At 43.5% G+C, this 71,333-nt stretch overlaps 5 protein-coding genes across 6 annotated transcripts in view; 3 read left to right on the top strand and 2 right to left on the bottom strand.

Moving 5' to 3' along the window:
* Positions 1-15,562: 15,562 nt before the first annotated feature.
* Positions 15,563-32,043, top strand: ndrg1a (N-myc downstream regulated 1a). Its single transcript, XM_080004693.1, has 16 exons — positions 15,563-15,682; positions 20,851-20,925; positions 21,674-21,709; positions 25,055-25,160; positions 25,958-26,078; positions 26,500-26,562; positions 26,646-26,706; positions 27,130-27,216; positions 27,380-27,436; positions 27,636-27,739; positions 27,925-27,987; positions 28,097-28,148; positions 28,774-28,821; positions 29,334-29,369; positions 29,739-29,790; positions 30,248-32,043. The coding sequence occupies exons 2-16, from the start codon at positions 20,869-20,871 to the stop codon at positions 30,505-30,507; spliced, it is 1,203 nt and encodes a 400-aa protein (XP_079860819.1). The 5' UTR covers positions 15,563-15,682; positions 20,851-20,868; the 3' UTR covers positions 30,508-32,043.
* Positions 31,630-38,652, bottom strand: ccn4a (cellular communication network factor 4a). The gene is made up of 5 exons (XM_080004704.1): positions 38,514-38,652; positions 35,223-35,517; positions 34,654-34,908; positions 33,065-33,258; positions 31,630-32,871 (listed from the first exon to the last, which is right to left on the bottom strand). Exons 1-5 carry the CDS (start codon positions 38,559-38,561, stop codon positions 32,572-32,574), a joined length of 1,092 nt encoding a protein of 363 aa, XP_079860830.1. The 5' UTR covers positions 38,562-38,652; the 3' UTR covers positions 31,630-32,571.
* A 16,103-nt stretch (positions 38,653-54,755) lies between these two features.
* Positions 54,756-57,739, top strand: sla1a (Src like adaptor 1a). Of its 2 annotated transcripts, none has more exons than XM_080008414.1 (7): positions 54,756-55,011; positions 55,556-55,655; positions 55,800-55,886; positions 56,011-56,114; positions 56,379-56,510; positions 56,981-57,044; positions 57,143-57,739. In XM_080008414.1, the coding sequence occupies exons 1-7, from the start codon at positions 54,945-54,947 to the stop codon at positions 57,348-57,350; spliced, it is 762 nt and encodes a 253-aa protein (XP_079864540.1). In that variant the 5' UTR covers positions 54,756-54,944; the 3' UTR covers positions 57,351-57,739. The 2 variants fall into 2 exon arrangements, with proteins under 2 accessions (XP_079864540.1, XP_079864539.1); XM_080008413.1 differs by having other exon boundaries at positions 56,915-57,044.
* A 9,523-nt stretch (positions 57,740-67,262) lies between these two features.
* Positions 67,263-69,224, top strand: abitram (actin binding transcription modulator). The gene is made up of 6 exons (XM_080013415.1): positions 67,263-67,386; positions 67,568-67,619; positions 67,743-67,872; positions 68,396-68,472; positions 68,594-68,663; positions 68,824-69,224. The coding sequence occupies exons 1-6, from the start codon at positions 67,305-67,307 to the stop codon at positions 68,959-68,961; spliced, it is 549 nt and encodes a 182-aa protein (XP_079869541.1). The 5' UTR covers positions 67,263-67,304; the 3' UTR covers positions 68,962-69,224.
* A 63-nt stretch (positions 69,225-69,287) lies between these two features.
* Positions 69,288-71,333, bottom strand: part of ctnnal1 (catenin (cadherin-associated protein), alpha-like 1) — a 66,016-nt gene continuing 63,970 nt past the window's right edge. The window contains exon 19 of the mRNA XM_080008874.1: positions 69,288-71,195. Within this exon, the coding sequence (XP_079865000.1) occupies positions 71,028-71,195 (168 nt within the window). The 3' untranslated portion in view covers positions 69,288-71,027. The remainder of the gene's footprint in view (positions 71,196-71,333) is intronic.

Genomic DNA, 71,333 nt, shown 5'->3' with positions numbered 1-71,333 from the left:
TCATTTTCACCAATGATGGCTGGTTATCATAGTGATTGTAACAAAGAATGCTCCGGATCATCCCGCTTGCATAGCTGCTCAGCTGAGTCGGGTAGTGGATATTTAGAGGCAATATTTCTGTTGATGTGTAGTAGAATGACTCATTATCAAGGCCTAATTAAAGCAATTAACCAATGAATGTTACAAAGCATTAAAAGACAAAATCTTTTATTGCTGTGTTTGCCTTTGAACTGAACAAAACCTTTAAATTTACTTGGCAAATAATGCTGGAGGAAAATCTTTGGGTGGCAACTATTTCAGGGTCCAAGAGCACTTCATTCATGGATTGATGAAAAGTAAAAAAAAAACAAAAAAAAAAACCTTTAGCTTAAGGAGGCAGTAGTTCTGTAAGGGTGACACTGCCTCTTAGCAGCGCTCATCAATACATTAATGTAATGCATTCCTCCCAGTGGCCTTTTGCTCTTAAATGGGGCTCTGTATGGAAGTTGACTGCAGCCATTGACTGTTTCAACTTCACTCTATAAAATGAAAGGAAGATTCCACACATTTACTGGCGTGAGTAAATGACGATCGCACGGTGACTACATTTTTCATGAAACTGAAAGTTGTTAAACTCACTTGTTTACTTATTGTAGCAGAGTAAATGCTAATGCACGTCTATGGGACAGGGGATTAGTCATGCAAATTGCACATTACATTCCCCATTAACACCTTTCCATTTCACCATTTCAGCCTGTTGTTTAATGAAAAGCTTCTCTTTTTGTTTGGTGTTCCAAAAGAGGGATCCTGTTATCCTCACAATACCCGCTTCCCTTTGATTAGATGACGTAAAACGCTGAAATAACTGCAAGTCCCTGCTGATTTTCATTTTTATTAGAAAAAATAAAACTGCACATGGGCCAGCATTGTTATTTACAAGTGAAAATTTTGAACATCTAAAACAAATATGGGTAACGGGTAGTTTAAATAACTGTTCAGACGAGCGGTGAAATACGGTGCCATGCTGGGTCCGGGTTTGGTCGACGGACAGAGATCCGGACCCACACGGATCCTCTTGAAGGGTCTGACATCCAGACCTTGAAGTCCACGGTCCACATTGTCCCATGTTTTGTAGACCGGACACCTTTCCCCTGAACCTTGGAGATCATGGTGAGTCTCCACGGACCGGGAGTCCCAGCTGTAAAATCTCTTCTTCCCAGCTGTAGCTCCCACCACCTCCGAGGGAGGCCGGGGCGTGGGGCTCAGGCCGGACGGACTGTCCCTCTTCAGCAGAGACTCGATGGAGAAGGAACTGCTGAACTTGCCTTTATGTCTGGTAGCGGCAGTGTCCTCGCAGGCTGTGGTTGCAGGGGAGCGGGAGGCGGTGAAGGACCCAGAGGATCCCACCGTGGCCCCTGTTGGTCTCGCTCTTTCAGTCAACTCTGGGAACTGGTCCAGGATGTCTTTGAAGTGGCGACGCACCATCTTCGCTGTGATTTGACTGTGGTCAAATTTCCAGAAGTTGATCTTACAGTTTGTTATTTCTGGATAGAGCGGAATCTGGAAAACAAAAATCCAAAAGACAAAACTGTTAAGCCAGGGTCAAGGACACTGAGGTTTCCACTGGTTAAATAAAGGTTAAAAGGGATTCTTTGGAATTTTAAGGGAAAAAGACATAGCCACATAGACGTAACACCATGATCTACACACAACTAGTGCAATTTATGGCTTTGGTATGACCAAGATCCACAATTAAAACGATTGAGGATTATTAAATATTTTTTGATAATTATAAAAAACAATGCTTGCCAATAATGGATGAATTGAGAAACCTAATAACATTATGATGGTTGATAATAGTCATGACAATATTTTGAAAGTATTGAAATCTGAAATCTACGCCCTTGGTCAGGGTTCATAATATGTAATTATCTTCCTTTCATTACAACAAGATGCCTTCTAAAATCTATGAAATTGTATTTCTGTATGTTACCTTTAAAAAGCAAGTGCTGGTTGACAGACAGACCCTGATGTTGTTCTCAAACACCTTCCTGTCTTCTGTGAACTGTCCTAGCTTCTCCATCAGCTGCAAAGCCAAAAGGAAGAGGTGAATATTAAGTTATTTTGAAAGAAAAACCAAACATCACAAGCCACCAACCCTATTAGCCCCTTATTACCTGGGAGAAGGTGAGCATCTTCCCTGGAGAGTGCTGGAGGATACAGGCGATCATGGCCAGGTAGGTCCTGCACTTCCTGAAGACCAGACGCTGGGCGGCCATGGGGCTGAAGGGAGTCCGGTCCTGCATCTCGTAGCAACACAGGCAGACTGGAGGCCTCGATCTCCGGATGGTGAAGCTACTTCTCCCCGAGGACGCCTGGATATAAAGTCCAGTCGGAACAATGGGACGGTGAAAAGGCGAAGGGGTGGGCATTCCAGGCTGAGGAGCTTCTTTTCATGTATAAAGAGGCGTTAATAACCGGGTGCAACCAAAGGGATTGTTCTGTCATGAAGTCTTCATGTAAATCTGTCCCTTTTCTTGTTGTTGAGTTTAACGTATTATACACATATTGAAATACTTTCAGAATATTTCATGCCTTTTCATTATTCGCTTGCTTTTGAATCCTTATATTCAAGAGCAAATGTCTATTTTAGTCACAACGTTGCAATTAAATATTAAGAGCTAGGATAGCAAATTGATTATACAGTATTTTGGTGTTGGTTAATTCTATGTAGGTTTCATTATATGTGGTGTTGTCCTAATCATACAATCAGAGATGAACCAGGCACTTCACCGCAAAGATAGCTATTACTCAAAAATGACTGAATAAACAAATAAATGTATAAACGTTTGAATCAACCAAAATGAACTGCAAATATTTTAGCTTGATTCAAGTCCTTATAGTCCCTTCCCTTATATTTGGTCTTAATAAAAAAAATAAATTAAGGGGGTTGAGTGGGTGGCGTGGAAGGTGCTCTTTAAAAAGTGTGCTTTGTTCATTCTGAAGCATCTCACCCAGACAATTCTAGGCCTAAAATGTGGATTTTCTTTGGTTTAGAAAATAAAGATATGATTTTTGCTATAAGAAAATTGGTATTTCCTTTGGGTGCCAGGCTAACTTGACCATGACATTCGCTTTAGTTTAGATTATGGACAGGGTCTGACATCACAAGAAATTAATTTCCAAAATATTGTTTAATGATTTGATTTAAGAATGTTGTTTCATTTTACTATATACAAATACACCCCCACGCCACTCCAATAGCATTAGAAGCCACTGTAGATGTGATCAGAACCATTTTGTTTGATTTATTATGTCCCCAGTCCCTGTTTGTGTGTGTGTGTGTGTGTGTGTGTGTGTGTGTGTGTATATATACATTTATACTGTATACTGAATACTCTTATTCCGTTGAAATATCTTATGTGCATCAACAACAATATTAACCAGTCACACCTTACAGAATCACAGTACTGATCAGAAAAATATGAAAAATATCAATGGAATCTTTAAAATTATTCCTATAATTCTTATAACAGACTTCCCCAGTTCAGTGTCAAGTACATTAAAGAACCAACTTATCCAGTGATATGGTGTCACAAGCTTTTAAGTCAATTAAAGTGAAATATGTTAAAGTTTGTCAGATTATTGTATATATATATATGCATATATATTTTATATAATCATCTGAGGATACGCCTCTCACATCATTTCAGTGGTGTGACTTTGCCAAACACTAACATATATATCAATAAAAGACACAAGGCCATAATGTCCAACCGACCGCATTTAAATTGCAATAGGAGGCCTCCATCAAACTGTTGAAATGCAGATGCTTTGCTCAAATTCCAACACTTTTCACCTCATCTGTGACTGTGAGAAAAAAACTACTGATGGTTGACTGGAACACTAGACTATGGGGATGTGGAATGCTTGGAATTTAAACCGAAGTTAGGGCCACAATGGAGCAAAATAAGTTGAATTCATTAAAAGTGTTAACGCCCTGTAGGGTATTTCTCCGAACGCATTGAAGTGTCTTAACGGACGCGTTTTCCAGTTTACTGATTGAATTTGGTTTTTTTTCCAGGGAGAAAATGTTATCAACCCCATTGATCTTTAGGGATACACTTATACACACTAATCCACTTTAGCAGGGGTATGCAGGTCAAGCATAGTTAAATATGCAGAGCTCTGACCATCAAAGAACAGCATTCAGCAGCTGAAGCTTTAACACACCAGATTTAGTCAAACGGGCGTGTGTGATATAACTAGACATACATGGAACATATCAAGCTCACACGTAACCCCTATTCATTTTCAGGATTTTGAGCCAGAATGTTCATCCACCGTGGATCCACAGGTCCCACCCATCACATGGAGCTCCACCTCAAAACCAGACACACCTGAGTCTTGTTAACAGTGCTGTGAAGCTGCCTTGCTCCACCTCCACCCCCCCCTCCCCCAAAAAAAAATCTCTCTGCTGAGTCAGCTAGAACAGCCTCAAGGTGAGAGATTGTTTAAAACTTGAATTCACGTTAGATTTAACTGGTTTGGTTCCAACTGGCTGTCACTGTGTGATCTGATCCCTTTGCCGCTGTTTGGTCTTTCTGAATTTCCCCTGACAGATATGACCATAACACATCCCTCAGGTTTTAGAACGTGGCAAATCGACTCAGACCAGTGAGAATAGCAATTTGTTTTTTAACGGCAGTACTCCCACATTTTGTATATTTAAACAAAAATGTGCAAAAGTAAACTATATGTTCAGAATATGCTTTGCAGTCATTGAACATATTGAATATCATTTCTTTTATATATATATATATATTTTCTCTCTATATAAAGGTGGTTAATATAGGCTAAAAATAGGAATCCATGTCAGGTAAGTGAGGAGAGATGAGTTTGACTTAGTTCAATTGGTTCCTTGTTAATTATTATTATTTTTTAAGTAGACCGCCCATGCACATTAATGTTAGTAAATAACATGTTCTAGTCCAGTCTTTCTCAAATGGGGGTACTTTGGGGTACTGCGAGGGGTACTCCCCAAAATTAAAAAGGTTTTAAAAAAAAGTTGGTTTAATATAATGTTGGGGGAAAAAAAACACCACACACAACGCACATGCAGTACATGATTTATGTTAATTGTCCCTTTTCCCTCCTAATAGTTCAAGATTCAAGATTTTTTATTTGTCACATACATAGACATACTTTCATACATATATGCAGTGAAATGTAATGCAACGCACCCGGTGATAGCACACAATATGTAAATAAAATACAATAAAAATAAAATGAAATAAAATGGAATAGATAGAGGGAATATGCCTATGTATATACAGACATGTGCAATTAAAGTGGCATGTGAATGTGGATAGAGTGAGGTAGTGTTTGGGATAGTGATAATAGTGACGGGGATACTCGGTGGGGGGAAAAAAAAAAGATCTTAGAGGGGCCACACTTCTAAAAGTGTGAAACACTGGTCTAGTTCACCAAAATGTGGAGAAAACCCCCCTTTTTATTTCTTAAACCAGGTAGTATGATGTGTAAATGACCTGTTTTGGGGGGGGCGGGGGTGTGGCCCACGGTCCGCCGCCCTGACCCATCAGCCGCACCTCGGCAACCGTGGCTCGCCCGCTTCGTGAAAGGCTCCCCGTGTTCCCCATTAACCCGCAATGCATTCTCGATGTCCCGGGCAGGGTTTGTGTCCCGAGCCCTGACGCGACCAGCGGGTTTTTCCACACGATGCAGGGCCGCACTCCCCTCAGCCCCGTGGGCGCTCCGCGGCCGGTGTCCCGGAGGTGCAGCCGGACCTACCTGGCCACGATCGCAGGTGTCCTCCAGCACTGCCCAGACAAGATGCTCACCTTCACTGAGGTTATTATTATTATTATTATTATTATTATTATTATTGTTATTATTATCAGTAACTTTTTTCAACGTTTCTTGCAGTTGATGGACAAATTGGAAGCCTTTGTGACCGGAGACAGAAAGGCTTTCGTGAACAACATCAGAGTGTGTTTGTCGACCAGCAAATGCTTTGTGAAGGTGAATATAAATAAAACATTCGATTTTGCATGTATTATGGGTGGATGCCTTTTTTTGTTGTAATTTTCTTTTATATTTTATTACAAATATTAAATGTAAAATATATGTAAAATCAAATCACACGACACAACGTCTTCTAATCAACCAATCAGAAGGCAGAAATAAACGCTTAACTAATGAGGATAAACAAACTTTATGGTTTCCAAAACTGAAGCCTTGAACCTTACAGTTGAGCGATATGTCGAAATATCGATGTGATAAGACAAAACATTCGTCTCGGATTTTGATTATTCCCATATTTTATTACAATATTTGTTTACAATACAAAAACAACGTGATAAAATAGTAAATGTCGCTCATGAGAGTACTAACCATGGACAATTACATTTAATTTTTTTTCTCCATCTTAGGTTCCAATTAATCCAGAAACGCCAAACTGCAAGATCAACTACTGGAAACTTGACCACAGTCAAATAACAGCCAAGATGGTGCGTCGTCACTTCAAGGGGGTCGTGGACCAGTTTCCGGAGCTGGCCGCCAAACTGAGACCAACAGAAGACCCAGCGGGGTCCTTCACAGCCTCCCGCTCCCCGGCACCCACAGCCTGCAAGGCCGGCGCCGCTACCGGCGGCTCCTTCTCCATGGAGTCTCTGCTGAAGAGGGACAGCCCCCGCGGCCTCAATCTGTCGGCGAGTAGAGTGAAGCAGCAGGCCTGGCCAACGGGTGCTTCAAACAGGTGGCTCAACTGGGGCGCCGTGTCCGTGGAGACCCACTTCAGAAGGTCTGACGGGAGGCACCTCGAAAGCACGTGGTCCGGCAGAGACTGTGGACTGGGCGGCAGGCCCTTCGGGAAGATGTGTCGCACCGAGACCCCCTTCCCAATCCCACTGAGACCCAGCATGGCTCTGTATTTCCCGAGTCCCCAGAGAGGTTACCTCCTGAATGACACTGTGTTTACCTTTGTTCAAGACGCGCACCATTTCCGACTATGAAACTGTGCTTGTGGGGTTTTATGTGTATTGCACTCTGTATCTTTTATTTTTTTGGGATGATTTTAAATGGTGGGGGGGGGGGGGGGGGGGATATGGAAGGACACCAACTGAGCCCACAAACTGTCATGAGTCTTTTATATTCTACTTCTACTGTTTTATTATTCTAGTTTGAACAATAATCTCAAATAAATGTTCATTTTCCAACAAAAGCCTCAAAAATGCAAATGTTACAAAATACACGAGGTGAAAATAACTTGAATGTTAACCAGGCATTATTGAGCTACATATATAAAACTGCTTAATTTAACCTGATTCGTTTTTTTTAAGTCATTGACTATCAACTTCCTACCACAAGGGGGACGCAAGTATCAAGCATTGTATCACAGTGGGACTGTTCACTTTGAATGCCATTTTTGTAAATAACCCAAATGCGCATGTGATATTGGCATTTTTTTTGAATGTATTGTAGAATTGTACCCAAAAAAATCAGTCTAGAAAGCTTGTCCCATTAGTAAGTTGATTCCTGATTAATAAACTTGACGGAAACATTAGTGATGATGGCGTCCCTGTCTGTGCATTTTGCTTTGTCCAAGTTGTGCTTTGAACTTCAAACCTTGATCTCTTGTGCTCGGTCTATTTGGGTGGTGTTGTAGCTCCGGGTTGACTGACCACTCTGGTGGTGAGATTATGGTGGACAAACACATCGCTGAAATCTGTTTGCCCTTTCTATGTGCAGTGTGTGCAAGCCACACAGTTTCAACATTGGCTTTCTGACCCACCGTGCACACGTCAGAAAACCCGCTTCTAACCTATGTTTGGTTTACATTGAAGATAATGCAATGCACTGCGTTTCAATCTAACTGCCTCAACTCCAATTACAACAGTTCTATTTGCGCAAAACATCTGGAGTACAAAGGCAGCAGGCTGGATTTTTAGGTAGATGTATGCAAAATATTATGTACTTGATACCAATTTACATGTGAACTTGGTCTCAAAATATGGCTGAAAACAGCTGACCTAAGACATTAATAACTTCAGGCAAATATTTCGACACACTTCCGTTTCTCAGTTCTGTAACGTAACTGCTTTTTGGCAGTTGTACTATATTTTAATTTATAAGTACACATGGCTGGTAGTGATAAAATGAAATCACATCCTTAAAAACAACAAAAAAAAATCCTTAATACGACCAGTCTGTGAAGAGTTTGAGTACACAAACGTGCCAGCTTGATAGCCATCGCGCATAAAGACAGCATCTGTACTGGTAGTCACTCAGCAAAGGTGTTGGACACGACGGGGAAAGTAAAGAAATGCTGTTGACAATGTGCACTCTCTGGATGAGTGTCGGGCCCCTAGTTATTCAATTCTTTGACTTGAAGACTGGGATCCATGCACGATGTGATACCAACCACTGCCACGAGTCAGGTTCAGATCCAGACATGCTCTGCCAACCCTGCACCTGAATCTTCTCTAACCACCACTGACTAATCTCCGTGGGGGCCACAGTGGGAAATGTGCGACTCTGCATCAACGGCACAGTGTGGGAGGGAGGCCGGGGCCACCGGACAAGAGTTCAGTCTGGAGGAAAAGGCGGCGAAGAGGATCTTGGTGAGCCGAGCTCTTGGCATAATTTCCCCCGCGGCGTACTTCCATAGCACAGGATTACTGATCGACGACCTAGATTGCGAGCTTGCCCTCCATCTCTCTTTCCACCTCTCCCTCCCTTCCTCCCTCCCTCCCTCCCTCCGCTGACCGTTCAGCAGAGATTAGAGCGAGACAGAGCGAGCCTGGCAGTTAGTCAGGGTGGGCGAGCTGACCGGCTGAGTGACACAGAGGAACAAAAACACCCTTCTTTCCAAATCTCTCTCCGTCGTTTTCCTTCTGTTCCCGCTGATTCCTTCACGCTGACTCGTTCACACATTCCTTTTTCTTGTAGCGCAGACAAGCGCGGCGACAAAGGCCTTCAGTGTGTGGCCTCATTCCTATTTTGGGGGTGGGGCGGAGTTCGGGTGTCAATGAAATATCAAAAGATTGAACTGTGTGGAACTGTTTGTTTCCTCTAATGGAACAATTAGAGGAAATGGGAGCTGGGGCGTCTGTCCATGGTGAGGTTTCCCTGAAGTTGGGTTTTACTGCCTGTGAACACAAGCTTGCATCATGTAATATTGACGTGCAATGTTACACACACTGCATGTCCCTGTCGGCGCTCTGGATTCCATAGGTTGTTGTTTTTTTTTTTTAATATGACTTCATTATTGCCGATACCGCATCTTTTCACTCATAAGCCCTTTCTTTTCAAGCCCGCTCCAAGACTCGAACATGAAGGGTCTAACTTTAATATTACCTTCCGCCCATGTTCAGATGAACAGCGGGGGAGGGGGGAGCCTTTAGGAATATACACAATCTACAGTCATGTCGTCATGGCTCTGAGGGGAATTTGGCGACCGTCCCCAAGTCTTGTACGTTGTCAGCGGGCTAATCTGGGGACAGCTGTTTTATAGCTTGTTTAGATGCAGGAGAGAAGAGGAACAGCTTCCTCACATCCGTCATTTTCCCTGTAGCGGTCAGTGGTGGAAGAAACTCGGTGGTACTCCCATGCTTCTCTTTTATTTGTATTATCTCGAGGAAAGGCGAACGTGCCACACTGACGTTTGTCGTTAAGTTGAGGTACATGAGTACTTGCTCTTCAAGAAAAATAAAGAACAATAGAACTAAAGAAGACAGAGAACATAAATGAAAGGTAGTTGGTGCCTGATCAAACTTATGATTGATAGAGCCGGTCCCTGCTCTAAATTAAGAAGTAATACAAACGTGACTGTGGTAGAAATGTAATGCAGTAAAAAAAAAAAGTATTTGCTTTTAAATATAATGGGAGTAAAGAGTTAACAGGCTCTGAAAACGACCATACTTAATGAGTACAGTACGGACATTAAAAAAAAAAAAAAAAAAAGTACTTAAAAGTATAGTAAGAAAGCACTCACACCGCTACCTTTCGGGTCACTGCACTTTCTTCGAGGTGTGGCACATGGAAACCACCGTCCCAACGTCAACAAATGACGTCACCGGACGGGTGTCACGTTGCGCACGTCCTCCACGTCGAGGCAGGAGGCTGCCGCAAAACGACGGAAGAGGTCGTGAAACGAGCGGACGAGGTGCCACGGCGATCTGCGCTGTGTGCGCGTGCGGCTGGTGTTCGAATGTATTCGGGAGTCGATGATGACGAAAGAAAAGAGAAAAGAGAAACGCTTGTAAAAAGAAATAAATTAACATATATTTTACATGAGTAGAATTAGATCTTATTTTATTTAATACATAAACATTTTTATTTCAGGACTATCCACTACTTTTCAGTATTTTTCTTTATATATATATATATTCATATATTATATAAATATTATATATATTTCTTAAATCTTTTAGTATTCTGAAACCTTTCCTTGTTTGCGCCAGAAAAGCATACATATCTAGGAGAGGGTTAAAATGCCATTTAATATATCATTTTGAAATACAAATCTCAGGCTTTTTCCCGATTATTTTAGTCATTATTCGTTCACAGTGTCTGGAGCTCCTAAAGCTTGTATCAGAACTGGCTTCAAGAAATGTGGCAATGTATTCCCCAATGCAGTCCGAACCTACCATCCCACTGGGTTGCATGCAGTCCTCGCGCGTCCTCCCACAACACTTTAAATACAATCTCAAAGGCCCTGTTTACACTTGGCATTAGAATGCGTCTCCACATGCGTCAGACCTCATTTCCGCCCTCTATATATAAATATACACGTACATAATTTCCATTTGCAAAGACCAAACGCCAAGACCTTGGTGCGTGGTCAAAATCAAAACAATACGGACTGAAATTTCGGTGCCGTGCACGCAATGCAGGATTTATTGCCTTTCCTGATTTTCTTACTTGAATGGAAAATTAAAAACGTGAACATAACTCAGAGAATTGGAGTGGAGTTTTTTTGCTCCCGCCCACTGAGCGTTTTGGTTCCCGTGTCTTCAAACGAAACAAATAAAAACAAAGTGCGTTTTTATTTTAGATGTATTTGTTTTCCTCCGTTTCCTAATTGAACTAAACAAAAAAAAATGTGTGTCCAGTACCGCGTCACGCACATCTCCCTGTGGCCGAGAGATGAGAAACTTGATGTTTTTTTCTGTGAATACTTTACTTGTAAATGATAAATCAATGACAATTCCCCGATCAGACTTTAATATGATGCCGTTGGCGCGCGATGAGTACGTATTTCCTCATAGCGGAGGACGTCAGTTGAGTAGGCGGTACCTTCAATGTGTCCCAGGACACATTCGCGTTTAAACTGCTAAATGAATTTGGCCATACGCGGCCCAGACCACCTCCGAATGTGGTCTGAGTGATCGGATCTCAATGATTCCTCAATGTGTCTTGGGTGCGTTTACACCTTACTTAGAGCTGTCCCCTTGTGATCGGGTAACCCAAGATGCATGTTAATGGCAAGTGTAAACAAGGTCAAAGCGTCAGCATCGTCTCCAGTGTCACCATTTTACTTACAACTGCCATAAACACACACACACACACACACACACACACACACACACACACACACACAAACACACACACAAACACACACCGCTACCACACCAGAATGCTGCCTCAGCTTTGTTTACCTGCCTGATCAACACCAGCCTGACTGTATGGTGCGTTGACACAGTACACAGGTTTAAAAAATGTCCTGCGTGATAAACACGTTAGTGCTATCATTGTGGCAGAGAGGACTCCATGCACAGTAGCTTTGAGAGGATTAAACCGCCTGAATTTTACTCACCGTTTGTTTACTTGTCCTTCTAATAGAATGGCTTATACAACATGGACTTTACTCTCTCTCTCTCTCTCTCTCTCTCTCTCTCTCTCTCTCTCTCTCTCTCTCTCTCGCACACACACACACACACGCTACCCATGATGCACTGCCGACTTGTCATTCATATAAACACAACAACTCCCTGCGATTCATTTCTGATGTAGAATAAGAACTCTTTGCAAATCATGACTGTCTATTAATGGTTTAGGCCTCCTTATCAAGCCAGATTTAGATCAGCCAGGCTAAATATGCATATTATGTAAAAAAAATAAAAAACCCTAACCCTAACCCTGCCTCAGGCCAAGACTGTAAATAACAAGGTGTCCACACTTAAACACTCTGACTGGACCAGCGCATTAGTGGTGAAAGGGGTTTCCAACAAAGGGCTCTTTAACGTCCAGATAAAGATGTTCTGAAGTGGAAATGAGTTATTTCCACTCACTAGAATACGCATCAGGTGACTGTTAATGTGGTTATTAGATAATGATGAAAATGTGAGTTCATTAAAAATCAAAAGACTCCAAAGAATACGCACACCATGAAGCACTTAAGCAAAATAGTGCTCCTAATCTAATCTATGGGGACCAAACAGACAATGTTCTTTTATGTCTTTAGTGTGTGATGATAACCGTCATAAAACCCGTAGGGATCCATGGGCCAGTCAATCAGTAATCTGGAAGGTATAGCGATGAAAAAGAAAAGAGTGCTATCTTTTCGCCGCTGTATTGAGGAAATTATTAAGAGAATCAATATAATGCAGGTCATAGTGGAGAAGACTTTCGATCACAACCAAACCTGAGTAGTTCACAGACAAATGGAAAAAATATAAAGCATGTTTGTCTGGAGACAGAGCGGTGAATGAATCGCCCCTGTCTCTACGGGTGGTTTCCACTTTGGAGAGTGACGAGACCATTGGCACCATTCTACAGAACTACTACAGAGGTTAACCAATACTTCAGCGATCCAATTTAAAACAGCAACTACTCCAGTGCCAGTATCATTGACCACTTAGTCACATTTTTCAGGCTAGGGTGTGAGTCTGAAAATGCATGGGAAAACTGGTCACGATTGCATCAGTTGAAAACATTTGCTACTTATGTTACTACGTGACCTAGGAAAGCCTGCGAATCATGAGCGTCTGAGTCATCCCATAGTTCCATCTGTTGCATCACACGAAGACCGGACCGAGGCTTGTTCAATCCGGTTAAACAAAAGAACAAACTATGTGTCAGGGAGGCTGTGCATGTAATTTCAAGGTAGAGTAATCAAGCTTCGATTGAAGCCGACAGAGAAGTCGACCGGGACCAATGGTGTCCTGATCCCTGGCCCTAACTTCACCCGGGGAAGCTGCACTGGATGAGCTGATCACTCCACGCCACTCCCTCAAATACTGTAATCAGCCAGGCTGAAGTCCAGAGGCCTTATCGTGTATTGATACACCCTGTGGCCCACATATGCCGCAATAAACCTCAAGACTCTCCTATACTACTGTCTGCTGTCTCTGTCCTGGAATGACGGACACCACAGAGTTCAATTTAAAACCACACATAATTAAAGGCTATTTTATACCCTGCAGTGTCAGACGACTTTTTGATTTGATAATCAATGTAGGTGTTGATTCCCCCTCCCCACCCCCAGTTTGTGATGCAGTAAATCACTACATGGCAAGTGATTGCCATGTAGTGATTTACCCCCCCAAATGCTTCAATTGTCAAACTATCGAGGGCTTCACATTACAAGTCCACAGTGCAGCCATTGTATCTCCACAAGGCGCGTACACACAAAATGATCCCGAATAGCAGCGTCAGTTTGGCAGGGTCACAGTGACGCTGTCCCCCGTAAGACCACTAGCGACGTGCGTCCGACCAATACAGCCGACGTGTCGCCCGCCTGTGCAATAAAGGAAACGAATTAAACGGATCCGGAGTGACGGACGGTAGACTTCTGAGACTGATCCAGGCTTTCACACGTAACACCCCCCCCCCCCCAACAGAAACTGCGATTTAAGAAAGTACAACAATGACAACAACAACAACAACAACAAACTTCAGCCGTCTGACTCTTGCTGCGCCATGTGCTACAGCCGATACGCAGCTCCCTGCCCCCAATTCGGTCCATTCTACACCAGATTAGATATCTTTAAATGTGTGCAAAGTAGTTTATTACCTCATAAAGCATCATTATGACTTTGCCGATATAACGTCAAAGGGAGATTCACTGCTGCACAGCTCACTGGCTGAGAAATAGAAATAAAATTCAGTAATTCCTCTTTCACTTGAGTTCTTTTCTCCCAAAACGTTGGCAATTTGGAGGGCGGTAACAAAGTAAGTATTTGAACATAATTCATTGTGTTCGTCCATGTTATTTACAAATCGCAAATGACCATATAGCCAATGTCAACTCCGTAAGATTATGCCCCCCCAAATACGCAGAAAGAGAAACTCACTAAGTACTTTGTATTTCTTTTTTGTGAAGTAATATATATATACTCTTACATGAGTCGTTTTCCTTTTTCAGCACAACATTGACAAAGTGTCATGTTAAAGTACATAAAGGGAAGTTATCTAAACGGTCAGTAGCGAAATGTAATAGAAGACAATTATAACATAAACAAAAAGAAGCAACATACCAAAAATGAATTACTATACACATATATTACTCAAGTCATTTTCCCCATCACAACTTCGACTTGGATACGAGTAAATGGTCTCTGATGTTGAAAAACTTGACTCTTTGCTTTCCGCCTCTGTCACTGAGTAAAACAATCTATTTGACCTCCATTTATTATTTATTGCAAGTATTGTAAAAATAAGTTGGAATATTTGGTCGCAAGTCACTGTTGACACCGACAAATGAGAAAGCGGGTTTTTTTTTCAGAAAATCGAACGCGTTCCCAACTCCCAATCTCAAATCACATTTATTTGACTTATCACTATTAGAACCACACAAGATAACAACCTAATAAACACGCAGCAGCCTACATGGGTAAATGCAATCAGTTTCAGATGGAAGAGCCACTGACTGAAGTCTGTGCAGACTTTGACGATTACACAATAGAGGAGGGAGGCCGACCCTTTGTACACACTTATCTTCTGTTGGAAGCTAAACCAAGGTTGCATTCCTGCGCACTCCGCATTCAGTAGAACTCCTCACTCCTCTTCAGGTTTGGGGGCGGGTGCATTGTGTGAAAATAATGGAATAAAAAAAAAACAAACAAACCAACAAAATCCCAGTGATTCAACAATGAGATTGTTTGGCATCTCTACAGAGATGATTCTGCAGCAAATCCTGATTACAGTAAGAATCATCAAATCACAGGTACTCTATCACATATGCATCGTGTATTGTGGGTGCGTATGGTGGTTTGTCGAGGTTGTTATCTCAGCATTTAAATACTATCTCCAGCGGGTCACAAAAGAAGCGAGGAGACCGCGTGGATTGTGGTCCGAACCGAGGATTCGATGTAGAAACTGCAGCCGCAGTACATGTGTCAGGAACAAGGACAGGGTGGGGCCATTGGTTGGTTTCATCACCTTTTCCCACCGTGCAAAACCCGTGGAAACACCTCTGGAAGCGCACACGCCAGCTCCTGCAGCGGCTTGCCCAACAGCACTTGCGTGCACGGCGCGTGCACCGCAGAAAGTGGGCTGGGCTGCACGCGCCCCCACAGCTTTATAACATTCCTGATACATCCGCGTTTCTCTGCAAGTTCGAAGTAAAGCGATCTGTCTGTGGGCGGAGGACACGTCCCTACCGCCACCCGTGACTCTAACCGCTTCACTCGGAGACGCTTCTTGTTCGCCTGAGGACAATCGCCGCTGTAGGAAACAGGTAGGCTTGACTTTTAACCAAGGAGGTACTTTTGGGTTAAGACGGTGTACTTCGTTTTTACAGTGCAATACAGTTAAGTTCTGTTTGTTGATTGTTAATGATATTATTCATGATAGTGATTTTTATTATTATTATTATTATTATTATTATTATTATTATTATTATTATTATTATTATTGTTCTTGTTGTAATTATTATTATTATTATTATTATTATTATTATTATTAATAACAATAATAATAATAACAATAATAATAATATTTATACTATTATTATTATTATTATTATTATTGTTATAGTAAACAAACAAACTAAACAATAACAGTTGTGCGTAAAACCAACGTGGGAATTGATTTTGCAAAGCATTTGCTCAGTCAAAATATGAAACTATCATATATTAAAGTGAAATCTGCTGATCTGCCAAAAAATGAAATATTGCCTCGGGGACCTTAGTAAAGAGTACTACGAAAATAAACACACGCACACACACACACACACACACACACACACACACACACACACACACACACACACACACACACACACACACACACACACACAAACAAACAAACAAACACACGCACAGATTCGTGTTTACCTAGTATTTTCCATAAAATAAATAAAACTAAAAACAAACATCAGGCATCATGTTCTATATTATTTTATATATCAATATTGATATATTGCAGTGACAGTGAAGACACTTCTGGATTGGTTGTATAATGGCATCATAACAGTGTTATTATTATTATTATGAATGTTTTGGAGTTATGGACCACTCCTCCCACCCACACCCCCCAGACACACACACGTGCACACACACACACACACACACGCTCACACCAACACACACACACACACACACACACACACACACACACACACACACACACACACACACACACACACACACACACACACACACACACACACACACACACACACACAACACACACACACACACACACCAGCCTTTCCCTCCCCCACTCAGTGTTGGTGGCTTGTAGTGGAGATACCTAGATTTTGACATCTTTCACAATCTGAAAATGTAGGTCTGCAGCAGCTTAGCTGAGCAGGCCTCCCGCTACTGCTGATATTTCAGAACCACGGATTTGACAGATTAAAACGAGTTTCCAAAGATTAGGGAAGCAATCATTGTTTCTGCAGATGGATACTAGCGGGGCCTTTTGGATTTAGACCTATATGGAGGCAAAGAGGGGAAAGGGATGGCCAGCCTGGCCTTAATTCTAGCCCTAGAAACTCTTCCCCCAAATCTAATCAGTGCATATGTTTTATTTCCCTCACCCCTCTGTAAACAAGAGCTTCATGTTGACACGCCGCTTGGAACTTGGGTGTTCTGGCTCAAAGGTTGGTGTGAAATCATAGGATTTCCTCCAGCAAGTTTTCATGTGGCCCCGTGTTGGATTTTTGTTTTTCTTGCTGGAAACAATGTGTGAAAAGCCGATGTTTGACAAAAGCGTACAGTCAATTCATGACCGTCTTTAAGCAAAATCACAGTATATACATGTAGGCCTTTATTTTTGATTTTATTTTGTTTTTGTGATCTTCATTATTTGCTTCTGAAACACTGAGGTTGCCCGTGCTTTTTAGATGGTTTAGTTTAGTTTATAAACCATTTATCTAACCATGGTTGGATTCCTTCAATTTGGCTTCCTCCTGGTTGCATAACTCAGTCACACATCTCCTTAGACAAACCTATTTTAGAGAGTTGTTTGTTTTGCTCTCCTAGTGTGTGACATTTTCTAGAATAAGATAAGGCTCTTTTAAGGAACGGCAATGGCAAGGAACGGCAACAGGAACTTATTTGGCTCAACACAATGTGCACACAATACAAAGACTGCCAAAGACACACACCGGGCCCATTTGGACAGTTGTCACGGTAGAAAAAACACACATTACCATGGCACCGGTATAACATCTATGTAGATTTAAAGAGACACTCTCAAAGAGTGTTAGACTGGTGTTTTCACATACTGGTATTTTAGGGGCTCACATTTAACAACAAAAAGATGCGAAATAGCTAATAACCAAATAACCAAGATACAACAAAAGTCTTAACTTAAGATAGATAGATAGACGGACGGACGGACGGACCGATAGATAGATAGATAGATAGATAGATAGATAGATAGATAGATAGATAGATAGATAGATAGATAGATAGATAGATGCTTACTTCACTCATCCCCAGATGGAAATTATAACAGCAGCACACATCCAAAAAATCGGCAATAATAATAAAGTAATGCATGCCAGTAATGCAATAAACTTAAAAGATAGCTACAAAATAGAAAAATGGAAATATACAATATACTTAAAAATGACAAAAAACTAGAAAGGAATGGCAATACACAGTAAACCAAAGGACATGACAAAGAAATTCACATTTTCTAATTGCCGATATACAATCAACCTAAAAATAATAATAAACAATACCCCCCCCCCCCCAAAAAAAAATGTAAGTAAATGCAGTTTGTTCCGGATACAAAAAGTTGTTAACATTTATAATAAATGGTAGGAGATAGGAGATATATTATTTTCTATTTGCTTCATCCAAGTCTGTGTAGTCCAAACTCTGGATCATATGGCATTAAAAAAGATAACAACAACAACAACAACAACAACAACAACAACAACAACAACAACAACAACAACAACAATACAACACTTATTAGTGTTTTATTGTTAGACTCATTAATAGTAATTACTAAATAGCTGCATTTGTTTCCTGAAAGAGCTCCATTTGGACCCAGCTGAGAAAGGTCCTGGCAGGTGTTCCTCCTTTAACAGACACTGTGCTGGTCCAGGTGTAACATAAGTGGTTCAGGGTGAGAGGAGGGAACAGCAGGTGACGTAGTTGTCCCAGGCGATGCCCGGCCAATTCTCTGCTGCTGGAACTCATATTGTTTGATCGGGTTTTTTTTTATCCTTCATGAATGTTTTGCAAAGAAGTTACTGGGCGAAACGTGATCAAACGATTTGCATTGTGAAACAACCACAGTTCCTTTATCTGCCGATATCACTCAGGAACGTGATTCCTCTCACATGGTGTTGGAATTTGAAATGAGGGCTGAGCTCTGGGTTCGGCAAAAAGGTCCCGAAACGCGGAGGTGGCCGTCTCTTTGAAGGGCCCCGGCGAGAAAAATGGACCTGTTGTTCCAATACTCCTCTTCTTGTTGGCTATTATGAGATCTGGCTAGATACCAGCAGCTCTTCCCCCAGAGTGTGTGTGTGTGTGTGTGTGTGTGTGTGTGTGTGTGTGTGTGTGTGTGTGTGTGTGTGTGTGTGTGTGTGTGTGTGTACTGTGACCATCGGGAGGGTGGTCATGTGTGTGTGTGTACACTGAAAATGTCACTTTGAGCCCTGGCCAAATGCCCGTCCACACCAGGGGCTCCTTAGATGGATGTGAAGTGGCTTTAGCGTCTCTCTGCCGTGTCCAGTGAGAGACACCAAACACAAACAGGCCGAAGAAACAGAGACAAGCACAAACATAGCCAGGCAGAGTGTGAAAGAAGGGCGATGGACAGTTTTGGGTGAGAGTAGTTGGGAATGGGATGTATTTGTTATTAGCTTCCTGTGTCTGTGTGTGTGTTTTGGCCAATACCAGCATCAAGAGAGGGAGTGAGGGAGCGAGGGAGGGTGAGGCCTCTGGTCTGCAGGGCCCGTGGACAAAGAGCTCTCTTAGGCGCCTGATTTGATTTGCATGCACAGCTGCAGCCTGGCCGCTCGGCTCCAAGCAGCATCACGATGCACGGCACCATCGGACGCCTGCTTTTCCATTTAGACGCCTGCTCGTCCTTCTCTGTCTCGCTCTGTGCTACTTGGCCCTCTGCGATGAATCCGACTCCCCTTTCTGTGCCTCCGGCTCCCTGTCTCCTCCTCACGTCCTCCGCTCAACTCTGGCTGAGTCGTAGCTTGGTGTCCGGCCCAGACTGCGTGCAGTGAATTCTAAGTTTTTCTGTGTTTCCCACGGGTCAGTGTTTTTCAAAAACACACATCTAATAACCGTAGGCGGTGGGAGGCATTTCAATCGATTGTTTAATTCGTGGCAGTTCAGATACATTACTGTAGAGTTTTGTTTAGTACGTGTGGAAACAAATAAATCACCGTAGCCATAATCATTTAAATTCATTTTCCGAGCACATGCCTGCCTGCTTGCCTGTCTTTTCTCGCCTTTCCCAAACTGCTTACCTGCTATCTTGGGATCTTGGGAAATCTCTCTGTTCCTTGTGTATTATGCTTTTTCCATGTGTGTGTGTGTGTGTGTGTGTGTGTGTGTGTGTGTGTGTGTGTGTGTGTGTGTGTGTGTATGTGTTTGTGTGTGTGTTTTAAAAGTTTGATGGGTGTGGCTTGATGTGAAAAACAACATGTTTGTGCAAGATCCCAATGATAGTTTTCTCATGCCCCTGTGCTTGCACACCTGTGTGTTTGTGTGTGTGTGTGTGTGTGTGTGTGTGTGTGTGTGTGTGTGTTTGCCTGTTTGTTTTGCTATTCCTGTCAGGGCCGTCTGTGAATTTACTATTTTTTGTTTTAGTGTGCACCAGAAATGTGGGTCCTCACTTACCAGGTGTATTTACTCCGACCTCACTTTGAGGTCTGAGTAAAGGTGAGGTCTGAGTGTGTGTGTGTGTGTGTGTGTGTGTGTGTGTGTGTGTGTGTGTGTGTGTGTGTGTGTGTGTGCATGTGCATGTGTGTGGTTTGTAAGTGTCTCATTTATCATCCCTTTGTGTGAGAAACACAGCTCCCTCACCTCAACTCATCCATCATTTTATTGTCCACAGATCATTATTTATCGTCCACAGATTATTACTTATATGCCAATTGTTTTTATTTTTCCGCATGTAAAATAAACACTGAGATAGTCATGATATTATTCTAGATCTCAACATTAATATCCTGAATATAATATCAATTACAGGACCAAAAAAGTGCTCTATAACTTCTAGTCTGTAACTTGGCAGCAGCGTTGACTGGAGAGCTCAGAGTCCATGAAGAACAAAGGAGAATCAGTCTCAACCGCTGGTTGAACCAGTCAGAGACAGTCCCTCTGCACCAACTGACACCCCCCCCCCACTCCCTCTCTCTCTCTCTCTCTCTCTCTCTCTCCCTCTCTCTTTCTCTCTCTTTCCCCTCTCTCTGCCCCACAGGCTTTCCAGCTCATAAAAATGGATGACATCCAAGTTGTTGAGTGCAAGCCCCTGCTGGTGGACAGGGAACTGCCGGTATGTAGAAATCTTTGGAAATCAATAGCGATCGGGGTCAGTTATCTTTTACTTTGCTCACTGTGGCATCTGTCAGAGAAGTGGGCTCTGGCACATACTGGACAGGAGGCGGGGGAACTTGTTGATTACAGAAATATCTCATAATATGCATTTTACTATTATTACTATTTGGGATTGTCACTAAATGCAGCTAAAGGGAAAGACTGCTGTGAACTTTGACCAAGATTTGTGCAAAATACATTTAGTAGAACTATGAATTATCATATTATTTATATAATTATTTAAATTATAAATAATATTATTTAAAAGATAATTTATTTCAATTATATTTGGCAAGTGCCTGTGACCCCTGGCTTTTAGCACAATTAGTGTGTCAATTGCAAAATGAATGGAATTATTGCCAAGTCTGATATGAAAACTCCATCCATTTGGTACATACAAAGATCTTGTACTTTCAAACATCAGTTTTGTTTAATACTTGGACAGACCTGCCATTTTTGTGCCATACCATTTTCACAATGTTTACATGTTTTTTTCCCATCAAACATCGTAATACTGTGAACTTAACAATGCTGATAGGCTAATATGCGTTCGGACATGTGCACCACTCTCCATTCATGAAGTCATGAAGAGGAAGAGATGTATAAATACATTCTACAACAGGATATTGAGCCCAGTATATTAGATTACACCTGTTTGTGCCTGTAATTTAATTTGATTCACATTTTCATCACTCTTTTCATTCCAGGGCTTCAGAGAGGCCATGCAGCAGCTTGTGATCAGGGTATGTACGCAAGTCATTTTGTTTCTTTAAGAGATCTACAAATATGTGCACACCTAAGTCATGCTTTCAGTTTACTCAGATAATAAGTGTTTTTTTTTATTTATTTGAGAAAACCTGGTAGCATCTAGTGGTACACATCGGTGTGTTTCTTTGCTGCAATACCTGATTGGTCTTCTCAGCAATGACCTTTTGGCCATTATGATGTTATGAAAACCAAAATCAAATTGTCATTTGGCTAATTCAATCAGCTACTGAAGATGATGAAACACATTTTTCCATGCAGGCACACACTGAACACACACACTCTCAACCACACACGATTGCATTGTGCGCACCTCTGTGTTTGCTGCTGGACTTCAGAGCAGAGAATGAGACCACCTGCTCATAGCACCTTGGAGAGCGCTCGGTGGTCACACCCTTAACCCTGAACACATCAGAGGTTTCCAGCCAAAAGCAATTTTTTTTCTTGTGGACAAGAAGGTGTTGACCATTGAGGTGCCATTTTTTTTCAATCAAAAATGTTGAAACCTTTTTATACCCTTTTATTTAACGTTTATTTAACCAGGGTAGCCTCGTTGAGATTGCATCTCTTTTCCAAGCGCACCCTGGACAAGAAAAGCACCCACTACGTGAAAACACTTAGAAACATTCCCATTCATATTGAAACAGGTCTCCAATTCTGTGTTCTGAAAGTCAAATGAAATACTCAAGGCTTAGGTCTTCCGATAGTTCATTCCAAGGTGATGGAACATTCGAAGTATGAGGGGAGCAGACCAGTAACACCTTTGCTCCAATGACGCTCCAATGAATTTCATATTGAGAAGGTCCTTTAACTCAGTGATGAGTTAAAGGACTTGCATTTGTTATGAAATGTAAGGCACACTGGTAAATGGAATTCAAGGATTTCAAGGCTGCCTCCAGGTGCAGGCAATGCACAAAGCCCTGCAGTGCTGAAGCCTTACCTCCTTAAGTAAATAATTAACCTGTCCTCAAACTTCAAACCACCGATCTGCGAGGTCAAAGCCTGAAATGTGCCAGATGATCAGTCAGTTAGTCATGAATGAATCAAAGGTTGCCTTTAACACAATTATTTTGTGAATCTTTGTCTTACCTCCCATATTGTGACTGAGCGAGTGTGCTGTCACACGAGGGTTAGGTGACCCGAGATATCCAGGGCAAGTGTTTGATATCACTGAGGCGTCCAGGCTTGTGACGTGGGATTTGTTGAGGAGCGTGCTGGCCATCTGGCTGTTTTGGCCGTCCTCCTGGTGGTCACAGTAAACACAGACGCACACACACACACACACACACACACACACACACACACACACACACACACACACACACACACACACACACACACACACACACACACACACACACACACACACACACACACACACACACACGCAGACCTCACCTTTACTCAGACCTCAAAGTGAGGTCTGAGTAAATACACCTGAAAAGTGAGGACCCACATTTCTGGTGCACACTAAACTAAAAAATAGTAAATTCACAGACGTAAATTACATAGTAAATTTACTACATCTGCCTGGATGTCTGCTCTCACCCACACCCACACATGCAGAGACATGTTGGCCTCAATGTCTTGCAACTTAACAGGATTATCCCTCCCACAGAGCAGAGGTTTAGAGGCATGCACAGGAAGCATACAGTACATGGGAGGAGGGACGGCGGGAGAGGGAGGGCGTGGCCCGTCCTCCTGTGTTTACCTGGAGATCATGTTCTGTAATTTGCGAGGCCTGGCCCGTGCACCCGTGCTCAAGCCTATTTGAGGCGGTCTCAACTGGTTTTAGATTTAGTTTGAAGGGTTCTTCCTTGTATACTGTGCCGGCTAAATTAAGTTTAGAACAGCATGTGTTGATACACAATCTGCCCATTGGTTCAATAGAAAAACCCTACTTTTGTGATACAAAAACAACAAAATCCCCTTTTGAGTGGATTCAGGACTTGTTTTTGAATATGCTTTTTGAGTTTGAGAATTGGTATAAAATGAGTTAAAAGTAATGAGCCAGGATTCCCCCATATTCACAAATGACCTTTGTAATCTGGCTAATCTTTGGTATTTCACAAGTCATCTACAGGATGTATTTATTTATTTTGATTGATTTGAGATGGCGGGATCATGACTTTTGGACGTCTTGATTTTACCCCAGTGAGGCGAGGTCACTCTTGACAGGAATAGGCCCGTGGAGGTCATTTTTTTGCTGAATAAGGCCTGCCAATCTGCTCTTCCCCTTTTTTGGCATGGGTTCCCACAGTGCACACGACCACGCTAACTCCTCACCATCCCAGATTTCCACTGCCCCTCTGTCTGACATTGGCTGATCCAATTTAAGGATATCTTCATCTAGAATTAGCTTGTTTTGACCAGCCTGCAAGGCACCATGGGAGGCAAGGGGCTTAGGCCAAGTGGTAAGCAGCGGGGGTATAAAACGCAGCTCGCGCAGCCAACGGGGCTAAGCAACCGCAGAAGCTTTCCGCTCAACAGTAGGATCTATAGCTCAGAAACTGCTCCACTGCTCCACTGCTCCACTACTCCACTACTCCACTACTCCACTGCTTCACGTTGGCAAACGCCGCGCCACTATCACCCAGAAAGATGGTTCTGGAGGATTCAGACGTGGAAATGATAGTGGCTGAGATTGAAGTCAGCGTGAGTTTCCTTTTCATTTTGATGCTTTTATGCCGTGGAATTTTGGGTATAAGTTTTTTTTTATTTGGGGGCAAAATTAAGTATTATAGTATTTAATAATAAGTGATAAAAAATTACATGTTTATTACACTGGTTTAATTATTGAGAGCTGGGTTTTATCTTGTTTTAAAGAGTCTGGCGGGTTGTGTGGAAGCAATGGTTTGGATCGCAGTGATGTGTTGTGTGCGAATGAATATTGCACCTTCCAGTTTGGCTGCATAAAAGTATAGTTAAGTAATAGTTGAAAAAGGTCACGCACCCAAAAGGAAGCTGTGATATGTTGTTTTTCATAGCATGAAGTGAAGTTTCAAATATTCCAACAAGCAATTAATAGAAAGAATTTAATTCTTTTTTTGTCATTTTGCAAATGAAAGCCTATGGGTTGAATTAGGCTTTGGAGGTTCAATACAAAGCCTTTAAAAGGGCTCTAAGCTGAAGTCTTAAGTCACTCGTTCATGCGTATTTAACCTGCATTGTGTTCAATCGCTCCATTCTTAAACCTATAAACGAACACTTAGAGACATTTTGGATCTCATAATCAAGGGCTTTTAGATTGAATATCGTCTCTATGGTTGAGGGGGTTTTTGTCAACATGTTGTCAAACGACCGCAATATCTTATCATCTACAGGAGCACGACGTGGAGACTCCCTATGGACGGGTGCACTGCACCATGAAGGGAGTGCCCAAGGGAGACAGACCGGTCATCCTCAGCTTCCACGACATTGGACTGAACCGTAAGCCTGGTTCTGTTCTTTTCTTACCTTCAAGAAACATCTGTTGCTCCTAAAGCCCCTAATGGGTGCTTTAAATTACCGCCCCACATCGGAGCAGATTAAGTTCACGGAGTTAACTTCCTGACCAACTCAGCCTTGTCTTGCTGAACAGTTGAAGCCATCCTGGCAGTAGTTTCTTTACTTAGAATGTGACCATTAGACTATGGTCAATTTGCTTTGAATGTGAAATGAAATTAATGGGGACTATGGGAGACTATGACATTACTGTAGGACACATGTCCCTGAATGTAAGACATGACCTCTGTGCTGTAGAGAAATCAATCATTAAGTCCAAAGTAAAAACAAAACAACGGGATAGGAGCAAAGAAGTTCTGTAAATATTTGACTGCGAATGTTATTTAACTCAATAAAAGTTTTTATACTGCCCCCTACGGTGTTCCGTGGTTGCTCTCGGGAGAGCAAATATTACATTCTTTCTCTGCATTCACTTCTATTGCCAGTTGGAATTCTCAACATTTGTGAATGACATGCAAGTATTTGAAGTCAATGGAAAAAGTGGAAACAATTAAATTGTTCTCCACACAGCAACCACAGAAGCTGGCAAAAGTGAGTCATAAGATAGGATAAGATGACACGCAGGGTATCAAGGTAAGGGTAAGAGGCGTAGATACGAGGTCAGATGTCCTACAAAACCGCCATATGGCTTTAAAAGTCTTTCATATTTGGTTCTATCTTGGCTTTCCAATGGGCATCGGTAGTTGTGTAGTAAACATCCCGGGTCATTTTCCTGTTTCCAGACAAAACCTGCTGGAGCACACTCTTCAACCATGAGGACATGCACGAGATCATGCAGCACTTTGCTGTGTGCCATGTTGACGCCCCTGGACAGCACGAAGGTGCCAACACCTTCTCCACTGGGTGAGACAGACACACACACACACACACACACACACATCCTACAATGAAGGCCACGCTGTCTCTGACCCCTGTAGATAAGTGATGATCTCTGCTGTTGAGTTCCACTGAGTTGATAAGTTGACGAACACCATTGGTGGGAGGTGTCAGGTTTTATTTGGCCCATTCTGACCTTTGATCCTTTGAGTCGAGCGACTTTGTCCGACTTTAGCTCTATCTCGGGATAGGGTTAGGAGGAAAGCAGATAATGGGAAACAAAACCGCAAATACATCTTAATATGATCAACATAGCACAATGGGGACTTAAATGCTTAAGTGCTTAAAATAAGCGCCTAAGTGCTTAAAATTAGACTATTGAAAATCATTTGTCCTGGTCCTGTCCTGGTAGTCAACTCCTTGTCTTTCTTTTTGGTCCCTATTTCAGGTATGAGTACCCCTCCATGGACCAACTCTCGGAGACCCTCCCTCTGGTCCTGAAGCACTTTGGGTGAGTTGAGTTCCAGAGCAGCTCAGGTACACCTTTTGGTCCAGCTCATGTACTTAACAACATCCAAACCTCTTGTACACCAGACTGAAGACTGTCATTGGATTGGGCATCGGAGCCGGGGCCTACATTCTGACCAGATTTGCTGTGAGTTTCCCCTTGCCTCCCTCAATCAAGCTTAATAATTAAAAGTTATAATCAAACCGGGATTAGCAGAACTGGCTAATGTGTTTCTACACTGTGCTGGTTTTGGCACCGTGATGCTGCTTATTGCATTAACCTGCTGGGCCACAAAAGCCTCTGGAATGTCCCAGATCAGCTCAAAACTAACATTGTGCTCAGTGGGAAGTCTCACTTTGTTGATACATGGCTGATGGAAATATATTTTTTAACCCTCACCGAACCTCTTTCTTCCATTAAATCAAATCTCTAATTGCAATATGAGAGCACGAGCAAAGATGGAACTTTAAATCACAGTAGCATGCACACATTTAGAAACGCTTTTTTTTTTTTTTTTTTTTTCATTTTTGTTTTACAATTCTCTCGTTAAATATGTTTTTTCTTTCTCAGCTGGATTATCCAAACATGGTGGAGGGCCTACTGCTGATTAACATCAACCCATGTGCCGAGGGCTGGATGGACTGGGCCGCACAAAAGGTGCATACATACACAAACACATACAAATCAGATGCACATGCATTGATGATGTGTGCCTACGACTGTGCGAGCAAATTAAAAAGAGAAAGCCGTAGCCTTTGTTTTACTGATTTGTTCCTTCACCACACAAACCTATGATAACAGATCTTTCTTTGCATTGCAGATCTCCGGCTGGGCCCACGCCATGCCAGATATGATCATCACCCACCTCTTTGGAAAGGTACGTTCCCAACAAGGAAGAGAAAAACTGGCCTAACATCAACAGTGCCTAGTAAATCTGAGTTTTTAGTGCTTTCTAGTCAAAGCCAGTAAAGGCAGACTTCAATCCTGCACAGGGCAGAACATTGTCAGATCGCCTTTCAAGCACGTGTGGTCAACGGGAGTTGAACCGGTTTTGTTTTTGTGTGTGGTTTCCATAGGAGGAGATCCACAACAACCACGACCTGATTGGAACCTACCGCCACCACATCCTGAATGACATGAACCAGTTCAACCTGCAACACTTTGTCAAATCTTACAACAGGTGAAAGGAACACACCCTCACATGGTTCTCTGAGTAGCTTTCCTTTGTTCTGTGGCGGAGAGATGCACTGCATCTACCTCCCCTTGAAATCTGAACCCCTGTGCGTGTGGTCATTGCTAAACAATATTATAAAGGCTTTTAATTGGAGTACATGAGTTTGCTGATGCGATTGTTTCCTTGCGCAGCCGGAGGGATCTGGAGATCGAGAGGCCGATCCCAGCAGGCAACGTCAACGCCAGAACACTCAAGTGAGTTATCAGCAAAATCGGCAAACACGCATCACTTCACCTTCCTTTTACACTCAACGAATTGTCACATTGGAGCGGTACAACGTGGCCTCTCCCCAATCTCTTCTAGGTGCCCTTCTTTGCTAGTGGTTGGCGACAGCTCTCCCGCCGTTGAGGCCGTGGTGAGTCAAAAACGTCCGCACTTCGACATCCACACAAGCTAAAAAAACAAAAAATCACTAATGATTACACATCTCAGCCCACTAACTTGCACGGCTAGTTTGTGTCTGATGTGTTTTCCACTCTCAGTGGAAATCTCAGTCACCTGAGTTCAACAGCCCCAAAGATATTCAAGATTAACTACTCGTGGAACATTTTGAGGTGATTTGGGCAAGAACAAATTTGGAAGTGGAAACTGAATGCCACATAGTGAGCGAGGCAGAGTAACTTGAATTTACTAAAGGAAAAAAGAAGCAAAACATTTACAAAAAAGAATATTTATGTTGATTAAATTAATGTTCTAGTCATGGTTATTAGTGATCGTTCTCTGAAAAAATGTATTTAATAGGAACTTGATATCAGAATCAGGCTTTATTGGCCAAGTATGCTGTCTGGATATCAAGAAATTTCACTCCAGTAGGATCTAAAATAGACAGTATTCACAATGAGTGCAATGGGTTAGCAGCATGTCCAAAGAGGTGGAGTGTACAACTGGTAACGAATGAATGAATGAATGAATGAATATGGCTTCAGTATATCGGAATTCCTCTTCACTACTTGAGCAGACTTGCCTCTGTGCATCTACAGGTGGAGTGCAACACTAAACTGGACCCGACAAAGACCACGCTGCTTAAGGTGAGAGATGGACCCCGCTCCCCATGCCCCCACCCCCCCGTTCAAACAGCCCCATTCGGGTATTAATAGCCTCGATGGCAAGAGGCATGAACTGATGAGATTCCAGCGGCTCAGCATGTACCTGGTGATACATTAACCAGCATCCAGACCCCTCAGACGCACGTACAATGGTTCCGAGGACATACGCTCCTGCGGCTGACCTACTTCCACCCCACAACCAGAACCAATCCAGGGCCGTTTAAGCCATCTGGGACATTTTTTTTATCATGGCTAATTATTAAAGCGGCGAAACACTGGTGGAAGGAACTAGAATGCGGGGACAGGATGTTTCACATTGTGGAAATAGCCCCTTGTAGACTGTAATGGGTGTGTGTGTGTGTGTGTGTGTGTGTGTGTGTGTGTGTGTGTGTGGGGTGGGGGGGAGTGGCGTGTGGCCATCGCCCTGCAAATGAGCGAACACTAATGCGCTAAATGCTGAACACCTGTTTTTGTGTATGCTCCTCTCTTCACAGATGGCTGATTGCGGAGGTCTGCCCCAGGTTGACCAGGTGTGTATTTTTGTTTTTGCGTGTGTGTATGTGCGTGTGCATGTTTACCTGAAAAGATGGGGCTCAAGACCCATTAACTTTTTCGAGCAGGTTGATTTGAGGCACACGGGTAATTGGTGAAGCAGGTCAGGTGGGGCTTGTAAGGTGGGACTGGAGGTGTGGGTGTTTGTGTGTGTGGCTGTACTTTAAGAGCATTAGTACGTAGCAGACGCGAGCCACAGTTGGCAGTTTATAATCCGCCGCCGCACCTGTTCCGAGCAGCTGTCATATCTGAGCTCCTCTTAGCGGTCGTGTAGCGATTATGTTAATAAGTGTGATAATAAGGTGCAGGAGAGCTGAGCATATCTCTGTGTGCTCCCCTCTCTGCAGCCTGGAAAACTGACGGAAGCTTTCAAGTACTTCATTCAGGGCATGGGATACAGTAAGTATTCACAATGCACGCACGCAAGCGCGCACGCGCACGCACGCACGCGCACACACACACACACACACACACATACATACATACATACATACATACATACATACATACATACATACATACATACATACATACATACATACATACACAGCATGCACTGTGTCTGGAATGCTGTTGTACTCAGATATGCTGAGGGATGAAATCTGGCAATAAAAAGTCAGATATCTTTACTCAACTTGAGTAAAGTACATGATATACATTCAAAGTAGTTCCACTATAATAATTTCTGAGCATGCATTGGAAAAGGTGTTGGCTGCCATCTTGTGGAAAATGAAGGTTTGAGTAAAGTGACCCTTGATAACAAGGGTCATGTGAAAATTACTCAATGGTCAAACAGGGTTATGTTTAGAAGCCATCGTTTTGGGATTTTTAACATACCCCCTCCCCCCTCCCCCAGTGCCCTCTGCCAGCATGACCCGGCTGGTCCGGTCCCGCACGGCGTCAGGCTCCAGCGTCACGTCCTTTGACGGCAACCGCTCGCGCTCCCACACCAACGAGGGAAGCCGCTCGCGCTCGCACACCAACGAGGGCAGCCGCAGCCGCAGCCACACGACCGAGAACCAGCGTGGCCGCTCCCACACGGGGAGCTCCATGGACGGCGCGGCCAACAGCGGCGTGGACCAGGCCGTGCTCAAGTCCACCGAAGTGTCCTGCTAGGCTTGATCTCCACACCTGCCGGACCTCCGTGACCCACAGACCCCCATGCGGCCCCCCCACCCGGCCTTGCTGCGTTGCCTCTAACTGCTGACATCACACATAAACACAGCGGGACGACATAAATATATCTATATACGTAAATACTTGAACACTTCTGGAAACGCACAAACACATCCACAGGCCTCTTTAACCGTTCAATGCAATCGCAAAAACCCCCAACAAATTGGAGCGCACTATGGGCTCCACGCCAAAGAGCTGGGAGAGGTTAAGGGTATTTAAAGGGTACGCCAAACTTCTTGCCCGCATTCTCATTCCGGGGGAGGAATTTTGTCGGCGTGAACTCAAATGTAAAAGCCCTCAGACAGCCCGATCGCTCCGCCGAGCCCCTCGGGGAACCCGCCCACAGGCCAGTTAGCGGCAACGCAGCACGGGGGATGAGCCGTAAAAGGAGAATGTCAGAGAAAGCTGTGATGAAACCAGCTTGTTCACCAATCTTCATCTCTCGCGTTATAAAGCGTTTTAATCCTTCCCTCTTAACTCGTATCGTCTCTAGCGTTTACCAGTACACACTCACAGCTTTCTCGAAATATCCCTGTATCCTAATTGTAAATGACGTTTCCTTTTTTTTTTTTTTTTTTTTTTTTGTCTCACTGCAAATGTTTGATCATTAACTCGTTATTTTCCATGTCTTCGTTTTTTGTCGTTTGTATGTAGGAGCAGAGTTGTAGATGTGGAAAGAGGATCGGGAGGCATTTTGCATTAACAAAAAAAGGCAGTTTTTCTTCAAATTAATCCTTATCTTTGAAATTAAGGGACTGGATCGAAGTATATCATGTATATACGGCTTGTTCTGATATCGACTTCTGTGTTTTGGGATTTGAACTGTACTGATTTTTTTTTTTCCTTAAAGTTTTCTGAAAGATTTTTTTTTTTTTTTTAACAATGTTCTAAGTTCTTGTTCTAATGTTCTTATATTCCTCAAGATCTTTTGACTCTAATCCTTTATTGACATTCCAATGTCGGTCGCCGGCTGACGTTTCATTGCAGAACGTTTAGGACATTCCAACTAATTGTTTTGCTTCACAAGCGTACGCATCAATAATCACAAGTGAAAAAGAGACATCAATAAAAAAGTCTTTGCATTTTAATGCTTTATTAACGGATCAAGGCTCCAGACATAAACCAGTTAATTCTTTTCATTCTTATATTATGATTTCTATGCAATCAAGCACAACGGAACAAAGACGTGCCATGGAATTGTTTGCTTTTGAGGGGTGATGTTCCTTTGTGGTTGTGGATTTTGGATGAGTAAACCTCCAGTAAGGTCCACATGTAACATCAGGCTAGCTATAGAATTATTATTTGACACCCTCGACTTTCCTATTCTACTTGCACTACGAGAAAATCTGCTTTGTAGAACATAAATAGCTTTGTTAAGATGCAGAACTGTTCGGATGCTGTAGGAAAGCATTAAAAATGGCATAACGCTTTGTATTTATTAAAAAAATGACAATTAAAAAAAAAACGTGTAACTCACTTGTCTGTTTGTTTGGTCATTTCCCTGAATAAGGTTTTTTTTTTTGTTTTTTTTTAACCCTAATATTTGTCCCAATTGATCTTGTGCCTTCCAAGCTCCTAACATTGTGGTTCAATGGCCTCATAAGCTGCTCTTTTAAAATAAACTGCAATAAAACCGCAACACACTTCGCATTGGCTATGACTGAATGGACAGCACCTGTTCATTTTTTTTTTTTTCCATTTCATATGCAAGACTAACATAAATAAATTAACCATTTAATATTTCACACACTTGTTAGCAGATATTTTTTATGATCAAAGCAAAACATATAATTCTTTCAAAAATCCATTCTGGAAACGTGTATTTTCTATATTTACAATTTTTTTCCAAGAGGAAAAAATAACCAGGAAAACTCCCTTGTACAAAAACATATATTACATATAGGAATGATTGCATGTCAAGAATTTCTTACAAAAAAAAACTGGGAAGCTGGAGAAGAAAATAAAAAAAAAAGAAGAGAAAGAAATGCCACTAGATGGCGCACTTTAGTTCATGATCTCTGGGTAACCATAGTAACTCTCCAGCTCTTCAAAGATGTCGTTGGGGTTCCTGCAGCTGAGGTTGCAGAAACAGGCCTGGACCCACATCACCTGCCAGGTGAAGCCCATCCCGTTGGGACACTCAAACTCCACGTCGATGGTCTTGGACTTGTAGGGGATGCAGCAGCGGTCGTCCGTGCAAACGCCGCAGAACTTGGGCCAGTACTGCTTCTTGCTGGTGCAGCCGGAGATGGTGAAGTTGACCGCCTGGTCCTCCCTATAGATGTTCAGACATTTCTTCCCCGTCTAATCAAAATGGAGGGAAAAACAAACGCCTTTGTTGTCTTTGGGATCTTTGGTGAAATTCAGCTCGTAGCATTATACCATAGAATAATTGTGTGTTCATAGGCGGGAGTCATGGATCTGCGTTTGATGCGGAACATTCCTGGGTGGAAACCCCTTCTACACACTTAACTAAGAGTAAACTTCTATGGTCTACCTTGATGTGTTTGGCGATGTCCACCTCGCAGGGACGGAGGTTGCAGAGCCGGGACTCCTTGATCAGCTCGCACTGATCGTTGGCGTTGGAGACCCTTAGCGACAGACCGCGCCCACAGGTCTTGGAGCAGGGGCTCCACGGGGTGGTCTGGGTGATGCAGTTCTTATGCCAGCTCCTGGTCTCAGCTGGGACCACTGGGACCACCAAGAGGAAATAGCTGGTTAAATACCATGTGTAATTTGCCAAATACACTATAATTAAATTTGGATTTAGAATAATGACGCAATGTTATTGCAAGCATTTGACCAAACGGTAAGATGTCTACGTCAAGGAAGTGTCCTGGCATGGTATTCTGGTTCTGACCGTGAGTTTGGTTCCCATTTGTATCATTGAGCAAAGCAAACACTCTTTGTGCAACATTCTTTCTTCTTTGGCTCCCGCCCCAACTGGCCTGAACGTTTGCAGACTGGACCAAAAAACAGTGTGAGGTCTTCCACAAGACAGGGTTTGTTTGTCCCTCTCACCACAAAGCACACCCTGACCTCCTAATCCCTCCTGGACTAAAACCGCACTCAGAGAGGAGGAGCGCTCGCCTGTCGAGCATAGTTGCTGCTCTCGCTTAAGGTGGGAGAAAACATCCAGCAAATCCTCTTCTGTTCATGAAATATGCACCAAGCGAAACCTTGAATGATGTGCACGGCAGTAAAGACCTCAAAACTCCTGTAGGACTAGCCAGGCGGCATGTTCAGCGTCAGGAAAAAGGGCCTCCGGAGATCTCCAGAGACGTCCCCTCTACCCTGAAGGCAGGGTTTGGAGGATTACGAGCACCCTCATAAAAGCTGCAAAGTGCAACCAAGCAAGCAGGTTCAATTAAATGATGAAAAAGGAAAGCTCTGCTGGCATAAACTAAACTCGGCCTGGGGTTCGTTACCCTAACTCACCAGACACGGCTCAGGTATTTAAACAGCAGCAGAATGTCTCGATTGCTGACTTCAATTGCAGAAATAGCAGTTTTTTTATTTTTAATACCTGTTTCAACACTTTTATCGTTGGCTCATTGACACTGAAAAGATGAGCTAATTAGGTGTTGAAATTTGGTCTCAAACAGATTGCATACTGTACTCAATATTATTGATAGAATGTGTTAATATTATTATCTCCATATACTCTATACTAATACTCTAAATCACATCAAATCACATTTTCACATCCTTGACCCAGAATTTGACACGCATCAGGCCACAGACTCAATTTGATAACATTTTGTCTCTGGGGGACCCCAATCTAAAAATAATATTATTGTTAGATATGATTAAGTCCAAACTTCCATAACTGTCTATACTACAGTTGGATAGATAACAGCGAAACCATCATCAAAACAGTCATTATTGTAAAATGTCTCGGAAATGAAGTAATGTCGAAGTGAAGAACTATTAATCATTTTGCTGGGGACCCCCTGGAACCTCTTGAAGGACCCCTAGGGGGCTGTGGACCCAATTTTGGGTTCCCTTGCTCTATACAATAGATGCAGTGAGGTTGACACATTATTAGAATCAGACTTTAACGAGAGCAGTATCGTGGCGTCCTACCCTCCACGGCGTGGCGGGGGGCCGTCTTGCGCCCCCTCCTGGGCTCGTCACAGATCCACTGCTCGCAGCACTGGCCCCGGACCTTGACCCGGCGCGGGGTCTGGCACCAGACCCGGGGTGGCTGCGACTCCGTGCACAGAGACACGCAGCCGGTGGCGCCGTTCACACACACACACTGGTATTTACAGCTGGGTTTGAAGCTCTGCCCGTTACGGTAGATGACACCGTTGTGCTCGCAGCCCGTGCCCACCATATCTGGCATGGGGGGCAGGCCCCGGGGGTGGAGAGACCCAGAGTCAGTCACAGTGGCTCTTTAACACGCGGATGTTAATACGTGACAGCGCCGCGGCTTCTATCTTGGGATTAACACATACCTGCTGCGTTATCAGATTAAACACTGGCATACAAAGACAAAATCCACTTTGATTTATTGATTTCCACATCAACACTAGCTTGGTGTCACAAAATATGATTGGTGTTTACTAGCTGTTTATTGATTTTGGATCAGTTTTACAGGCGAGGGTGCATTTGTTGTTTGTTTTGTTGGTTTTTTGGTGAGTGACACTTACATGCACACACTCCTTTTTCGTACCTCGGCTTGTCCGAGCTGTAGTCGCAGTACAGTCCCTTGTGGTAGTCGCAGGCGTCGGCCTCGTTGCAGGCCTCGCCCACCTGCCGGGCGCAGGCCTTGCAGCAGTCGCAGCCGTCCATGAGGAGGCTGACCCCGGGGGGGCAGGCGGGGGCCACCTGGGGACACTCGCACGGCCACTTGCAGTACTGCGTCCGGTTGTAGGACTCTGCGGTGGTGTTGGTGCCGCCGGCGTCCACGGCTGGCGGCATAGCGGTGGAATTCTGGGAGAAGGCCTGAGATGCAAGCACGAGGGAGGGGATGGGGAGGGAGGGAGGGAGGGGTTCGATCATTTTCATGCTTAATTCAGTTTCGGCTGATTCTCTCCAATGATTTCAATGTGTGCACCCAAGTCCTTTGTGCGAGCGGAATCAAAACACTCCCATCTCTCGTTACCAGAGGCATTTGGCCCATTGGCGTAACACAATAGCCTTAATATCCTTAATCCCCAAATCCTTCCATATTCAACGGCGTCCCCGTCAGCGTCACGACATCTCTCTTTCAGACTTTCTCGGCAAAAGTACCTCGACGTCCCTTCAGACCAATAAAAAAAGATGGAAACCCCGCCAGCACAGTTAACCTGCTTTTCGTAAAGGTTGTCGGGTTGAGCAATAAATGGAGTGAGCATTATTAAAAACAGAATTTGGCTGCCTGAATGGAGTCTGAAAGTAGCGATCTTAATCAGAGAGAAAACTCCACTTGGTTCCATGTCAAACAGTTATAAAAACACGGTCCTGCCTCATTTGCGCTGCCTCTCACAAGCTGCGAGTCTCTGCCAAGATCCCCAAAATGAAGCGTTTCACAGCATCTGAGAACAGATGTCGTGCGCTCACTCACACGGCGCGGTCAGATACCGCAGAGGTGGGTTTTGGGCAGCCGCTCCGCGAGTCCTGGTTTGACACTGGTTTCCCACTGAATATTTATGGAAACAAACACAACACTCCCTAATTCCAGATTTCTCAGCTCTGTTTTGAGAACAAACAGAGCTGGGGGGAAAATTGCCAAAGGAGTGTCAGGAAATCGATGCCGGGAAGCGGAGGACACGGAGATCTGTGAGAACGCCTGTGAGAACCTCTGGGGCCATGTCTCATAAGATGTCCAATACTGGCGGGAAACTCAATAAAAACACAGAAAATGATGAAGGTCGATTTTCTTGAACCTGCTTATGATGGATCTTCTCTTCAAACACACACAAAGACTGATACAAAAATAGAGCGAACCTGATTGCTGTGTGGCTCTGAACACTACTTACACTGTGCAAGACAAGCAAATTAACGACAGATGCATTTGGGGAGAATGAGATCATCTGCAAGCCTTTCCTTCTCTGCATTGTCTTAATGGAGGGTGAAATGACTTTTTAGAGTTCCAGCTTGTCAATGCATCCATCCAACTTAATACTGGATTTGTGATACATTTGTTTGTGAAACAAAAAAGCCTTTGAGACACAGTGAAGACATAATGTGCGTGGCCACAATGTCCAATATGATCCAAAAAGGTGAAATACACAGTGCACGAGCAGATGCAAATATTCGTGGATACACACACACACACACACACACACACACACACACACACACACATGCAGGCAAACACCTAATGCATAATTAATTGCGTCAAAACCTGCTTAATCATCTCCATGCCTTATGTCATCGCCCGGAGCTGTAAATTGTCAACTCGGTGGAATTAGGAGAATGTTAACAGCCGCTGCGTGCGCACGGGAAGCTAATATGGATAGATGAGTTTTGTTCAGCAGCCGTGCCACTGAGCCGGCAGGTATCAAGATGTTAATCTGCTGTTTCGCGCACGAAAACAACAGCAGAGAAACAGTTTATCACTGACGAACGAGGGAACGGAGAGAGAGGGACACGGAGGAGAAATGGGGCGGATGGTGCATGGCTTAATTATGGGAACATAAGGTAGACCTAATGATGATATCAGATCCAACGTCCTGCATGTTTACTGAATAAATTCAACTGGATTTCAGTATGAGCGGGTTAGAAAAGCACATCCAAATGAATGTACGTGTTCCACAAAAATGTTTAGCTCAGCAGAAATGTCCAAAGATATCCCCGTTGTCTTGTTTGTCCGTTAGGCATTTGTTTTCAACCTCTCACCGCAACATGATGGAGTGTTTTCATTGCAATCCTAAAGGGCGGTCCTAGTTCCGGGCTTAAAACTGAATGAGCGTTTACTCCGCCGAGAAGCGCCATGAGGACGGGCTGACCTTCTTTGCTCGGCCGGTTTGAGCGCTGCACACTGGGGGTCAAAGGTCAGATCAGATTACCTGCTGTGCCGAGGTGCGTGTCTCTTCCCTCCGTCAATCTGCACTCACACGCACTTAGTTAAAGTTAAAGTGGGAGGGAAGGGAGGAAACCTGAGCTGCCCCTGGTGCTCGTAATTAATTGCTTTTTTAAGTATTTTTAAGTTGGATTAATTTTCAGCGTTGTAGTCAATGTAGATGTATGTTCGCTGACAGTGGGAAAAAAATGAATACATAACAATCATAATCTGCAATTGTAAGTAGTGCTTGATACTTTGAAAGTCTGTGGAAATGTCTGAAACTGAAATACTTCAGCATCATGAGCTCCGATCAAAAGATGCTCATCACTTTAAATCGCCTTGATTTCTGCTTGGAGTTTACTCTGAGTACCATTTCATTTGATTACTTTCTGTTTCTACACGTGCTTTCATTTCTTTCCTTTTAAACCATGACTATTTGTTTTGACTCGTACACTTTTATTGACGCTCGGGGGCAGATTCCTTGCCCTTGATTCATCGTTTAACTTCTTCAGTTCGTTTTCTCCGTTTTGTGAAGCACTTTGGGACCTGTGTTTTGAGAAGTTATTTATTCTATTTTTTTTTTTTTTTCCCATCACGATTTTGATTATGATTTTAAGGACGGTGATCACTATTATTCGAGTTGTGGTCTTTGGTGCGATTCACCAGACCACCACTAGGCGGCAGTACGTTGACACGGAGAAGAGTGTCGGGGCGGCCGGTGTCAGAAAGTTAGCGCGTTCTTTTGGAGACGTCAACGTTTGATCAGCAAAGAACGATCAACTTATTTAGCCAGTCACGTATTCTTCATGATCGTGCAATTTCATTCCCACACGTGAAGAGGTCCGCAAAAAGTAACCCCCCCCCCCCCACCTCCACCTCAACTCAAGATGCTTTCTTTGGTTTTCCCCGGATAAAATCCACTCCTCATTATAATAACGTAAGACTGCCTCACCTGTTGAACCCCGGCTGCTAGTATAATCCACCACAGGAGCCAACTCATCACTGGTCAGGGGTTGACAATGCATTGGAGCCAGACGAAAAGGCAGAAGGAGGCTCCTGCATCCTCCTCCTCCGCCGCGCTGTCCCACTTCCACTGAGCCGCTCTCCCACCGGGTTTGCACTTTAAGAGGAACAAAGTCCACGCTGACGTCACCGTCCCTCTCCTCCTCCTGGTTTTCTCCTCTCCCTCCGATCCTCTTTCACCCGCTGCTCCCCTCTCTCTCTCTCTCCCTCCCTCCCTCTCTCTCTCTCTCTCCCTCTCCCTCTCTCGCATCCCGCAGCCCAGGGCCAGGCTTGTCTGCCGCCCCGCGGTCGTCCCGCTGCGGATCCCACTCATCCCGCACGGACGCGGGATCTGGGGGCTCTGCCAGAGGCCTGGTAATGAGAGGGTGAACATGAGACACACACACACACACACACACACACACACACACACACACACACACACACACACACACACACACACACACACACACCCCTATTAAGATCATCTGGGAGAGAGGAATTTTATTTTAATTTTAAACTCTGCTTGCCTGCGATTCAGATGTTGTCTAAAATCAGGGGTTCCCAACCTGAGGTTCGGGGACCCCCCCCCCCCACCACGTGTCGTTCGAGAGTTGCCATGGGGTCGATCGTGAGCGTTCTGATCATATCTCCACTGTGGTCGCTAACTATAGTACAGGCAGCAATGAAAGCTCGGACTCGGGTCACATCTGACGATAAAAATCTCAGATCAGGGTCCCGGAGATAATGCCTAATGAAATGAGGTACATACCTTCCTGCATATCAAATTGAGGGCCCTTGATATAAAAAAAAAGTTAGAGAAACATTGGTCTCTAAATCATATATAATGACCATGTGTCCAAGTCTCCAATTGTATTATTATGAAAAAAAAAAAGGCTTTGCAGTGAAATGTAGATAGATGTTTTTAGATGTCTTTATATAGTTTTTTTCCCCCCCTTCAGTTATGCGCAAGCTCCACCTGATTTCCATCTTACCGTACAGTACGTTGCTCATACGGAAAAACTATTTGGAAGGGGGGGTTCGGGGGAGTTCCCTGCTCCTTCAGTTTAGAATTGGATCGGTGTCTTTTCATGCACCGCGCACCACCATTTAGCAGAGTTTAGAAGAAACTCCACCGGTCAAAATTTGCAGTAGATAAAACAAAAACACACGATGAAATGATCGACATCTGTATGAAATGATGTATACTGTTATTTTCCCGCCAGGCCTCTATGCCCCGTCAGAGCCGTCATCCTCTCTCTGCGACTGGAACCACCTGACTCCCTCGCTCTTTTAATTTACTAGTTCTCTCACAAAGATCAATAACACCCCCATGGATGTTGGCCTCCATGACGACCTTGACAACAGAGAAAATGGATTATGTGGACTAAGACCAACAGCAAGTGTCCTTAAGCAGTGTCCCAGAAAGACGTTTTTAAATTCTTGATTAATTTAAGTTGGATTAGCATAGTCCTGTCTATCAAACTATCAAGCCACATGTCACCATCTGCATTATAATTCTTCATGGAAGTGGACAAATACGTAACCGTGTTTCTATTCATTTGCATGATGGACTTGTTTATGTCATTTCGTGCACCGATATAATTATGCTGAGGTTTGGCCGTGGGCATGCCACTGTGAAGCAGCCTGGAACCCGGCACTTAGAGACACTGTCTGCGCTGCTACTTTTGGGAAGGGACGCCCGCTCTGATAGGTGGACTGGTTATCAGAGCTGACTATCCATGACTGGACTCTCGCATAGTTCTGGTCAAACACTGAAAATCCCCTCATTAAAATGGCCTCAGCTTCCATAGAGGCCTTGAGGACAAACTCTGTTTTGGAAATCGCCGAGCTTCAAAGTCAAGTGGAGTGGCTAATCCTACTTGGAACGGAATGAGTTTACGACGCCTGGAGGAGCCCGGAGAAGTGTTGAGGTGATGCGGAAAAAAAAACAACTTTCACCACAAAGTCATCGTGTGAAAGACTCACTTCATGTATATTGATTAAATATGTTTATTAACAGTCATTTAATGCTTTGTAAAATATTGCAATCATAAACACACTGAAATCAGTGCAATTATGTGGGTACAGACAAGTTTTAACCCGATGAAATATAGTTGAGGATCAAATGAAACAATATATGCTGAAGATTCCCAGACTGCCTGTGATAATAGTGGAAGTGTAGTACTGCAGGTACTAGTACAATGATTGGAACATATTTTTAAGTGAATTCTTTGCCTGAATTTTATGGCCTGCTTACAAAACAAAGATCTACTGGATATGTGTGTCTGTGTGTGTGTCTGTGTGTGTGTGTGTGTGTGTGTGTGTGTGTGTGTGTGTGTGTGAGTGACACAGGAAGCCAGAGGGAGTGTGAGGGCATGGTGGGTTTTTTTCTCAGACCAGTCCAGCAATTATACTGCCTTTATATAGCTGCGGTCTGGGATTCATGCTCTGAAAACATCTGCCGTGTTCCATACTTTTTGGAATCCGTCGGGTTCGCCTAAACCTATAGCACAGATCACACTCACACTCTATTATGTACATTTAGGACTTCATTTTTATAGACGTACCTGTAAAACTTAAATTTATTATGAATGACATTTTAGATCAGGTGAAGCCAATGGCAGTGATACATGAGACAAACGGCCAAACTTAAAGAAAACGTCACATATTAAAAATCCAATGATTTATTGGATGAAAATGAGCTGTGAATGCTTTCAATATTTGATGTGAGTAAGATTAGACATATGCACATAATCAAAACTGTGGTGTGGGGATGGTGTGGTTTAAGCAGCCACTCCTGTCCTGGGTCTGGGTAATTGGGCCCTGGATCAGTGTGGCTGTACACCTTGCCCTTGTCATGACATGCTGTCCATCTGCTCCGGGCTTATTCCATCTTGCCCACTCGCTACACTAAACTGGTGTGTTGTCAACCCCATTGTCTGTGTCTCTGTGCCAAAGGTCCCTGAAAATCCTGCTTGGTTGGCGTGTGGTAGGCAAAACTGCCACAATGGCGCCTGAACAGGGACTTTCCGGCAAGGGGAAGGGACACCCTCTCCCGACTGGCAGGAGCAGCACCCAGGGTGTCTGGCGGAGGACCGGGGGAGAAACATCCGCAGCAACCACCGCAGTTCACCGCTTACAGCTAGCTGCTCCGCCCATCGGCCACCACCGGGACCATTCAGCGGCCCAGCAGCCAGGCCACCCCTGCGAGCAGCCCCCGCAACAGCCAAGCCCGGCCACGCCTCCACCAGCCAGCACAGCAGCTTGAGGCCCCGCACTCTGGAAGGGAGGAGGGGGGAGTCTACTTTTTTGCCCTGTGGGAGGGTCGGCGGGTGATGCTGTTCCAGGGAGCCAGTTCTGTTTTGTGGGACTTTTTTTGTTGGTTTGAGGTATGGGAACCCTGTTTCAGAGTCTAGGCATTTTTTTTTTCTCTGCTGGCGGGGGCAGGCCTCAGTTTGGTGTCAGGGGAATGTGGTGTGGGGATAGTGTGGTTTAAGCAGCCACACCTTTCCTGGGTCTAGGTAATTGGCCCCAGGATCAGTGTGACTGTATACATGTTTCTTGTTGATTGGTCTAACAAGCGACAGGTAAAACCCCCATCCCCACACACACTCAGGAGAGGAGCCCTGTCATGACATATTGGCCACCCGCTCCTGGGCTTATTCCACCTAGCCCGCTCTCTACAATGAACTTGTGTGTCTGCTACTCCATTGTCTCTGTGTCGGGGGGCCCTGAAAACGCACGGAAACATTTATTAATAATTAACCCATTAATCCCCTGCCGTGTGTCCACAGATTGCACAATTTTTATAAATGATCTTCCAGCCATTTTACAAGTAAAGACCAATGGATCGTTCACATTGGACAAACAATTCCGAGGTCATAGCCCAAACTGCGATTTTCGGAACATTTCAAGAAACACTGATAACAGTATTTGCATTAAAGGATAGGTTTGCTAGTTTTCAACCCAGACCTTGTAAAAATGTTGCTTCCCATCATTCATAACTGTTCATACCTCAATGAACGCTTTACTATTGAGAAACTCACCACTCTGCTGCAGCTTCTCACTGTGTTTAAATGCAGCCCAATGGGGCACATGTTTAAACCTTAAAATCACATTAAACTCACATTATAGCTTACACGTTTTATTAAAAAAATATTTTTCTAATGGTCGCAGTACATCCAAAGTGTAACGCTGGCTTCAGCAGGTTGCCAGTAGGAAGTGGCACAACTTCCTGATTCTAGTCTCTTATGTAAATGTGGATGTGGTGGATGATACAGCATACATTGTTTTGTATTGTGAGCTTCCCGTTTTTTTAAGAGATTTCACCAACATCCTAACAAGGCCTCGGTGGAAAAATGGCAAAGTTATATGTCAACATGTGGAGTTTTAAATACATACTTCAAGCAGACAAAATGTAGTTGTGCATGGTAAAAATACTAGAGTTCAGTGAATTGGAACCTCTTTCCACATTCAGTTCTAGCGTGACATTGAATGGATCAATCAGAAGTCCAATTCCAACAGTTCCAACTGTTGGACAATAACAGTCCAACAGAGAAACAAATTTGATTAGAATATTACAAAAAAAAAAAAAAAAAAAGTACCAAACATCCTTCTACTTTAATGTCTTCATCTGCCACTGTCTGTGTTAGGATCTGTCCAGATGGAAGCACAGCTCTCTGGTTCCGTGCAGCTGCACCACCCAGAGCGCCGCTGCTACTGTAGCAGTTGCTGCTCATCTCCAGGGCTCCACCAGCGTCTCCTCGTTTTTTGGAAGCGGTGCCACGATGACTTGGAAAATGTCTGCTACTTGTCCTTACTTCATATGGCCGGTTACATCACTTGACAAGTCACTCTTGTTGAAATACTTCAGTTTTAAACAAATAAAAGTTCACGAGTGTGCCATTGGATTTCTTGGTGCAGATGTAGTTTCCTGTGCCACGCGGCCCCATTGCTGCAGTTAAATCCAGCATCAGATTGAGAAATGAAAACAACAACTTTTTCTGTAATCCTCGTCCTGTATTTATACTGCTCGTTTCCAGGCTCCGACATGCAGCGTGTGAACGTAGTGACATGCTGGAGCTCTGCCAATGTAGATATTATCGGTTGTTGAGAGGAGAGAGAGAGAGAGAGAGAGAGAGAGAGAGAGAGAGAGAGAGAGAGAGAGAGGAGGAGAGGGCGAACCAAAGAAAGAAAAACATAAAAGGAAAGAAAGATCGAAAAAGTCAAAGGAAAGAAGAAACATTAAGAAGGAAATAAAGAAGGAAAGAAAGAAAGAAAAAAGTAAAGAAACCAAATTAAGAAAGGAATAAAGAAGAAAAGAAGGAGTCAATGAAATAAAAATGGAAAGAAAAATAGATGAGAGAAACACATTAAGGAAGAAAAACTGAATAGGAGGAAAGAAATTAAGTAATAAAATAAAAATAAATAATAAAAGGAAGAAATAAAGAAAGACGGATGGAGGAAAAGAAAGAAAGAAAAATGGGGGAAAGAAAGAGGAGGGAAGAAATGAAAGTGTGAAGGACAGGAACAGAGAGGGGGACCTGAGTGTGCGTTTGCGGGTGTGTGCATGTCAGCAGCCAGTCGCTAGGTTAGAGGTTATGTTTATATGTGCAAAGGTGTGTGCATGACATCACACACACACACATGCGTGCGGGCATTAAACATCTCCTTCCTTTACAAAATTAGGGCGACTGTAATGGACCCTCTTGACAACCCCTCACACCCTGTGTTTTCATGAAGCCTTTTTTGTTGTTTAGCGCTTGTGTTTTGGGGTTTGGGGGGGGGGGGGGTTGCAGGTGGGAGTTGACACCCAAACAAAGGGGAGGATTTGGGATGATGGTGTTCACCCCCACCCGTCCCCCAGCCCTATTGAGACCGCTACTTTAAGAAGAAAACTCTTCAGAGCATCTGTGTGTGCGATGCCAATAACCAGCCAGTGTGAGTTTCGCCTCATCTGTGTGTGTGTGTGTGTGTAATACAAACCAAATATTGTCATGGTTTCACCTCAACGCTGGGACCATCGAGGCATTCCTGCGGACTCTTGACTCCAATCCAAGTTTATAACAAAGTCACTCAAGAAGAAATGAGGGAAGAAAGAAAACACGCTGCTGTAGAGTGTCACGGCGATGAATGGGTGATTTGTGGGACTTCTGGCATATCTGGCATGCGTCGGCCAAGCCCCGCGTTGGAATGCCTCGTCTCTGAGCTTTTATCCCGGCTAACCCGCTGATCTCCCGGGATCCTGCCCCCGTGGAGCGTGTCACTTTAAAAGAGTTTCAATTAGCGGCCGATGTTGCGCATCAGGAACGACGTGGCTAACTGATGGACACCTATTGTACCAGGGGTCAGATCTCCTCAGACGCTTTCAGCAGCTAGTGATCACAATCCCTATCAAAACCCGCTGGTATTTAAAACCCCTGGCTGCCCGAAACGCTAAATCTCTCGAGATGGAACCCACCCCCCTCCTCGTTTCAGTTTACGGTGTCAGTGGGCGTTCTTTCAAGGCATTAACCCTTTGCTCTAATATGTCACACAAATGGCTAAAATAGCAAGGCCTCGGGATGTGAGGGCCCACGGGTGCCACACCTCCACGGTTGATACTTCAAGTCATGAAAGAAGAAGCAGCAGACGTGGCAAAAAGCCCAGGCATAAAGAAGGAGATGAGGAGGTAGATAAGATTCCAATCTACGTGAAGTTCCCCAGGTACCCTACCGGCCCCGTCTCTTCTCCCAGACTCTTGGAAGGGGGTCTTTCGCGGGGGAGAATCTCAGAGCCGTCGTGGGATACCAACTGGGAGTTTCTCTGAAATGAGCCTAGAAACAGGGTTTTAGAGCCAGAGGTCATTCCTGAAGAACCCTTAGAACCAAAGAAGACATCTACAAACTCTGGATGGTTTATTGTGTATGAAGTATTATTTATATAGGTGGTAGGTGTGTAATAAGTGAGGGCTCAGGGTGGGCAGGGGATATGTCTAAACATATACCTCTGCACACTAACTTGCCTTTAGATTGAGACCCTGGGCCAATCTTCCCTCCAGTACTTTGGCTGCTGACAGGAGATATATTGCTAAGTAGGTTTTTATTGTTTTCAACTTTTCAACTCACCGACCTTAACTTTGAGTTAAGTCGATATTGTTCCTGTCAGAGGGTCTTCATTCTTCATTCTTCATTAATTTTTATTTGGATCCCCACTGTCGGCCACTAATGCTGAGTTCAGACATGATTCTGGCCTGATTTTCCACTCGGCGTCAGGTTTTTGGAGATCGCCGAGCAAAGCCCTAGAACGGAGGAAAATCATAGTGCACTCCCCGTGAGCGACAAGCGCGTGGTGCTGCTCACGACGCGATCCGACTGCTCGCCGAGCACTTGAGCTACAGCCAATGAGAGCACTCACGGTGTGGAGGGGAGGAGTCGAGAAGGAGATAAGGGAGTGCACGGAGCAGCGGCCAGAAACACACAACACACCGAGTTTACTTTTCTGCTCTAGGTTTTTAATAGGCTTCTTATTAAATTTGTGCTTTTATTCGTTTTCTTACAGTGATCAAGACTCCGATAAAAAATAAATAATCCTGACACGCGCATTGGTATCTCATAATTTCCGGAGTCACTTCTCACCTGTGTTTTCGTGACGAAACGTAGTTTGGAGACTCGACAGACTCGTCGGGGATTCCTCCCGGTGAAAGATCTTGTCACGTGGGACCTCCTGTCGCCGATCAGTCATGTAGAGTGCAAACCACAAGACTGCAAGACCTCATGATCACAAGACACAAAGTTGTGTAGTGTGAACTGTACAGCGATCTGACCACTTTGGAAGTCGTGTAGTGTGCTCATGGTGTAAGCTACTCTTCCTGGGGTGCACACACAACAAAACATAACAAATAAAACACGACATCAGACAACACAACAGACAACACATACAGAAAGTCTCAATAAAATATGTTCAAGACAAGTACACGTCAAATTGCATTTCATCCGAGTTGTTCAGGTCGGTTAATTAACGTTCTGATTGTAAAGAGGCAATATCTCTTTAGTAAGGAACAGTCCTACTGAAAGTACAGAATCTATCATGTTACTTTTTGTTTGGATCACACATTCCTTTCCTATTAGATAATCATTCTGGGTAATGTTTCTGAGCCGCGTTGAAAAACGTACAAACATCCCAAAAAACATCTGAACGTTGACCCTGTCAAGTACAAAGAGGTCATTAGTGCAGGCTCGATACCTTGAACGCAGATGACAAGGTGAATTCCAAAGTTTAGAACATCGGCCAGGAATGTGTGGAATGAGGGAAACGGCAGGAATATCATATTCCATGTATTCAGTAACATTAGTGCAACGGAGAGGGAATGGCAATTGGAAAATGTCCCAACAGAAAGGGGAAGGATAGAATTCACTTTGAATGTCACGCAAAGGATGAGAGTCAGGACATTTGATCGTGAAACACGAACACCACTTGTTGACGTCAAGCAAAACTGAACTCATAAACCAACCGAGACCGACAAAAGCTAGGATGCAATGAAAATGCCCGCGATATGCTACCGCTTCTCTTCAAATGGCTTGAGTTTTTCTCGGGGTCCTCGTCATCTCGTAAACTGGCAGGCGCAGACACGCAGCCATGGCTACAGAGTCAACGGACTGTGAATTTGAACGCGGCAGGCAAAACGTCCATGCGGCCGGGGAACATTTCCCAGAAAAGAAATGAAGCGCGATATCTTCTGAGAATACTTCACAGTGACTGGATCTAAAGGGGTTGTTGTTGCCAGCTTGAAAGGTTAGCTTAGCTGTGTGAGGTGAAGGTGATATAGAGTGGCCAAAACTACATGATTCAGGTTCAGTGCATTACTCTGTGTTAAAATGTCCACATGAACAACACTGCACAGAATCAGGAATTGCGATGTCACATCTTTCTCTACCTGGAAAGCAAACTGGTGCTCGTACCAAAGTGAGAACCACACCATAGTCGGCTCAGGAAGACGTGGGGTCACAGGTGCAACGGTGAAAACAAAATGAAAATGTCTTGCCGTTGCGCTGTTTTTTGTTTTTTTTCTTTCGCCCTGTAACGACCGGGTAATGGATGACGACGCAGCGATTAACAACAGACTCCCATCTGGACCGCTGTGCTCCAGCGGAGACGCTCATTATGGGCTGGAATGGATTCTGGGCTGGGTGAGCCGGCGAGGTAAGTGATAGTTAGCGTACTGTACACAGGTGGCCCGCCGGGAGTCCACAGGATCATCACGGTTTAGAGAATCACACCCAAACACAACCTTCCAACACAGACACTTTCCCTGCTCTCCAGCCCATAACTCCAGGCTGCTCTGTAGGGCACACCAGGCCCGTGCAGAGACGTTAAGAGTGGAAGGTGCTCAAAAAAAGAAAAGAAAAGGCAAATGGACCCCCACGCGTACGCATGGTCTTTTGTTTAGTTCCATAAGGAAACAAAGCGGCACGGGGACACACAGGGGTGAACATCGCTGTCCTCATGAATATGCACATCTTGACCAGAAAATCTGCAACCTCGATGCCCATTCACGCTTTTAATAAAACCGCCCGATAAAAAGGGCACCATGGGGCCCATGGGGCAGGTGCTCGGGCACCCCCCCGAAAACTATGAACTTAATGACACAAAGCTGCAAACTGCTAATTGCTAACAATGCTAACCAAATAGCGTCGTGGAATTACCTTTAAGGTTGTTCCTCAGGGTCATTCCCTTTCATTTTTAACCATTTTAACCTTTAGGTCTGTTTTTTTTTTGTTTTTTTAACTTTATTTATCTTTTTCAGGTTCAAATAAAGACAATGTCAAAGAGAAAGATTATTATGCAAATTAAAAAGAAAAAAATATATATTTATATAACTGGAATACTACAATGCTAGAATATAAAAACATATTTTTTCACCCAAGCCTTTGATCATTGGGAGTTGACCAACAAGGGATTGGCATCAGAATATTTTAAATTGATCCATTCAGATTGTTATTATTATTGTTGTTGTTGTCATCATTCCTGTGGTTGTTATTACTATTATTGTTGTTACTTAGTCATTTATTTATTCATTTGATTATTGTCAAATTAATGTCTAAACTTCATTATATTTTATGTGTAATATTATAATAGTTGAATGCATGTCTTGTTATGGCGATTAAAGCACATTTGAATTGAATTACATATAATTGAATAGCTTTGGCCAACCGGGCCGATCAGGACCAAGTCCTTCAGCAACCACGCTTTCACCGGCATTGCAATGAGGGTTCTTTGAGAGAATGGTTTAGGTATTTTTCTCAACATCTTTTTTACCCAGGGGGGAAATGATGCTACAATTTAACGGCTGAGATTTAAAAATAAAAACTCTCACAGACTGTGTTCTATGTCATTAAAATGCCAGCACTGGCTGGCTTGTTGGTGGTTTGTCGGGGCCCAAAGTCATTTCGGTGATGTCATCCAATGAGTTAAATTTTCCAACAGAGCACAAACAAATGGTATTAAGTCGAGTCTTATTAAATGCGGCAGAGTGGAATGGTTCAAGCCTGTGGGGAAGAAAAAGAAAACACAACAAGAAAACAAAAGCGACGGGTGATATGAGATGGATCAATGTCAAAACAAATTAAACTAAAAGTTGCACGGCGCCAAAAATCTCCACAAGACCCACGTCCTTCCAGTTCAGAATGAAAGAAAGAGAATGTCGACGGTGTGGGAGGAAGGGAAGGAGCTGAGATTTGATCGACATCATTTAGGACAGAGGGAATTTCAACAAAGCTCGTGATTGACACTTTTTGGGAAGACCACATCTGGGGTCAGTTTCTGACCCCGATATTATTGTTTCCCAAGAAGATGTTGGTCCTGCTTTAGCCAGATGCTTGGAAGGAGCCAAGACGCTGTCAACACCTTTTAAAAAGGAGGAAATGTAATGGTGTTTCCTCGCATGACAGAATATGTTAGCATCAAGCAAAATCTGCTCCATCGAATCCAAATATTAGCCGATTCATTTCATCTAAACTCGTGATGATGTAAAGCCAGATCATAAACAAAGGCTGAGGTCATGCAAGGGACCCGGTCAGAACAATGTGGGTCAATGGGGAGGAAACACCAGGGACAAAGTCCAGAACATTTGAAACAGAGGAGGCCTGTATAAACACCGGCCTCATCTTTCCTAAAAGAAAGGAAAAAACAAGAGGAGTCAACGACCGTAAATCTCCGCCGTGGCCTTTTCTCATACCATACCATAATCCCATAAATTACTGGTAGGCAACTCCAGTCTCCAGTTTCCTCTCCAATTTTACTGAATTATATCCTAAATTATGGCGACTGGCTTCCCCTGACCTGAATTACGACGCTGAGATATGCTCAAGGATGATACATGGTCTGTTATTACACGTTATCACCAAATGACATCAGCGCCAGTGTGGGTTAATGGAGGATTATCCGGACGAGATGAAAACTTATTTTTGTTTCTTTTCAAGTGAAGAGTTAGTGGATGATCAAAACGTTGGCGAGGTCGATGCCTCGTGCAGACGTAACAGATTCAGATCCAGAGAGTCGTGGAGTTTAAGTCGCGTTCAGATGCCAGATGTCTGTGTTTTGGGCCATAAGCCTTCCAGCGTACACACTGCGTGGAAAAAACTCTCACGCACACGCGCACACACACACACACACACACACACACTCACACACTCACACACACACACACACACACACACACACACACACACACACACACACACACACACACACACACACACACACACACACGCTACTGTAACGTGCACACGCCCTGTTTGTGTTGATCTTGTGGGTTTTCAAGAAGCGGCGGGGTCAGCCCTGGTTCCCTATTTAGAATCCGCTCATTACAGCCGGACACCGCAGGGATAACCAGCACTGTCCATGCGCCTCCAACGCGCATTGTTTCAAGAAACTGTGCAAAGACTCATTATAACGACTTTCCCTTTTCCCTTCGTGTCCTCCGTTCCAGCAAAGCCTCAAGCCAAGCCAACACACACATATAGATATAGATTTAGAGGTAAAGAAAAATTTATAAAAAGGATGAAAGGAATTTTCATTTTTTTACAGCTTGTAATTTTGTAATTCTAGACGGAGGGCGTGGAAGTCATCTACCCTTGAAATGTTCAAACACATCCAGAGTCCAACACGGCAGCCGGAGCCGGAGCCCGCTGTCGAGCAGGGCCAACACCAGCCACAGACACAGACCATCTGGCTGCCTAGGAGAGGGGGAAGGAGCCTGGAGAGAGAGAGAGAAAGAGAGAGAGAGAGAGAGAGTTTTTAGAAGTTATTGGCCACCTTCAAAGAACAGACGACTACATTATAAGACTTCCCACGTGCTTCATAAACGTACAGAGGGAGATAAATCCCGGACGTCCTAAACAATTTAAGCCAGTTTTGGAAAGTCCCAGGCGGCCAAATCTCACCTTAACAACCGGCACAACACCTGCAAACACCTGCAGCAACGCTTTTATGGGCATTTACAAGACTAGACAAGAGCTTGTTTTATCCCTCTGTGCCATTGTTCTGTAAAAGATGCTGTTGCTGTTTATCATTTCACAACTGAAATGGAATGCCTGATTGTTTATTCTAAAAGTTTGACATTGATACACAAACAATGGCCCCGTCTCAATAAATACAAAATCCACGTCTTGGCGTTAAATATTTAATTTGGAAAACAAGCCTGTGTGCCACCTTCAGTCTACAGCCAATGAGAACGATTCAGGGAGGAACTCGTTTTGATGAACTACCTCAAAACGTCAAGGAATGTGCTCCTTTTGCAGAACCAACAGTGTGTTTATTACCATGGACGTATATAGAGACATTTGTTTTGTTTTGCATGTGTTACATCTGCTTCCTGATTCATTGAGCACACACACTAGTCCCTGGGCGACAAGTTTACACAGACTTTCAGGTCAGGCCGTCACACAATATGACATGTATGGAATGAAAACCCAGTTAAAAAGTATATGAGTACATGGGTCATAAAAAAAAAGTGTTTTTTTGTCTTTGCCTACTTTTATGTTTATGACTCTATACATCCAACATACATTAACCCATTCACTTCCATTTTATTCTGTCCATTGAGACACATCCTGACTACAAGTTTGGCAAGTTTGAGAGGTCTCTAACCTTTTTCTTGAATCAACATGAGTTTATGTGCATGCAGCCTCATACGGTTTCCTTTGACATTGTTGTGCACCTTTTTGTTGATGGTCCTTTTTTATAAACAAGAATCAGTTTCATTTTTGACGTTTTGAATGGAATTCCTGAACTAGTAGTGTAATCCCCCCAAACACAGACGATCTGAGGAATTACCACTTTAATCTGAGTGGCTTTACATAAAAAAAAAAACTTGCTAAATGACTTACATGACGTACATTTACATAGAATGGAATATATATTACCATTAATTCTAATATGTCATATTCTGCTGGCTATTAGTGAAGGAGATTAGATTTTGAATGAAGTTTGTACTGTGATATGAAAATGCAAAATGGAAACGTAATTCTGAGAACCCTAACCCATACCCATTCTCTTATCAATAAATAGTACATCAGTATTTTTCTCTATTAGTAAATTTCTAATCCCAGGATCAAACTAAAATTTCAAAGAAATGAGTACCATTAATATAACTCACAAGTCCTTCACTTTCAGCTGTGTTTTGGCCTCATATGTGTGTCAGTCCCAAACCCGCACATGCTTCCTTGCCAGTGACCAAAACAACGCATGACATCACTGGAGCCGCCGGCCAGCGACACCAACCACGACTGGTCGACGAGCCAGAAGCAAACTCACTCCAGCGACGGTGCATTTACTGCCACTTGTATTGCAGAATATTTTTCATTTCAATTGAACTGATCCCCCCCCCCCCAACACACACACACACACACACACACACACACAAAATCCTGAAAACCTTCCTCTTAGCTGGTAACTGAGGGTTGACCTCACCTACTTTCGAGTAGACGTCAAGTCTCTCTCTCTTTGTCATTTTCTCTGTCTCCCTTTTCCAACAAGGACGTGTCCATTTTCTTTTGTTTTTTTCTTATTTTCACCATCATCTGCTTTGGCGTAGTGGGGGAAGGTGGCCGAGGGAACGCCAGCTGATGGCTTGGAAACCCCCCCCCCCCAAAAAAAAACTCCAGGTTTGGGTTTAAATGTGGAAAATACGTGAGCTAAGTTGAATGAAGAATAATAAATCGCTGCACAGTGGAATATTGTTATGTAACCTGAGATCTTAGGCATGTGGCATTAAAAAATAAAGTATAAGGATAGCTTAAATAATGTATTGAGGAAACGGTTCACCTTTGACTGACAGCAACGCATTTTAATAAAAAAGAGGAACTTGTATTTTAGCTCTGTTTGCAGAATTGAGATACACCCCGCAAACAGGGTCGAATAAATCGTCTGTTGTCTTTTTATGAGGCTCTAGGTTTGTTTGAATGAATGAGTGAATGAACAAATTAACACTGTCCTTTCTCACACACTTAAGGACAATTAATAGTGGGATTAAGTGGGGCAGAGTGCGTGTGTGTCTGTGTGTGTGTGTGTGTGTGTGTGCGTGTGTTCGGTTGTGTCAGCGAGTTAAAAAACAAAAATAAAGTGATTTTCCAGACTCATCCTAGTTTAATCGACGCTGGAAATCCTACCAATGTGTCTGAATTAATGCAGTTCTGCAAAGAAGAGTGCACTAGAATTCCTCCACAGCGATGTGGGAGAACGATATCAATGCAGTTAAAGGGGGCAATTACTTTTTACCCTTTTCAATAAATATATGAACCAATGTGTTTCGTGTGAAGTCGGCTTCTTTTGTCTAATTTTACAATTTGTCTACGGATCTGAAACCATTCAGTGCGACAAATATGCCATAATAGAGGTCATCAGGAACCGGCAAATACCTTTTCACGGCACTGTATGTGTCTATTGTTTCACCGTTTGGAAAGTATCTTGGAAAATGTCTGGCTTGTCAAAGACTAACATGTGTTTTATTTTGTGGCGCACAAAAAGGATCCGTATGTCGACATATTTAGACTTATCATTTTCCATGGTTCTATATTGTCCAGTAAGTGCTTGTATCTGGACAGACTTCACGGATGGGGTGGAGAACTGGGGTGCCGCCAAAGTGCCTCCAGCTGGATCAGGGTCAGAGTCCTTTATCATCTTTATATCCCTTTTCAGCCTTTCTATGCTGCGAGAAGCTGCCAAACACCCAACACACAGAGAGCAAGGGGTGAAGGGGATGAAAGATATTTAATTAACCACAGCGCGAGTCCGTCAGAAGAAGGTACAGGGAGCAGACCACACATGAAAGGTGGTAACCGCTCTCTTCCGCTGAGTCAAACTGCTGCCGTTCTGCTGCAGCTACAAAACTTCACGAAACGTGGCACAACTCACAATTCGGTAATTCACTAAGACTTTGACGGAATAACAGGAGATAAATGGCCTACAACGTGTTTCTGTGGATAGAAGAGTTTTTCCATTTCATTTTTCTCCAAAGCAAACTTTCATTCAAGTAAAAAAAAAAAAAAAAAAAAGTAGTTGAAAAAGGAACATTACTCAGTTTAGTTTTACAGCATCTACAGCGTGCATAGCCCATAATTAGGCGTGTGAGAGCAGAAAGAATTTGGTCCTCACGCCAGTCCACCACTAAGGACTCTAAATATTGTTTTTTTCTTCTCCTGCATTCCGCAGCAAGAAGCATTCCGCAGCTGAAGTGCTCCGATGCCGCGTGACGTTTCTAGACCCAGCGTGGAGCTTTTTTCCAAAGTATTTTCATCCCCCCAAAATCTGACATTTGGCATCAGAATGACTGAAATAGTTCCCAAATCCTTGCGCAACATCCTATCTAAACACTTTTTTATTTTTATTTATTTTTTAAATCTTTTTGGCATGCTATTTTTGAAAATATTGGCATAAATATGATAATTCACAAATGTGATGTATTATTGATTTCAATTTTTTCAAAGAACTGAACTACTTCCAGCTTCCTCTTTCGATCTAACATGCTTATTTACTTCCATCTTTCAGTTCAGGAAGTGGGTGTGTGCGTAGTTTACTACGCGGCGCTGACGCTCGGGGTGGAACCTGCTGTGTCAGATTTGGGAGATGTGGTGAGGTGTGTGACAGATACACAAATATTTGTCACTTGCTTGCCATGGATGGAAAACAATGTCTGCTGGTATCTAAACTTAGCTTCCCTATTTGGCTGTGTGTCTGGGGTGAGATCGAACGTCGCTCGCTCGGTGGATAGGAAGTAACAACAGTGTGTTAGGAGTTTGCCACTGCATCGGTGGCGGGCTGCTGAAAAAGACGCGAGAACTACGATGGTGTATCTCCGTCAGCCTTGTGCTGAATCTGAACCGTCCGCGCTCTACTGAGGATGGGAAACGTGATCAAGGGTGCCATTGCCACAGACAAGTCCGGACAACACCTCAATGCTGACGAAGGTTAGACGACCGTCCGTTTGCATCGAAATTTGTCAAAATTGAATCTCCAACCAAAAAGGAATACAATGCAGTTGTTAAATGTCTTTATATTGCTTGAAGTAACAAATTGAATTATTCAGTATGATATGACGTATTATGCCATATGTAAATACAGTGCCGTGGAAAAATATCTGCCCGTTTCCTGATTTCCTCTATTATTGCTTATTTTTTATACGTAATGGTTTCAGATCTTTAGACAAAGTTTAATATTAGACAGAGGGAAGCTAAAACACAAAACCTCCTTGAGAAATTATTATTTCACTTACGTAATAAAAAAGTTATCAAACACCCATATCACTCATGTAAAAAGGTTATCGCCCCCTTAAAGTGATTAAATGCATCCGAACGCTTCCTATGCATTGATATCAGTCTTTGTGGAGTAATGTGAGCACAGAACTGATGTAATTCAGACACATTTGTAGGTTTTCATGTATGAACTGCTCATTCGGGAAACTCGAGTGTGTGAATCAGTATCTGCTATGGTGTGAATCTTGTTTTGTGGCAGGTATGGGGGACAATGTGCTGGTGGTGATCCAGGACTACCCCTCTGCGGACGTCAGCAGGCCCTTGTACCGAACGGGGGAGAAGCTCGGCGCCATCTCGCAGTACGGACAGTTACATGGCTGCATGGGAATAATGAGTTGCTAAATGTGGGAAAGGGTTAAATGCCATAATAGCGAGTGTCATTGTCTACAGGAGACGTAATTTAATTTCCTCTTTTTTTTTTTTGTTTTGCTTGTGATTGACAGAGAGGCTTCAAAGTGGAGAGTCCGATCTGCCACAACAGGAAGCGAGAACTACATCCCCAGCAGCCACGTTGCAAAACTCTACCATGGGTGAGGTGTTAAAAAAATATTTTCGTATCAATGACCTTTTGAGCAAAGTGTTAAGCTTTACTAGACCATACTTTGTATTTGTATACTTTGTACTATTGTATTTGTTTGTGTTGGTGCTGCTCAGCTGGCTGTTTGAGGGCGTGGCAAGGCAGAAAGCCGAGGAACTGCTGCTACTGCCCGGGAACAGTGTGGGCTCCTTCATGGTGCGGGACAGCGTCAGGGAGAAAGGTGAGCCGAAAAAAACAGTCAGAGACACCAGCCCTCCGAGTCCAGCAGCGCCATACCACTGCCTTGCAGCGGCACCTGCGAGTATATGCAAAACTGTAGAGAAGTTACGATGGAGAATAAAACTTCTTCTTTTATACTTTCCTAACATCAGAGCAGAAGTCCGGCCTGCGAAATACAGTGTAGCCAGTCGTCTCAAACAAAATATTACCCCTATAATGCAATAACTGAAGTCCTGCTATTGATGCATATGTGATGTGTCCCCAGGTGTGTACTCACTCTCGGTGAAGCACAGGGTCATCAAACACTACCGCATCTCCCGCATGGACAACAGCTGGTACTACATCTCCCCTCGGCTCACCTTCCAGTGCCTCGAAGATATGGTCAACCACTACTCTGGTTAGAGACACACAGGAATCTGGGCCTGAATCAATACACTATAGATTACCACACACACACACACACACACACACACACACACACACACACACACACACACACACACACACACACACACACACACACACACACACACACACACACACACACACACACACACACACAGAAACAAGGTAGAACATGTGCTTTGGTACGGACAACAAACGTCCTGGGTTCTTCCTATAGAGTTGTTTCCCTAGTTGCATAACTATATTTCCTGTGCTACAGAACACTTTTAGAACACATCAGGAAGGGATGGTTGTTGATAATGACAACCACAGAATGTAAAATTAATCAGAAATCAGGACTGAGTCATTCCATCACCTTTATACAGCTCTTCACTAGTCCTATCATTTGGTTTTCAGACTGTGCAGACGGCCTGTGCTGTGTGCTCACTTCCCCCTGTCTGTCTGGGGCGTGTCCCTCATCAGATGTCGCCGCTCCGGATCCACCCGTGGTGCTGCGACGCAACTTCGACTGGAGGGACGTCGACAGGTAGCGACTCGAGAGGGAGATTTTTACGACACCCCGTGTTTTTTGGCTGTGAGGTTTCAGTTCAAATGTGCTCACTTTCATTCTCCTGCATCATACAGGAAAGGGCTCGTCAGCTTAGGTCGCCATGATAACCGCGACAGCATGGTGAGCTACGGCGTAAGAAACAGCCTCAGCGCGTACTTTTCCTTGGCCGAGACCCAGGATTCTCTGCAGCTGAAGAGGGGCAGCAGGAGGAGGAAGGGCAGATCTGTTTACGCAATCCCGGTGAGCCAGCTGGACGGTCTGGACTACCAAGAGGATTTGTAGACAATTGGGCTGAACAAACCCATGAATGATTCTGTGACATTTGTGTATCGATGGGTAAGGGAGGTGTTGCAGGAGGGCTGTAACCATCAAACATTAGAGCCATGGCATTGCAAACCTGTGAGTTTCTTTAAGGTAGGTCGTCATGCAAGGTATATTTCCTGGTACGAGCACTTTGAACTGTGAGAACATGGGAACACCCGCCGTTCGGGGAGGGGAGTTGCAACGCGGAGCCTGGAGTGGACATAAAACTGTGGCGCGTGTGTTAATGCACTCCAGATATGTCTGCTGGCACCGCACCAGTGATGTGATGTGCGTAGAGCACAGACGTGAGTGACGTGTTTAGTGTGTATTAATGTGAATTTGTGCCCGCGATGCTGTTGTTTCGAACTGTTTTCCACTCAAGCGCTATTGTCAAATAAATGGATTTTGATGAACGGCCATGTCGTAAATGTTGCCAACAAATGAGTACAATGCTAAATCAAACAACATTGGTCCCGCTAGGGTGTAAGTGCTATGAAACGATTTAGCATTTAGAAAAAACTATAGATAAATATGGGATAATGTGCAGCCAGCCAGTCATTATCGCAAAATAACCGCCAACACGGTGATCATTCTTAAGGGCGTTATTTTGCGATAATCACCGGCAGACTGCACATTATATCACTTATTACAAGGCTACTCAATAAATAAAAGAAAACATTGAGATGGAATGTTGATTTTTTAATGATTTTATAGCTTAGTTGAAGAACTTAGGCTGAGAAAAATAGTCCACAACATTGCCCTACTAAGCTATTTACTGTTATTGGTGTGGAATTGGACATACATCTGCATTATGCCCTTCAGGTCTTCCTCTGCACTTTCTATGTAGCATCCCAAGATGTCACCACTAGCAGTCATTACTGACAAATAACTGACTGCTGACGAAGACTGCTGCTATTGACCAATCAGAATCGAGCATTCCACAGAGCCGTTTAATAATGATTATGAATGACTGTACAACTCTGTCCCTCTTGTTTTGCTCCTTCTGTTGGCTGCTTGGACGGCGGCGGTGCGGCCAAGGTACAGCACATCTCCCCTTGTAAATCAACAGACCACATCCGTCATCGCCTGATCCGCTGTGTGCTTTGGATCCACCCTGCGAAACTGCACAACGGCCACGTCTAACATTTTTGGGAACCTCTTGCGCCATCCGTCCACAGTGACTGGAACGGGAAGAATCTTTCAGCTCCAGTTTCTCAATTCTTAAGTTGGACGCAAACATCTGGAACTTTGACCAACAGCTAATGTTGGTCAAAGTTCAGCGGTGGACACACGACGGATCGCATTTCTACACGTCTTATGAGAGGCCGGCTGAAGAAAACTAAAAACTTTTTTTGCTGCACATAGCACATATAATAACAAGCACAACTCAATTGGGCACGGTGCAAAATGTCAATCAACAAAATGTTGAAATGATTTAGGTTGGGCAGCCAACTACAGCTTCCCTTTCTGGGCATATTTGCGCAACTACCCCTTTTCAAGTTAACCGAACCGTTTAATCCACTACCCCAAATAAACACGGGTCCAAGGGCAGGAAGGGGCGACTGTCCGTTCACCTGCAGCTCAGAGTTCTGCTCCCTGGCTGCACTGAGTCACAGGAGGGAGAGGATGATTAATACGTCTATGAATGCGAGCAAAGGGAAGGGAAACTCTCAGGTCTTTAAAACAAGGATCTGGTGAACTATGTGCAACTTAATGTTGTTGAAACTTACACATTCTCAACATACTTTAGAAAACCAATGACATTTTGTGTGCACAGGGAGGTGGGGGGAGACTTTCACATTCTTACTGTTCTGGGAGAATATAGTCGGGAAGAACAGTTTTCCCCACGGAAGCGGGAGCCGTGCGAATAACGATGGACTCCCAAGTGTTTTGGAGGAAATTAACGTACTACCGCAAAGACGGAGCGCCACAGAGTCAGCAACCTGGCCGATCTGATTTTATTACATTTCATTAAGTTAAGCAACCACCCGGGGGTTCAGTTCTTAAATCTCCACCAAGTGGTGGAGACGAAATCAGCACTTTCTACTGATTCAATTAACGCTCTAGGGATCAAATGGAGACTAGCCGGTTAACAGCCCTTGTTAAATATCTGCAAGCAGAACAAAAGCAAGAAATGAAAGTGTGTATGTACTGTATGTATAGGAAGATGTTTGTCCTAGTGTGTGCGTTGTATGTTGTATGTGTGTTGTACAGCAGACACACCCACATGCGCATGCGCACACATACACACACACACGCGCACACACGCACACACACACACACACACACACACACACACACACACACACACACACACACACACACACACACACACACACACACACACACACACACACACACACACAATGCAAGAATCAGTGATGGAAAGTCTCACATCTGGTAGCTCCAGCTGCACCATGCCGCGACTGCCGTCCAGTCAGCACAAGTCACTTCTCACATCAGGCTGATTCTACAGAGGCACGTGGACATTTTAGCAGCGGCTAGTGAACAGAGTGATGCAGCTTTTGGGTTATAAATGATCCTTGTCTCACTGAAGCTGATGGACAGCAGTCGTTAAACAGCTACATACATACGACATTAAGGACGTGAGGGTTGATTGTTTTGAGCAGCTCGTGAAAATCTATGTTTATTGATTTTTTATAAAGCCTTGTTTTTGTCCTATGCATTTGAATTTGTCCGTCTTGTCTCTTCTTATATCCAAATTCAGTTCTTACTATGTTTTATTTTATTTTATTATGCCCACTTTCTCAGGTTTTAATATTCTTAAATTATGTTTAGAACCTGTAAAGGGCTTTGTAAGCGTATATCCAGAGCGGATGTTAAGGGGTTTGGAAATACGGTGTGTGGCGGTAGTGAATTAATCCCAAAGCAAAATAAACCTCAGCCCTTCCTGTAAAACGTAGGAATAATGCATAATGTCCACCAAAAAAAGAAAAGAAAAAGGTTTTCTCTGAAATTGAAAATTGTGCGGCCATTCACCGACATGAAAGAGAATCCGCCTCTGCCGCGCCAACATTCACAGTTGGAAACAAAGGACCTGGAAGAGAAAGGAATGAGCATCCAGCGTCAACAAAACCGGACTCCCGCGAAACCCGACTTCTGCCACGACCCAGGGCCGGAGATGCCTTTTTCCGATAAAGACGAGGAAAGAGTGGGGAGAGGGGATTTTGTGGGTGGATTTTGTTTGATGTTACAGAGGATGTTAAAAACCAAGGAAAACACTTGCGCTCACGCCCCGGGGGACTTCAACTCTCACCCCCAATGAGAAATACAAGAGGGAGTCGGTAGAGTTTCGAGTTGTCTTTGGGAACGGAGGGAAAAAGGTGTGTAAGCCCTGAGTGTGGGGAGGGAGGGATGCTCATTGGTTTCTTCTCCATCGTATGGAGCACGATGGTTGTTCTTCTAATCCCGCCACATCCTCCTCTCCTGCTGCCAGGACCAGCTGTCCAAACCTGTGACTTCACCGCCTCAGTGCCAAAAATCTGGACAAATGTTTGCTTTGCTCAATCGAATTTAGCAAGAATGAACCCCTTATTCCGCTCCTGTTAATTAAAAATCCTATTTTCCTTTTTACACTTCCAAACCGGCGAAGGAGATGCGTTAGATCTGTTGTGTAGATCTTATGATGGGGGAATGATTTGGGTTTTTAGCTTTAAAAAAAACAAAACAATTTCCACCCTTCCCATAAAAAGCTCATAAAGTCGTTTTTGGTGAACTGTCTATCGCTAAATAGTTCTCTTCTCTGCAATCGTGATAGACAGACAGACAGAACGGCAGGCAGATAGACAGACAGACAGACAGACAGATAAGCAGAAAGGCAGGCGGGCAGGCAGACAGACAGCCAGCCAGCCAGACAGACGGGTAGGCAGGCAGACGGATGGACAGACAGAAAGACAAGCAAAAAGGCGGGCAGACAGACAGACAAGCAGACAGGCAGAAAGGCAGGCAGGCAGACAGACAAGAAGAAAGGCGATCAGACAGACAGACAGGTAGGCAGGCAGACAGACAAACAGACCGACGTGAGCATTTTCCATTCCAATATTAATCTCTCGCCACTGCTTTGGAAACTAGATTTTGAGATCTCTCTCCATCGCCTGAGATGGATGCGTGCAGTCCGCCCAACAAGAGTCAGATCACTAACTGCTCACCAAGAGACCGGTTTCAAAATAACACCGATACAGTCTTCCGATGATAACCACAGATCATTTTTGAAGATGTGAAGGATGTTTAAAGCGCTTCTAACCTAATCTTAAACGATGAAGTGGTTTGTAACCGACATCATGTGTTGTGGTGGAACTAGGCTGCGGCCAACGCACACAGTTATGTCCCAGTTCTCTCTCTCTCTCTCTCTCTCTCTCTCTCTCTCTCTCTCCCCCTCCCCCCCCCCCCCAGAGTGAGTGTTCAAAGAGTTTCCAGTTAGAGGTGAGGTGTCTTCTTCTACTCCACTGTGGTCTAAATGGACTAAAATGCCGAAGGAGGAGGATTTTTTTTATTTTCAGATGTTTTTATTACCCTGAAATTAGTTTATGCATCCTTTCTCCCCCTTTCATGCTCTTGCACTGCATGAAATGTTGGAAAATTTAGTCATTCCAAAAGATGGGTGCCATTTTCCCTTTCTATTTTCAGAAGTTTTTAGCACAAAGATAAAAAAAATTTAGTTTTCATTATTTAATATTCTTCCCAGAGAACATATTTTCCCACCTCCAACACAAAAATCGTTATTCTTATCATCTATTACAAATGTATACATTTTGACGGGGGGTTGTGACAGGGTGGAAGATTTCATCCTATAATGGCCGCAACACAAGAAATATTCCCAAGATTTAATTCATTAGCTAATAATTACAGTAAAAAAACATGTTTCTTCCATAAATATCAAAAAATATTTATTTTCAAAGGTGTTTTCAGGGGCCAGGCTGTGCTTGACAGACCCCATCAAACATTATAAAGCATCAAATTATTTAATGCCATTTTCTCATACACACCGATCAGCCACAACATTAAAACCACTGACAGGTGAAGTGAATAACATTGCTCATCTCGTGTGGGATATATTAGGCAGCAAGCGAACGGTCAGTTCTTGAAGTTGATGTGTTGGAAGCAAGAAAAGTGAGCAAGCGTAAGGATCTGAGTGACTTTGACAAGGACCAAATTGTGATGACTAGACGACTGGGTCAGATCATCTCCAAAACAGCAGGTCTTGTGGGGTGTTCCCGGTATGCAGTGGTTAGTACCGACCAAAAGTGGACCGAGGAAGGACAACCGGTGAACCGGGGACAAGGTCATAGGCGCCCATGGGGTCATTGATGTGCGTGGGGAGTGAAGTCTAGCCCGTCTGGTCGGATCCCACAGTAGTTGCTGAAAAAGTTAATGCTACTATGATAGAAAGACGTCAGAACACACAGTGCATCGCAGCTTGCTGTGCTATGCGTAGCTGTAGCCCGGTAAAAGTGCCCATGCTGACTGCTGTCCACTGCTGAAAGCACCTGCAATGGACATGTGAGCATCGAACTGGAGCATGAAGCAATGGAAGAAGGTGGCCTGGTCTGATGAATCAAGTTTTCTTCTACATCATGTGGATGACCGGAGTTAGGGTCCGATCCAATCGAGCATCTGTGGGATGGGCTGGAACAACAAGCCCGATCCATGGGGGGCCCATCTCGCAACTAACAGGACTTAAACGATATAGCGTCTTGGAGCCAGATACTACAGGACACCTTTAGAGGTCTTGTGGAGTCCATGCCTTGACGGGCCAGAGCTGTTTTGGCGGCACAATATTAGTGGTTATTAGTGGTGGTTTTAATGTTGTGGCTGATCTTATATGTTAATAATGAACTTTAAATTAATAGTTTTTGGTTTGGCAAACATGTTGCAACTTAATGGAAATAAGTAAGATAGACAAAGTGTAGATTTCACTGTAATACACTGTGATAAGTCTATTCATAATATTCCAGAGAGGAGATTTAGGAGAAAACGAAAAAAAAAAAAAAAAAAAAAAGACATGTTGCCGGTGGCATTATTATACGACATGCTGGCACAAATGGGGGAGATTTCTTCTTGGACAAACCTTTCCTTTCCATGGAGAGCAGCTGTTTACCAGATGGGATCCCTCCAATAATAAACACACGTTTGCCAGGTAGGCATTACCTGGTTGGATGTAGTTGTTCTAAAAGTTAGAGAGAATTAAAAACACAAACATACGTTTTAGAGGAGGTCATGAAGGAATCTAGTTAGGTTTTTATTACTCTGATGTAAGGAATTCGGCATTTCTTCATAGCTGTTAAAAAAAGGGGAGAAAAGAGTGATCATCGGTGTGTCAGTGTGTGTGTGCGTGTGTGTGTGCGTGTGTGCAGACTTTGTATCTCACCTTCTTTCCATCGCCGTCAGCGTCTCCTACTCCCTATCTGTCTCGACGGAATGACAAGAGAGACGACAGGTATGTACAAATGAAGAGTCAAAAGCTGCGGTTTAGGCGCATTGCGACCTGGGAAATGAAAGGGGAAAAGTGGCTTAAAAGATGGATTTCTGTCGTGTCGATTTATGAGCATAAAATGAGAACGGTTAGTGAAATACCCCCAAAAATACCTGAGGTGATTTAACACTGACATTCATTTAATTTGTGGGTGGTTGAATGGTTTTCTTCCATTATGTTCTGTTGCAGTTCACTTCTTATATGGAGGGCAAGAGTTCAATTACTTACATCTCTGCCCTTTATGAGAAACACATTGAAATAATTTTTTGCCTACTTTATCAGGGGTCTGATCTTACAGGTTGGGAATAAGATTGCCCTCGATGACTCGTTTTAACTCTATCCGTCATGACTTATAAACTATTCCTCACCTCTGCATGCGAACAGGGTCACTGAGCTGGGGCAGATGTGTCTATTTATATCAGATTTATTAATGTTTTTCATTTATTTGCCTTCTTTTTACCATTTGGCGCTGAATTAGGAGAACCTTTAGACTAAGCTTGTGCACTCGTGCGCAGTGAGGTTCGTTCTCTCGCATGAAGATGATGCAATTGGGACCTCGTGGAAAAAGCCCAGCAGCTCTTTAAAAAAAAAACAGTTACTTGGCTTACAATTACTCACTGCTTTTAGTCAAATGTACATTCCATAGGAATTTCTTCGTTCATTTTGGACTAGTTTGCATTGAGGCATCATCCGACCACATTCTCTGACATAATGGCAAAAGCAGGTGGACCTTATTTCTGTCCAGGAAAGGAAGAGTAAACGAGTAATTTGTCTTTCTCGCTGACACATCGCCATATCTGTTTACCGCCGACTCATATCATGTTGCTAGATGTTTGAATAGTTCCAGATGGAGCCGTTTGCATTGAATCCTCTCACTAAAAAAAAACCACGCAGAATTAGCGCTCATAGCATGTGGGCTGTAACCGTCTATCAAAAACCGATCGCCTTCCTCATGGAACTTCCCTCTCTATAAACTACACCGCCTAGAAATTACACATAATCTATCTGGTCTGAGACTCTTCAGCTGAATAATGAACTGTGGGATGTGGCACCAGGAAACTGGGGATGCTTTTTTCCTTTATACGGTTTAACGCCATAAGTGTGAACCAATGCACATCTGTTTCTGACCCCAAAAGAGGCACACATACTGTATATAAATCTTCCCCTCAAGCCATATACATTTATTGCTTCTTTCATTCCTTATCAGGCCTGTCTGTCCTCCGGCTCAGGGAGGACAGACGGCAGGAAGAAGATGGATGACTTCCACGCGGACAGAGGGAATGCTGGAGCCAAACAGACTGAGCCGGGGCCAGACCGAGCGGAGCGGTAGCTGACGTGGAGCCGGAGCCGACGTCACACACACACACACACACACACGCACACACACACACACACACACACACACACACACACACACACACACACACACACACACACACACACACACACACACACACACACACACACACACGCACACACACACACACACACACACACGGTAAGTGGTGGAGATGTGAGAGAGTGTGTTCCATCTCAACAGTCACTGTTAGAGGCTTTGGAATGAATATACACAGAGCGAAAAAGACAAATAATACACAGAAACCGTCTGGTGGGAAACAGGAGCATATGCAACATGTCATAGGCAAACATTAACACATGTGGCCTCATAGATGAACACACACAGACATGTATGCATACACACAGTAAAGCGCGTGCACACACACACACACACACACACACACACACACACACACACACACACACACACACACACACACGCGCGTCATGGCACACGTCTCTCTCTCTCTCTCTCTCTCTCTCTCATCAATGTCTGTTTAAACTATGATTAAGGACGACAAGAAGCTATAATCTCATAACGGCCAGTGTGTCAGCAAAAAAGGTCTTGCACAACATATACCAAGTCACAAACTTGTGTCCAACTATATTGACTCGTTTCTGGTGGTGAAGGGGGCATGAGGCAACGCTGTATCTCTGTGGTTAATGAGCTTTATTGTCCAATGTTTCCTAAATAGTTTGGTATTTCATCTCTTAAGTAATTACAAACTTTACCCAAACATACAGAGGAGTCATGGAAAAACACTCAGAGGGAGACGTCGCTCTCTCTCTCGCTCTCTTTGCTCTCTCTCTCTCTCTCTCTCTCTCTCTCTCTCTCTCTCATGGAGATATGACCTTTTGCACTGTGTTTGATTGATTACTTTGGTGTTTTTCGTGTGTGGTTCAAAATGTTTTTATTTTTTAAATTTTCATTATTTTCTTAATGAGCTTCTGTTATATCTATTATGTATTATTTATTGCTTTGTTCATTGAACTTTCTTCAAGCTTTTTTTGTGTCAGTATCTTTCTAAAGCCGTACAACCAACATGATGTTATCATACTGGATTTGAAATACCAACCTTGCAAAACCATTGAACTTGTTCCTGTTCACACATTCTGTACCCAAAGTGTAGTCATTATGATCCTACAATTATCTTCACGAGTCAAAATTCAACGTAATTCAATTAAGTTCCGTCGCATTAATGACTGTAGCATTGGTTTAAAAAAAAGTCATAAAATCAGAGATGATGTGTGTGTGTGTGTGTGTGTGTGTGTGTGGTTGCATCCATTTCCACCCATCAATCTGTTCCTGTGGTGACCTGGGATAGGGTCCCGCTCGCCCAGCCAGTGGAAAAGGAATGTATTTTGAAACTACGCTCCACTCTACAACTACAGAAAGGTTTGTTGAAGAGTGGCATCTAGTGGTCAATAATGATGAATTCCTTTTGGAAAAACATCTTCGTACGTACAGCTGGTTTTCTCTTTACATTAATCAGTTCCTACAAAAAGAAGATGGAAAAAAAAGTACTTGGGGTCCCAGTGGATAGCTACTGGCACGATTTATCACACTGGAAATCTTGTGGAACATGTTTTTTTTTTTTTTTTTAAGAAACACTTTAGTTAATAAGGATACAGAAGTAGAAGTATAATTCAAGAAAACAACTAAAGAATATATGTGATAATCCGTTATCAAGCAGACGGGTTAATTCATCTCATTCGGGTCAACTTTTTTAACGTTTGATGGACGACGGGGTTTTTGCTCGGACGCCAAAAAAGCAACACGTATAAAGAAGTTCGATGAAGGTTTAGGGTGACCGCCTTTCTCAACAACAAAAAAATAGAAAGACATGTGTTCGCCTCTTGTTTATTTATGTGTCAGTCTGTCTCAAATGAAAAGCCCTTTACTCACCCAATACCAGATAGAAGGTGTCGTCACACGTTTGCGTCACTACTTGTCTCTCTCTCTCTCTCTCTCTATCTCGCTCGGAACCATATACACGTGTGTATTGTAGGTGCCGGGACCCCTTTCAGAAACGAACAATGCTGTGCAGCGAGCTTTGCCGTCCGTGCAGAAACACCGCGCCGCTTCAGTCCCCGCTGTGCAAATGGACGTCACGGAGCAGAGCGACGGAGGGGCGCCGGCTCCTTCGGTCATCGATCGATATTACACGCGATGGTACAGAGCAGGTGACCAAGCTTTGATTGCAAATATTCTCCGTGTTTTCGCCGGGCGCCAGGGTCACTTCCCTTGCGCATGTCGGTGGTCTGCCGAGTAGCATGTAGCTGCGTAGCATGTAGCTGCGTATTAAGTTCCTATTTTGGTTCCAACATTTAACAACAAACAAACAAAAAAAAAAACCTGTTTCAGACATGAAGGGGAATCCATGTGAAGACCACTGCGTTCTGCAGCATTCGAACAGGTGAACCCCCCTCAAACACTCGAGAACCCGAATTGATGATTGACGTGACAACGTGCACGGATGAATGAAGCCCTCCAAGGCTTTAATGGTAATTGAGCCAGGCTTTCTGTGCCTTCCCCCCAGATTGTGTGTCCTCACCCTGGCCGAGACGCACCCGATCCTCCAGAACGGGAGGACAATCACGAGCGTCAACTACCAGATCAGTGACGGCTGCAGTCGTCTTAAAAACAAAGTGTCTGGGAAGTCCAAGAGGGTGTGTTGTTGTTGTGATTGATTTGTAATTATCCAATGGTGTACGTGTATATCTGTGTGTATATATGTGTGTGTGTACAGTATATGTATATATACATGTGTGTGTGTGTGTATATAATTAAGTTATGTACATGTAGTTTTAAACCAATTTATTTCCACCCTGTCACACAGCAGGCTATATGTGCAGATTTTATAGATAATTATGTCAACTTGGTCAATTTCCTACTTTTGTCAGAATGTGCATGCATGATAGATATTTTTTGCCTTTATAGTACAATATTTAGTACTTTTTTTTAAATGTATTGTATATTGATGACACTGGTCCTAAATAGTTACAATGGGTAAAATGCAGAGGACAAATCAATATAGAATATAGCTTAATAAAGTATAACAAATATTGCCTGCCTTAAAAAAAATGTCATAACATTATTTATATATTTATGCTCATTGTTTTGATGCGTACTGTTGTTAACACCTCAATCCATCCATCTGTCTTTTACATTGCTATTTAACTATATCCACAGGGGGGCCAGTTTCTGACCGAGTTTGCGCCGCTGTGTCGGATAACGTGTACTGATGACACTGAATACACAATCTACAGGTAAAATGATTCTTCAAGTATCCCATGATTCAAATTGTACCTCATGTTTTAACGGCTGAATTGGAGCCTTTATGCTATTACAACAAACTGTCCTGACCACGCCTCTTTTTCTTATCCCCAGCTGCATCCGGGGTCGCCTTCTAGAGGTAAATGAGGAAATATTGACAAGACCTGCACTCTTGCTGGAGAAGGTAATTTAGATCCATGGTTAACTTGGCATACAAACATATCTCTTAATATCTCCCAGGTAGATGGTAATTCATGCCTTTTTAACGCTATGATTAACTCATTTAATTGAATCGAAAGGCGTGTGTTTTGCATAACTATAAATTGTCTGTTGGGTCTGACCAGCCATCCACCGAAGGATACATTGCCGTCATCCTGCCGAAGTTTGAGGAGAGCAAGAGCATCACAGAGACCCTGCTGAGCAGAGAGGAGTTTGAGAAGGTCGTCTCCAAACGGGCCGACGTGGAACCGCAGCCCAGCTGATGGACATCACCGCCCAAGCGAGGACAAGTTTCTCTTGAGTCTCCTGCTTCCGCTGAGCAGTGGGAGTGGAATCACTGTCCTGGAAAGTGACCCGTGTTCACTGTTGAGTGCACTGTGCCTTGGACGTTATTAGTTTTTGTTTTGTTAAGGAAATGCAAGGATATTTTAGGAAAGGCCTTTTTCCATGTGTGCTGCCGAATTACTCATTTGTAAAGAAGAGTACATATAAAGGTTATTTGTTTATTGTGAAAACAACACTTCCATCACATTTCAGTTCATATTTTTTTGGAGAATGTCAAGTAAAAGAAAAAACAACCAAATGCTCATTTAAGAAAAATATTGTTTATTGTTTTGCTCTAAGTCATTTTTAACAACCATTCAACGTTCAAAAGAATGGGTGGTCCAAAACTAGATCTATTATTTCTTCACATCTGCATTACCACAATACCCAGCATCCTTAGCTGCTCCCGCACAGTATGACATCTCTAAAGCTTTGTATACAGTACGTGGATCCATTTCAGTCATCTTCCACCGTGGCGTAGTACCAATATCACTCATCAACTTGAGATACATGCTGTGTTATATATTGTATCTAAGCTTCAAGTACAGTGTCATATATATTTATATAAACCATATTATTTAACACGCTTGTCCACTAGGCAGCTTCACAATGACTGTCTTTATAGCAAGTACACTTCAAGGGTCGAAATGACAATTACAATGACACGGGGCCGATCAGTAACGTCGCTTAAGGTGTCCACAGACTTATTCTGGCCCTTTTTTATTACACTATTAAATGTCGCATTCTATGACGTGGAAGAGGTAAAACCTTGATTAGCAGCATTGTTAGACTGTCATTGTGTGAATCTGGGAGAAGATAGTTTAGCTGGTTCTTTCCTACCATTCTTTTGATCACTTCAGGATGGCTTTGTGGCAACAAGTACACTGCAAAATTATTGCCCGAAATAGCAAAAAAGAATTACGGGGAAAATTTTTCCACAAAGCAGAGATATGTCATTGATGGCCTTAACACTGCCAAAATTCAAGTGTGTGGACACTTTAAGTGAGAAAATCAGTTTACACCTAGTGAAGAGTCAAGACAGTAGAAAGGTTTTTCAGTAATAGCTCATCCTTGTCAGTTGACCTTTTTTGGGAAAACATGTTTCTATAGAAATAAGCCTCCACTGATAAACATTGAGGGTGAGTTCTTGTTTCAGTCTGGTAGCATGACTTCTCAACGAGGACGATCATATTTGGCATTAATTTGTGATTTGCTTTCACACCAAGTTGCTAAACGGCACGTTGGGCTGGATTCCACTGACATCACAAGTGTGTGTTATCCACTACGCAGCCACGACTTACAAACCATTATGTACTTCTTATAAGATATCCACTACTTGTAAAATTCAGACAGCAATGTACGGTATGTGATCTAAAACACAAATTTAACTACAACAGCGAACGTTACAAAGCTAGTCTGGTAACAATCAAATGACCAAGGTTCAGTGACGGAGGCAACATGCACGGTGGGATTTCTAACTTCTGTTGAATCATTTGGCTGCGATGTTCAACAGTTACAGAACTCCATGAAGCAAATGGGCTGGTTTCACACAGGCACGTGGTGAGAACAGGCGAGTATCCAGTGGAGCCCCTTCTCATCGCTGATTGCAGGTCAGTTTATCATCACCTCACCCTTAACATCATCATTAGTCAGTGCCATAATTAAACTGATTCCAATTAGATGGGGGGGCCTTCTCTGATTGCGGATTACTCAACCGTTGAAGGTTAAGCCATTGAGGTGGCTCCCTGGCGCCCTCTAGTGGGCTGGGGTGGAACTAGTGCTTGAGATGAAGGGTAACTTTGGGGTTGCACTTTGGCACAGTTCTATTGTCTACATTTCCTGTAAACCCTTGTTTACAATCTGGTTTGAGAGAAATCACAATCTGAGCTGAGGCAACTTGATGCCGCTCCTCTCCTCTATCCCACTCCGTGGTGGCTGCATGAAGATGACGGGAGGGGGGGGTTGCTGTTCCAATGAAGCAAATGGAGAGGGGCTGTTTCTTGGACTACTTGCTCTCCAGGAGGTTGAGGTTGACCATGTGCTGCTCTAGAGATTTGACCCCAAAGCCATTGGTGTTCTTGCTGTTGAGGGTGCCATTCTTGGCGGGCGTGGACGCGTCTGGGTGCTCCCTCCAGCCCTGCGGAGAGCCCAGGCTGCTCCTCTCCGACTTGTACTGCAGAGAGGGAGAGAAAAGTGAGGGGACGGCATTAGATAGGACAAGGGTTTTTACAAAGTCCACCCCCAAATGATCAGGGAATCGTTTACAACAAATTTCCTTAAAATGCTGATTTGTGCGGCACAAATTACTTCT

Source organism: Zeus faber (genome assembly GCF_960531495.2).
Source record: "Zeus faber genome assembly, chromosome: 1".
NCBI classification, from domain to species: Eukaryota; Metazoa; Chordata; class Actinopteri; order Zeiformes; family Zeidae; genus Zeus; species Zeus faber.
Note: the sequence above shows the minus strand (reverse complement) of the source record. Positions and strands in the feature narration are given on the sequence as shown.

Bases quoted from the DNA above. Each gene is read 5' to 3' on its own strand.
- ndrg1a (XM_080004693.1), top strand. From the start codon at position 20,869: ATGGATGACATCCAAGTTGTTGAGTGCAAGCCCCTGCTGGTGGACAGG. The intron at 26,079-26,499 runs GTGAGACAGACA...TCCCTATTTCAG, and splicing joins GCCAACACCTTCTCCACTGG to GTATGAGTACCCCTCCATGG. The intron at 27,988-28,096 runs GTGAGTTATCAG...AATCTCTTCTAG, and splicing joins GTCAACGCCAGAACACTCAA to GTGCCCTTCTTTGCTAGTGG.
- ccn4a (XM_080004704.1), bottom strand. From the start codon at position 38,561: ATGAGTTGGCTCCTGTGGTGGATTATACTAGCAGCCGGGGTTCAACAG. The intron at 34,909-35,222 runs GTAAGTGTCACT...CCCCCATGCCAG, and splicing joins CGAAAAAGGAGTGTGTGCAT to ATATGGTGGGCACGGGCTGC. The intron at 32,872-33,064 runs GTAGACCATAGA...CATTTTGATTAG, and splicing joins ACATCGCCAAACACATCAAG to ACGGGGAAGAAATGTCTGAA.
- sla1a (XM_080008413.1), top strand. From the start codon at position 54,945: ATGGGAAACGTGATCAAGGGTGCCATTGCCACAGACAAGTCCGGACAA. The intron at 55,656-55,799 runs GTACGGACAGTT...TGTGATTGACAG, and splicing joins AAGCTCGGCGCCATCTCGCA to AGAGGCTTCAAAGTGGAGAG. The intron at 57,045-57,142 runs GTAGCGACTCGA...TGCATCATACAG, and splicing joins GACTGGAGGGACGTCGACAG to GAAAGGGCTCGTCAGCTTAG.
- abitram (XM_080013415.1), top strand. From the start codon at position 67,305: ATGGACGTCACGGAGCAGAGCGACGGAGGGGCGCCGGCTCCTTCGGTC. The intron at 67,620-67,742 runs GTGAACCCCCCT...CCTTCCCCCCAG, and splicing joins GTTCTGCAGCATTCGAACAG to ATTGTGTGTCCTCACCCTGG. The intron at 68,664-68,823 runs GTAATTTAGATC...GGGTCTGACCAG, and splicing joins CTGCACTCTTGCTGGAGAAG to CCATCCACCGAAGGATACAT.